The sequence below is a fragment of the Balaenoptera ricei genome, chromosome 2, assembly GCF_028023285.1.
Source record: "Balaenoptera ricei isolate mBalRic1 chromosome 2, mBalRic1.hap2, whole genome shotgun sequence".
NCBI classification, from domain to species: domain Eukaryota; kingdom Metazoa; phylum Chordata; class Mammalia; order Artiodactyla; family Balaenopteridae; genus Balaenoptera; species Balaenoptera ricei.
Window position 1 is genome coordinate 77858366 of NC_082640.1, and position 72089 is coordinate 77930454.

Genomic DNA, 72089 nt, shown 5'->3' on the forward strand with positions numbered 1-72089 from the left:
CCAACATGCTTAATAAGGAATATGTGTGTTTTATTTATTTATTTATTTATGTTTTAAAAATATATGTTTTTTAAATTTATTTTTTGGCTGCATTGGGTCTTTGTTGCTGTGCGCAGGCTTTCTTTAGTTGTGGTGAGCGGGGGTTACTCTTCGTTGTCGTATGCAGGCTTCTCATTGCAGTGGCTTCTCTTGTTGTGGAGCGTGGGCTCTAGGTGCGCAGGCTTCAGCAGTTGTGGCACATGGGCTCAGTAGTTGTGGCTCGTGGGCTCTAGAGTGTGGGCTCAGTAGTTGTGGCTCGTGGGCTCTAGAGTGCAGGCTCAGTAGTTGTGCCTCACCAGCTTAGTTGCTCCGCAGCATGTGAGATCTTCCCAGACCAGGGATCGAACCTGTGTCCCCTGCATTGGCAGGTGGATTCTTAACCACTGCTCCACCAGGGAAGTCCAGGAATATGTGTGTTTTAGAGATGGTAGTAAGTGCTGTGGAAAAAGATTAAGAAGGGAAGAGGATAGGGAGTGACAGGGTTGTCAGAAATACCTGACAAATGTGGTGACATTTGAGCAGACCTGAAGGAAGTGGTATAGGAAATTTCAGGCAAGAGAAACATCAAGTGCAAAGGTCCTGTGGCAGGAGCTTGTGTGGTGGGTTCAAGGATCAGGACAGAGGCTTGTATGGCTGCAGCTGAGGATAGACAAGGAGTACAATAATGGCAAGACCAGGGACACCCACATATTACAGGGTCTCTGGAGCTTATGGCGCCCCAGGACCTCCCTGATTCCTTCTCAGAAGGTCAAGAAGGCCCCTTCCTGCTCAGTGCTTGAGAAGGAGAGAGAAGGGCCAAGATGTGGATGGTCCCCATGGCCTCAGGCCTCAGACCTGGCCTCCAGAGTATCCTCACAACTTCTAGGACTTCCAAGGCTCTCCTCTGTTTCCATCCTTCCTCTGCCCTTGGCCGTGTTTCCTGAGACCCCACAGGCAGGGTGTTGAGGACCCCAAGGAGGAAGAGGCTGCAGTATGACTGAGCTCTGGGACAGCAGGGGGCGTGCTAGAGCCCAGGATATTTTTAGCAGACCAGGAAAATGTTTTAGTGTCTTCTAACATGATATAAAACATAATAATATAGTCTAGCTTGCCACCAGTGCAGTCATAAAACATAATTTAAGCAATAAAATTTTCTGTGAGGGAAGGGGCCCATGAAGGCAAACATGCCTAAAGTCTACAAAAGACATAATGTAGCCCTGGAGAGGTGATAGAGTCAAGCTATGCTTGGACAACATGTCCATCCTCACACAGTTCCGTGGATTCTCTCAGCTAACTCAGTTCACTTATTCATGTTCAGTTTTATGGAGGCCTTCCTTTATTAATCTTGAGACTACGTTTCTTGATAGAGCTACTCCATTTCCAGCAACAAGAAAGAAGTTGGGGCTTGGTGGATCAGTCTATTTACCTGTCTGTCTGTCTGTCTATCTATATTTATCTATCTAAATATCATTTATCTATCTATATTTATCCGTCATCAACTGTGTACCTATTTATTTTTATAGAGACTTAGAGAGTCAGTAAACCTGACCAGGTCTACCACTGTTTCTCTCCATATACTGTGATAAGTAAACAAATCCTCAGTCTGAGAATTGATAAACAACTTGATATAAAAAATTTCTTTGTGGGTGATATTTGGTAGGTTGAGTAATTCTGTTTAACTTATCTAAATACACTTACTAAGAAGTCTTTGACAAATTACCTGAGATTGAACTAACATCGCTTTTTGTAGGTTCTATACTTGAAACTTTTATAAAAATTTTTAGTAACAACTTGTCCCAAATTCTTTATCAATGGTTTTCAAATGGCGTCCCCCACCACACACACAGAGTTTCTCTTCAGAGACCCTTCAGTGGCTGCATTGGGGGTGGTATGTGAGATGATATCACAGGCAGGATGAAACTCACATCCTCTTTCCTGCCCTCTTTCTATTTATAGCAGCTCTGCTTTACTTGTGGATACCATATAAGATTTTATTTGAACAGTAGGTTCTGTGGCTAAACAAAACTTGTAAACCATTCTCTATAACTGGAAGTTGTAATTATTTTTCCATGATGACATTTTTGAACACTGACATACCTTTAAATAAGGCAAGTGTGTGTGTGTAAGCAATTTAAAGGAAATAATTTATATCTTAAGATTTGGATTTTTAAATGTGACGTTTTTACCCCACATATTCTGTTCAACAGCTGAATATTAACTCTGGCTCTTAAAGGTTAGAAAAGTCCTACAACCCTCGGCATGCTCTGAGATCTCAACTGGTTGGGGAATCATAGAGAAATTCCATCTTTGACATTAAAATAAATGCTTCTATTACGTTTTGTGATTGACAAGGAAGAGAGGAGGAAAGATGTTGCATTTCTACCTCCTAAAGAATCTATTTTTTAAAGGTAGGTAGGCTCTAACTGACTTCTGACACATGTCATTCAACACTATAAACTCTCTTGGATAAGAACCTGACCCAGGCACACCCACTTGTAAACTGGGGAAGGGGGAGGATTTGAGTGTAAGCACCTTGAACCAGAGGACATTTTTTTTCCATTTAAAAAAACCTTCCTGGGGTTAATTTCCATAAGTGTACATTTCCTCTTCATAATTCTAGTCATTAATCACCAAGTAGTGTTTAAGAGCACCTGCGTGGATCACAGATTCCATAGTCCAACCTGAAAACTCGAATTTGGGATTACTTCTTGCTCTAAGAGGTATAATCCATCCCCAGGGTCTGCCCTGACTCATCTGGCATCTCTGTTTTTGAAAGAACTTGGATCAGGGCACAGGATTTCAGTGTCTTCTCTTACTCCTCTTTTCTTGAATCCAGGGTCTCTTAACCTCCGCACTGTAGACATTTGGGGATGGATACTTCTTTACTGCAGGGGAGGCTGTCCTGTGCGTGGTGGGATGGTTAGCAGCGTCTCTGACTTCTACCCACTAGGTGCTAGAAATGCTCCTGCCCCAGCTGTGACAACCAAAAATGTCCCCAGACATAGCCAAACGTCCCCTTGCAGAGGTAGTAGGTAGGACTGTGAAGGAGCAAACTGTCCCCTACTGAGAACCACTGCTCTCTAATCCCTGAGGATCCCAAAACTGAGGATCCTACCAGGAATTACCCGGTCACCACTAGACATGGTTCTCAAGGATACCCATGTACTTTAACCAAGTCAGTGTTCTCAACACTGGCTGCACATTAGAATCACCTGAGATGTTTACCAATGACCAACTGAGCATTAGCATTTTTTAAAAAGCTCCCCAGAGATCTCAATTTGTAGACAGGACAGACAACCTCTGAACTAAGTGTACTTAGCGATCTTAATACTTATTAAAACTCCAAAAAAAAAACCTCACCCCAAATTTATTTCAAATAGGAAATGCCAAGTAGTTTCAGAGAAATAAAGAATTCCATATATCAGTCTATTACAGTCTATTATAGGCCCCTGGAGACATTCACATGTGCTTTTTGTTGTTTTTTTATCATCACAAAGCAGTTGAGAAACTGGATAACTCTGGGAATTCTGAGCTTTATAACAGTTTGAGTGAAGGTGCATCACTTGATGTAGAGCAATTTCTCTGGTGCTTGTAATTCACAGACTCTTTTGACCAAAGTGACAGGGAGGACCCTGACCAAGAGGAAATTCCTGGAATGTACAGTGTTGGAATTGACAGGGAAGGAAGATCAAGACTTAGCAAGACTAAGCGTGGCTTAGGAAGGGAGGCCTCTGATAATGTTCTTCAGCAGATGAAAAATATGATCTAATGGCTACCTCTTTCCTTTGTTAGTGCTTCAGTAACAGTGGGAAGAAAACCAGACAATGGCGGTCTTCGTAACTTAGGATCCAGAAGAATGATGCCCAGAAGGAGTACATGTTCTGGCAGCTGCCAGTCCCACTTCTGGCCGGCCAGGAGGGGCTGGCCAAGGTTTTCATCCAGTTATTAATCTTCTGAAAGGTATAGGATGCATTCAGTGATGTTCAACTTTCCATGTGACCTTAGGCAACTCAACTTCCCTGAGGTTTTGTTTCCTTATTTGAAAGATGAGCAGCATGATATTTACCCCAGACAGTGACTATAGGATTAAATTAGATAATGTGTGTGAAAGTGCTTTGTGAAATGTAAGGCCCAGTAGGTAGCCCATTGTAAACCCAGAACTGAGCGTGCTATTACATTATCACATTAAGTTCATGTTTCTCTGGTTTGTCCTCTGGCTGTTCTTCCTCGCAGTCTGGGTTAGGATCCGGGTGGTGGATTTCAATGACAAGAACATAGATGAGGCCTCCAATGATAGCACCAACAAAAGGGCCCACTACAGGAATCCACCAGAAGTTATTTCCAGCTCTGAAATCAAACAAAGAAATTAGTGATACACCACTTGGCCTTCTTCCTGGTATTACTGCTAGTTATTCACTAACCAGCTAGTCATTTCTCATGCTCATGACTCCCTTTTAAATCAGCAAGAGCTAGGTATAACGGCACTCACTGTAGCTTGGCAACCATCATCCTAGATTTTGCAGTATACCTGATTTCAGATGATCTATTCCATTCTCCTGTTAGTACTTGTGAGAGAAATGACCCGTTTATTTTCCTTTCAGAAAATATAGTCCCCGAACCCATGGCTACAATTGAGGGCATTTAGGGAAAGTTCAGGTCGATTATTCAGGAGTTGCCTTCCCCTCAAACTGAAATAATGAGTCTTGGGGATTATGAATGGTTGGGAGATGTGGAGAGATTCCTGGACATGATTGGTATATGAGGGCAATTACAAAATAAACAATCAGGAAACATTTGCCAATAAGTGAATTTAAAAAAATCAAAGGTAGAGATATGAATTACCTACTAAATATAATTTAGTTCAGTACTTATATTTTGAGGTCACAGCTTACTTAAACTTACTCTCTGATAAGGACTTTCTGCCATGTTTCCCTCTCCCCTCCAGAAATCCTCAATGTCAGCACATTGTATTGGAGGTATAGTTCTGAGAGAAAGCAGGTGCCTTTGCGAATTGTCACCATCTCTTTTGGAGATAGAAAATCCATTTAAATAATTCCGTAGAAAGGACCATGAGTGGTCAGAAGCAAGTAAAACTATACAATATGTTGTTTAAGGATATGTGCATTTGAGATAAAACTTTTTAAAAGCAGGATAATTATGAACAAAAAATTCAGAGTAATGCAGAGGAGGCAGAGGAAACAAGAGGAACACAACTACACATGGGAATTTCACAGTGTTCTATTTGGGGGAAGGACTCATGGCTGCTATTTTTATTTTTATTCCTAACAACTATACATATTTCCATGGGACCTTTTGTTTGTATCAGTTTTTTATTAGAAAGGATAATAAAGGAAATAAGCACAGAACAGGGGGCCTGTCCTAGAATTCATGAGATTTAGTTCTAATCTCAGGAGGGTCCACAAGGTCTTTGGGAAAGTCTCCTCATCTCTGAGCTTCATTCTTCCATCTGAACAGTGGTCCCTTCCACCTGTATCATCCAAGCACTTTCTTAGATCCTGAATCTTATATCATCAATGCAGGCTCACAATAAGATAATAAATCTTAAGACCATAAACGCAGGCTCTGGGGAAGAGCACTGTGATTAAGCACAGTGGCCAGCAGATGTCACTCTTACTGCACTGGAAAGAGGTCACTGCACTCAGCTGTTCTCACAGCGCCCTTTCCCATGCCTCCAAATCCAGGCGGAATTTTCTATGAGAGGCACCTGGGCTTTAAAGAACTAGCAGCCTTCTCTTCAGGTAAGCACACGAAGCAAGGTTAAGCCACTTATTTGGTCCATCACTTCCATCACTGGTTTGTGGCAAATCTCTTACTGTCATTTAACAGATTAGGGTCCAAGATATCTGCCAGCACACATGTCCTCCTTTCACTGGCTGGACCCTCTTGAGCTGGATGTGTTGCACCAGGGTCACAAGGCTTAAATGGAGGAGCTCTGATGCGGTTCCCTGCCTGGCCTCACAGGTAAACAAGGTCATTTGCACACTGTGATTTGGGGGATGCCAGAAATATGTCTGTGTTAATTGCTTACGGTACCGTCATCAGGGATTCATTCCTTTGGTTAAACTATTTTAAAAATTAACAATACCCCTGAGATCCTTCATCCACTAAGTTATCAACACTTTAAAGTGAATTAGTGAAGACCACTTGCTTACATCCTAATACTTAAGGGAAAAGCAAGAGTCAGCCAGGGTCTGTCTTGCCCTTGTCAGACCTGCTGGAGCCCTGCTCCCGCTGTCATCCTCACTCCGTGCCGTGCAGGGGCAAGTGAGGATCCAAGGCAGTCTCGGTTTTATCTGAGACCTTGGGTGTGGATCCAAACTAGAAAGTCCCCTGAGATGCTTAGCTTGGATGTAGAACCCTGAAAGGATGGGACACTTTAGGGACACTTTGGAGTCCTGTTATCCCTCAGAGGTTTCCTTGGGAACTTTTTGGTTGAGGATTATCAGTCAGTCTAGCTATTTCCTAACTGGTTTCTGCTGCCTCTACTCATTTTTAATCTGTTCTATATAATAATGTCGGATCAGTTTTGCTAAATTGAAGTTCTAAACATGTCAAACTTCTGCCCTAAATCCTTTGTTGCTCCCTATAACCTACAGAAGAGGGAGCAGCAAAAACCCCAAAGTCTCGTTCTGGGAATCTAGGTCCTGTAATGGTCTGAAACAATTGCCCTTCCAAGCCTCTTCACGCACCCTTCCAACTAAACTAGATCATGTGTTATTTTAACATTCTGTCTTGGGATACAGAATCCTCTCTGCCTGAAATATCCTCTCTGTCCCCTGTTTAAGCATGTCCAACTACTACAAAATGCCCCTACTTCCACCCCCATAATTCTCAAATTTGGAGCTACAAACCTTCTCTCAACTCTTGGAGTTAATTAGTCAAATCTCTTTAATGGCACTTGACAGCTTCAACCTGTGTAAGAGCCTATGCTCACTACTCTGAAATAGAACGTAAATAAAGCAGTGAAGGGCAACAACAGTGAAGGGCATCTTTAGCACAGGGCCTTGAATAAGAAATCAGGTAGCTGCATGGATGAATGAATGCATGAATGAGGGGAAAAGACCCTGATGCTAACAAGGGACATGGTGCTCAGTGTTTGGCATTAGGTGATTTCAGCATTCTCCCACAGACATGGTCTCCTGCCATATACTCAACAAAGCAAAGAAAACAGGCAAGATCTCTACCTCTTTAGAACCACCATCACTCTTAGAACTTTGGGTGAATCACCAAGCAGGGCTCAAATAGAGGTCACATCCCTATGGGGCACCTTTGTTCTCGGTGTCTGTGTGAAGCTCACAGAGGTGTCTTGATGGTGCGGGCAGTGGTCTCCTGGAGTGAACCTCAGGAAATTGGGATTAAAGGAAACTCATGGGCCAATTCTGGGCTTTGGAAATAAGGAGATCTTTAACGTATGCTTTTGACAGTCCATTGGAAGAATACAAATGATCCTTCCTAGTTGTCATTTTCTTCAACCTTTTCACGTTCTAGTATGATCATTCTGGAAGAGAGCTCCTCAACTGTGGCAGTCTTAACATTTTTGACTGAGTAATTCTTAGTTGTGGCGATCTGTCCTGGATACTGTAAGATGCTTAGCAGTATCCCTCTACTGGCCTCTACCACTAGATGCTGGTGACATCTGCCCCCACCCTCCCCAGTTGTGACAACCCAAAGTGTCTCCAGGCATTGCCAAATGTCCCTAGGGGCAATATCACCTCTGGCTGAGAACCACTGCTCTAGAAAATTCACTGCATTGTTCGTTTCTTAAAGATAGGAAATGTTTCTTGATTCTTTTTTATCCCTCATCTCCTAGGACATGTGTGTCACATAGCATTTATCCATACTTTTATTCAATAGCTTTTATTGAGGCTTTCTATGCGCCAGGCCCCATCCTAGTCACAGTGGACACAGCAGTGAAAACATGGTCAAGGGCTCTGTCCTCATGATGCTTACACTATAGCGTAATGCTAATGCTGTCTGTGGTGGTGATCAGAATGGTGTCAGTGATTTCAGTAGCTTGTGTTTCATGATGGTGAAGGCAATCCAAACTCTTAAATAAAGTCATCACTTGTGTACAACTATATACAGGTCAGCATTAGGGACACTCAAGTGTTTTGTTCTCACAGCAGACATTAAACTAAAATTTGCTCACACATGTTTTCCCTGCTTCTCTTTCTCCATGTTAGAGCCCTGTTTCCTGGGGAACAAAGGTGGGTGGCTTTCCCAGAGAGAGATGTGATGAGTGGATGAGGACTGGCCACCATGACTTTAGTGGGGGGACAGTGGGAAGGAATTAATGGGCAAAGTTTGTCTTGGGAGCTTGGTACCAGCAGTTGGCATATTTCATCAGCACATTCTGAGGTGTAAGGCACGGGGTCTTGCCACTTCCTGTGCACAGGCTCTCTTTGATGCCTGTTCTGCCAGGAATTTCTTATGCTTTAAGAATTCAAGAACCAGTGATCAGGACTCCGCACTTTCACTGCCGAGGGCAAGGGTTCGATCCCTGATTGGGGAACTAAGACCCCGCAAGCCACATGGCATGGCCAAAAGAAAAAGAAAAAAGAATAAGCTCAGCACTCACTTCTTCTATGGTGCCTCCCCCAACTTCCCTGGGCAGAGCTAGTCACTCCCTCTTCTGTGTTGCCTTAGTACTTTGTTTCAAGGGTTACCAGAGCACTTGTTACATTGCTCAAGGCCAGTGTCTTATCTGATTTTCAAATTTCCTTGCCTGGCACAGTGACCACAGCATAGGTGGTGATCAAGGAAGATCTGTTGAATGAATGAATGAAGCGAAGCTAGCATGATCCACTAGAAAGAGCCCTATAGTAGTATCAGAAGATAGAAATTCTACCCCTTTGTCACAAAGTGAATATGTAGACAAGTTCTACATCCAAAATAGTCACATAAAACCATATACCAATTGAGAAATTATTATTATTATTATATAGGACAAACCTATCTCTTTGAATCTATCTAGAGCCTCTCTATCTTTCTCTCTTTGTCTCTCTCTCTGTCTCTGATTATGTCGCTGTGTCTATCTCTTTGTCTCCCTCCCCCTTCTCTCTCTCTCTCTCACACACACACACACACACACACACACCCACACACACACCCCATATCATAAATCACCAGTGATATGTTCCACACTTACGATGAGGATGCACTTAACCTCACCCTCCCATCTGCACTCTCTTGGATCTCCAGGTCAAAGCACAGCCTTCCCCACTGAGGCACAGTGTGAATCTTCCTCCCTCCTCCCTGACCGTTGTTACTTACGTGAAGACCTCAAACCCCCAACCTGCCAAGGCAGTGAAAAGTCTGGGACTCAGGTCTCGAGCTGGGTTCATGGCACAGCCACTGTTCATTCCCAGAGAGGAAGAAATGACAACAATCAGGAAGCCAATGACAATGGGCTGTAGGCCTTTGGGGACTCCCAAGTTTCTTGAGTCAAAAATGGCAAAGATGACAATGAGGAGGAACATGGTGGCCACTACCTGGGGAGGGAGAAAATATACAAGGGATTTAGCTTATATTCTTCCCCCTTGCCCACCTCAAAATGCACCCACTCTCATTAAAAACAAACCTAGTAATAAGTAACGTACGCTGGGTGAGCACTCTGTGCCAGACCCTTATTGCAGCAATCCTAGACATGGGTGCTGATATCATTCTCCTTTACAGATTAGTTACCTGCCCAAGGTGACACAATCAGTGACAGTCAGGTGTGGATCCAGAGAGTTCAGCTCTAGAGACTGTTTGTTATCTTTACTACGCTATCCTGCTGAGCTACTACCAGCTAAATGGAGAGCAAGCTACAGGCTGGAAAAATGAACAAAGGGGCTCATTCAAATTGGTGAGAAAAACAGTGTGAGACATCAATAGATGAATGGGCAAAGGAAATGAAAAGAAAATTCATAAAAGAAAAATAGATTTAAGAAACAAATAAGAGGGAAAAACTGATTCACAATGAAAAAAAGTAACAATACCAAGTGTTAGGGAACTGATACCACTTCTCTCAGGCTTTCCTAATTAAACTAAGCACATACTACACTTTTGAAAGGCAATTCATCAGTAATTTAGCAACATGCATTTAAAAAAATCCATAGGATTATGTACTGAATTTGACCCGATTAGATATTTTGAGAACCACATCATGGAAATAATCTAAAATATGGAAACATCATAAAAAAAAAATGCAAATAAATAATTAAGCATCATTTATAGTATTGAAAAACTGGAGTCCACATCAATAGGGAAAGGGCTAACTATATTATGAAGTGCCCATTCTATAGTCTATTATACAGCCATTAAAAACAAATATAAGAGCTATCTGGTAACATTTTTAAATGCTTATGATATTAAGAAAAATATGTGCATTATATTTTATACTTGAAAACAACATAAAAACAAGTTGTAAGAGATTATACAATGACAGCAGGTATTCTGAAGTGGTGTGGTACAGTGGGTATTTTCCCCACTCTCTAGTTTCTAAAATTTCCAAACTGTTATTTTACTTTAACAGCTAAATGATAGCTTCTATTTACCAGACACTTATTATGTGCCAGCTACTTCATATGCTTTTTCTCATTAGAACTTCACACCAATCGGTGAGATAAATCCTGTTTATTCACAGTTTACAGGTGAGGAAATGTAGATAGAAAGAGGTTAAGAAACTTGCCCAAGGGCACACAGCTCATAAGCAGAAGAATCAGGATAAGAACAAGGCAAGTGATTTTAGACCAGAATAGTTGTGCTATTGGCTACACGACAGATGCTTGGATGCAGCTTGTTTAAATGTCATTAAGGCAGAGACACTTCTAGCTGCCTAGAGAGTCTGGATAAACCTGTGCACGTGGGGAGACACAGAAGACCTGTGATACTCTTAAGCTCAACTACTACACTTCACAGTCCTTGAACTGAGATCACAATGTCTTTTCTTGAGGCCTCTACGTTTAGATCATGTGCACAAAAGAGACAGTTAGGTGGAACAAACCCCATTTGCCCCTACAGGGGTTGAAATATCCAGTCATGCACTTTTCTCTGAAACTTGACTGATGTGGAACAAGTGTATGTATTAAAGAGGAGGCAGGAAACCCTTAGTGGTATCAACTTTGGCAAGGGCAGGAATTTGTCAACAAAGCTTGGGTTATGCGTAGGGACCTCTGACTTTGGAAACACAGCCTTCCCTTTCTGATAGGCCTATAATGTTCCTATGCATCCCCCTTATTAGATTATGTCTTTTCACCAAAGTTAGGTCTTTGTTGAATGTACACTTACTTGGTCTGCAAGTGCATTCACCAGAGACAGATACGGAGCTGGGTATGTTGCGAAAATGTGTGCTGTTGCGTTTTCTCCCACGACGAGCAGTTTTCCACCAGCAAAAGACAGAAATGCATCTATGGAAGACAGAGCTCTGGCATGTTAGTGTCCTCTGGGCAGAGGGGAGGTAGGCCTATGCCAGGTCTTGTGCTGAACAAGTACAGGAGAACCCTCAGGTTCAGCTAGGCAGAGCCATATCATTTGCCTCTTTTCACTTCACAGTATGGTAGCTTTAGAGATACCCAGAGAACTTCCAGGATAGCTGAGAAAGTCCCGGCTGCCCTTGATGGTTCACTCCACGTTTGAGCCAAATCCTTATCCAGTGGGTCTTGGGAACCATTTTTCTTTGAGGGGAATTCTTGGAATTTTCAAGATTGACTAAAAGCCAAAGTGAAGCTTGGACTTGCTCTAGGCAGAGTTCATGATTCCCAGAGGGTTCTCAGTAACCCCTAATAGCAGTCCAGAATTTGAGGGCATCAAGGTACAGTGAAGATGCCCTTAGAACAAGGAATACAGCAGTCCCCGACACAGCCAGCACCACCCCAGGCCTCTCTGGCCACAGCAGCTGGTTCTCTAGGTTTCTGGTCTGGTCTTGAGTAATGCTTTAGTCTTCTTGCACTCTAATTCTTAGGATACTCTGTGGGAGTACATTTCCACAATGTACCCCTCAGGCTTGGCTCATAAATTCTAGTTCCTAAGGGCTTCAGTTTGAGAGTCATAAAGTATTAAGACTCACCTTGGGTTAGATAGAAGGAACTACTTTAACACTTGATTTTATGGAACCCCAAGATTTTTTAGTTTGAAGGGCCTAAGAAGTCATCTAGTTCAATTCCTTTATTTTCCAGAGGAGGAAACTGAGACCAATAAGGTCAGATGACTTACTGAAGTCACATAGCCTCGTACTTAGTTCACATGGAACTAAAGTCTGGGTCTTTGATCATCAGTACTCTGTTTCCCCCAGGACTGTTGCAGAATGGAAGCCCTGGCTATTGGATGGAAGGGAGAAGAGGTTCCCCACCCAGCCCATTTCTCTGCTATGCCTCTTCCTTCAAAGACTTTATTCCAGATTCCTTCTTTAAATACTTACTCATCATTCTCCTTGCCACAAGTCAACGGCTCCCTTCCCAGCCAAATCAGAGAAAGCCATGGAGAAGCCAGTGGCCTATTGCTTACTTTGGCATTGTTCACGCTGTAGTGCTGGTTAGGTCTAAAAATATACTTCCTTTAAGTTCTGCCCTCCATTTAAGTTGTGACCATTTTCATTAAGAGGCTTCCTGAATGTGCCCTGATGATAATGTTGGCCCCATTATTTAGAACTTAGGACTCTTAGAACTGCCTGTCAAGTGTAAAACGTTTCCTGTTCTTACCTCATCTCACCTCTTCCTACAAGTAATTCTGACTTTCAACTTATAACCAGCTCTCCCTAATCTCTGGACTCAGGGGCCCTACTCACCATAATAAATGCCAAAGAGGGTTGCAGCCCCTACAAAGGCTCCCAAGAGCTGGGCCCCCACATAAAAGGGGAATTTGAACCACTTCATCCGTCCAAAAAGACACATTGCAAAAGTCACAGCTGGGTTGATGTGGCCACCTGCAAGGAAGATAAGGTGATTAGGAAAGTCAGAGGGCAGGCCAGCCAGGGAGAACTATTGTGAAGAAAACCTTATCTAGGGACTGCAGGCAGAATTCAGCCGTCTAGGTGAGGAACTGTATGTGAGGAGACAGGTGTGTGTGTGTGTGTGTCTGTGTGTCTGTGTGTGTGTCTGTGTGTGTGTTTGAGTGGAGAGAAGAGAGGACTAATAATCCCCATGGCATCATTAGACACTGTTTAGGAATTTTAGCTTTCTCAAAAGAAAGTCAAATATATAAAGAAACTTGTACTCAAGTGGCTCATTTTCTCTCTCTCTCTCTATCTATCTATATCTATCTACTGGGTTTTGCCTAACTATAAAGCAATAACCCCAAAGAGATTGATATAAACCGTTAACTTCAGTATATTTTTAAGTCAATATACTTATATACTTGTAAGATTTAAATCTATATCTAGTCCTCTCTAAGTCCATGTCCAGAGGATATAGAAACAGTCTTAGGACTGAAAAGAGATATCTCTTTAAGGGGAAATGGCCCTTCCTTTGTGGGCTGTGCCTCTCACTGAGGTAAGGGGCTCAGTTTATTTTGAGGTAGTCACAGTGTCTGAGTGGATCTTCTGTAGTTTCTCTGCATAAATGATGTATATCTCACACACAGAAATGGAGCGACACTTCCTCCACTCCAGCCTAAACTCTGACTAGAGAAATCAGCTTCTTTGATTCTAACCCAGTTGCAAGGTCAGGTAGAGGGCTTGCTCTGGGGTAGGTTACTGATATCCCCAGCTGGCTTTGCTAGTAACAACAATAAAAACAATGCCTATTGAACACTTGCCAGATGCTGTCATTGGGGTATTACATGCACTTGATCCTCCTAAGAACCCAGTGAGGTGGGTACTAGTCCAGTTAACTGCTGAGGAAACTGAGGCACAGAAGTAAAGTAACATTTTAAGGTCACATGGCTAATAAGTGGTAGGTCTAGGATTCAAATTCAGGTTTATTTGAACTCTTGGGCCTATGTTCTTTTCTAGACCTTCTTCACCAAGTTTATAAAGGTTTCTCTGCCTTAGAAGGCAGGGAAAATTTTTTCAAAGATCATCTTTGAGCATATGGGCTTGATTCCTAGGGATGAAGGACACTCATATGAAGCATGCCAATGACATTTAGTGTGAAGGGGGGGATTAGAGTAACTGTCAATGTGACCACACTGAAATGTGGACCTCTGGGCTGTGGAAATAGTTGTAAACAAAGGAGTGATGATGATGATGATGACACTTTGCCATTTGACCCCCCACAGAACCTATTGGTGAGCTTGTTTTGGGAAGCCTTCCCCCCTCTCCCCTGTCCGTGAAGAAAGCTATGCTTTTCCTGAGTCTCTAAGCCAAAGTGGGCTTGAAATGGGGAGGGGTTCTGACTGCTGACTACACCGTGAGGGTCCTTTCTTCACCTGTCTCTGCCACTCTGGGGCTAATATGAACAAGAAAATGCCAATATATCAAAGCACAGGTGACTTCCTGAAGCCTTACACACACATCACCTGTTTTGTTTTACTTTTAAATCTAAGAGAGTCATAATTCTGGAGACTGGCAGGAGTACAGCTTACTAGGGAAGCTGGAAACAGGGGTTAGAAGAGGGGAGCACCCAGGGCAGTGGAAAGTTCCTGGAGCCAGCCCTGTTCCTCTTCTCCCAGAGCTGGTTGGAGGGAGGGTAGCTGCCACCCAGCCAGCCTGGAGGAACTCATTGTGAAAGAACAAGGGGATGTAAGAAGTCACCTGCAATCAAAAATGTCTCCCCTCAGATGAGTCCACCAATGGGAGAATTACTGTTTAGCAAGCTCCTCTTCCAAAATAAGACTTGCTGTAGGTAGGTCTTATTTAGCCCCTCAAAAGCACCCTGAGGCAGAAACTATTGTTCGCCTTGACCTTGACATGCTGCAAGGCATTTAGTAGGTTTTCAAGATATGAAAGTTGATATATGTGGAATCTAAAATATGGCACAAATGAACCTATCTACAAAGCAGAAACAGACTCATAGACATAGAGAACAGACTGGTGGTTGCCAAGGGGGAGGTGGGGAGGGAGAGGGATGGACTGGGAGTTTGGGGCCGGTAGATGCCAACTATTACATTCAGAATGGATGAACAACAAGTCCTAATGTATAGCACGGGGAACTATATCCAGTCTCCTGAGATAAACCATAATGGAAAAGAATATAAAAAAAGAATGTCTATATGTGTATAACTGAGTCACTTTGCTGTGCCGCAGAGACTGGCACAACATTGTAAATCAACTGCACTTCAATTTAAAAAATTGAAGAAAAAAAAAGATATGAAAGTTGAAGAAATAGAAGTCTTTATTCAGATAGCTCAGACTACAAAGATCTACAGAGGGAAGGTTGTTTGGGGGTCAGAGAGGCTGTGCCGGGACGGTGCTTTGCGAAGCAACGAGGAGAGTTTCTCCTTGCAGAGATGCGTGATCACTTGGCTTACCCGAAGGACAAAGCAGAGCAGTGTAGTGGAAAGAACATGAGTGCTAGAGTCAGGGAAGGCCACACTCACATCTTGGCCCTGCCAAGGTGGTTGTGATGATCAGATTATTCACATAAAGAGCCCAGGGGGATAGCTGGATTCCCCGAGGCCTGAGATGAAAGTCTTACGTGAGCAAGGTGAACTCTTTCAAGGTTCTGTCCTAGACGAGTCTCCTCCCCACCACCCACAGACAACTCTGTGATAGAGATCATCTTAATCTTTTATTTGTCATTAAGCAAAGCTATTTTGATTTTTCAGTGAATTTTTATTGCTTATAAAAAAAACTACATCAAAAACAACCGCCATAGTCTAGGTACAAGCTGGCAGTGTAAACACTTCGTGGGGGATGGTGCATAATTAGGGCATTATGAGTTCTGATGGGCCAGATTGGATTGCCAGACTATTGGCAAGTTCACAAGGGAGCAGGGTGCGGTAACTGCCATGCAGTAAGGTAATGCTTTATGTTCCACAACCAGATGTCAGCTGACCTTACCAGTCTGGACCACAAAGTGGGATCCCATTTATGTTTATGCCTAATATACATTGGTTATTTTTGGAATTCCCAAAGAGGGCCTCACATATGCCCACAAACCAGCATGTTAGCTGCAGCCACTGTGAGAAAGTCACCTCCCCTACACAGTCTTCCTCTCCTGTTCCTGGCCTGCTGAAGCCAATATTGAGTCTGCACTGATGTCATCAGTGGGCCAGTGTGTTGTCTGTGCATGTTCCCCCCAGTTATCAGGGAGCCTGAATATCAGTTCCAAACAGAGATGGGGAGATAAGCTCCTTTTCCAACTCAATGCTACCTTATATCAGCCAGGCTCAGAAACTGCTCTCCTTGCATTTTGAGATCTCACAGTCTCTCATAAACAACTTGGACAGCTCCCGAGCCTCGCCCAGAAACAGCCTCTAGTGCAAACAGTCCCATCAATTGTGGCCCTTACTCCTCTGAGCGCAGGGGCTTAATCCCAGTCTAAAGGCCCGATGGGAAGACTCCACACCATCCTTTACTCCCTCTTCCCCTTCCTGCTGGTCCCTGTCACTTCCCCTCCTATCGTGACTCCAAATATACCAATGGATGCAAACAGACATTGACAGCGCTGGTGGTAAAGGGTGTTAGCTACATTGGTAGGGTCTAGGACCAATTTATCCTAAGTAAATATTTGATGAAGTTTAATTCAGGGTGTTATGCAGGTGAAATACTGCAAAACCACATCTCCACCTTAAAAAAAAATCACTGAAAATATACCTACATTTATATTGAGTGGTTTGTGGAAACAACACCTGTGTGAATGTAGTTGGGAGCGTGAGGGGAGGCAGTAGAGCATCCTGCATGCTTATTTGAAGCCAGGAGTGTGTTCTGTGTCTGGTGTCAAGGCCTGCAGCTGTAATTAAGCCTTGGCACATTCAGGGTGTTCCCCTGGTTATTCTTGTGTCTTAGGTAGGCAGTACAGTGCTGGGATCACAGCAAAGGCTCGGCAAGAGTTTGAACAGAAACACTGCTCATGCCAAACAAACCACATGTATGGGAATCTGTAACCTGGTCTGTTCCAGGATCTGAGTCCGCCTGTGATATGGAAAGGCTGACAGCTAGCAAATGACTGTTCCAAGTGCCCAGCCCGTGGATGCTCTGTGGGGGTCTGGACAATCATTCTTTAGTGCTCCAATGGCAGTACTTGTCACCAGTCCAGCCAGCTCAACTGCAGGATCCTCCAGCTGGACCGTACTGCCCATAGGCCCTGCCTGTACTGTCCTTCCCATAGCAGACCACTGGAAGTGTTGTATAATAATGGGGATCTGTGCTTTGCTGTAGTATAGACCTGGGTCAAATCTTTGATCTGTCTCTTTGCCAGCTGTGGGACTTCTGGCAATTTACTCAATCCCTTGGAGCTCCAGTTTTCTCTGTAGAATGGACAATAATACTGGCCTCAGAGTGCTGCTATAGAAGTGAGAGGAGATAAAGTATGTACAGCACCCAGTACAGTGCCCAGCATGCAGGAGGTCCCTTCTTCCGTTATCACCAGCAGTCTTGCCTTAGTTCTCTGAGCCCCCAAACAAGGCTGCTGAGGATTTTGCAAGCCTTTGGGAAGTGGATCATTTCCACAGTTCCTTCCTAAGGTCCCAGGCTGTATTAAATATCATTTCATTTTGCTTCTCAGAACCTTGAGAATGGCTTCTAATTAGCCTACCACTCAGGACAGAATTGGACCAAGACCTTCTGACTAGCCCTGTACCTCCATGAACACACTAGCTATTTTGCAAATGACCTAGGCTCTCTCTGATTGCTGTGGATAAAGGTCCAGGGAATTGCCTCTGTTGGAGTGATATTCACTGGGCTGTTCACAGCGTATCTGGGAAGTGGTTTCCAAGCGTGGGGTAGAGCTAGTAAAAGATTCTATTGATAGATGAAGAATACTATTCAGTAGCCAGATTTAGGAATCAGTCAGTTCTGAGTTCCAACCTCATCTCTGTCTTTTGCTAAATGTTGCCTTTGTGCCAGTCACTTACCACTTGCTGGCCATTTAAATTTTGTCATCTATAAAAATAGAATTAAATACATATTCTTGCAGGGCTGTTGAGATCTAGAAAAACTAAGGTCTGTAAAGTACCCAGAACTGCGCTAGTACATTGGAATGGTTGAGTTAATAGTAGCTATTATTATTATTATTATTATTATTATTTCTATTACTTACCAGAGACACCTCCAGCAACATAAATGGCCATTACTATTGCCAATGAAAATCCAGTATTGATAGTGATGATTCCTCCATGACGTCCTCGACTGAGGACAGCTTGGGCAACAGAGCCACATCCAAGGACCTGGAATGAAAGGGAACTCAACAAGTAAGTGAAGATGGCCACTATCAAAGACAATGGAAAGTCAGAGTAACAAGAAGCATTTTTCAAGCACGCTCATGGATTGGACTGCCATAGGCCTCATACAAATCAAATTATAATCTTCCAGCTGTGCACAGATAGCAAAATGATGGTCCCAAGGCTGCATCTGGCTTATGGATGAGTTTTGTTAAGACTGCACAGTGTTAAAATTTTGTATGAATTTATAAACCAAGTAATTTGGTAATCATTTCATAATATATATAAATATCAAATCATTATGTTGTAAAACTGAAACTAATATAATGGAGTATGTCAATTATACCTCAAAAGGAAGGAAGGAAGGAAGGGCAGGAGGAAGGAAGGGGGGAAGAAAGGAACATTTGGTGAGGGAGGGTTATTGGGAAAGATGAAACAGTCACATACAAGTCTGGTAGGAAAACAACAGGACAACAAATGACCATCAGCCTTTGTCACTCTGTGGTTTAAAGAGCCAATGTGGTCCTGGAGGAATAAGTTCTGGGCTGCAGTATCATTAGATCATTGCTCTTAGATGTCAAATAGCCACAACTTTTTCTAGAATACAGGTTCTGTTTTGGGTTTTATAACTAAAGAAGAGCAACCAACTGGAGGGAGGGCTCAGCATCAAGTAATGGATATTATTTAAGGGCATATGAAGAAAGGTTCCAGAAATAAACGTATTTAAGGAACAAGAGATTAAGAATGTGAAGACTTCTTATCTGGAAGATAGTAACCAGCTGTTGTGTCTCTTCACAAAAGGATGAGAAAGGAAGTCTGAACCTGAAATATGAGAGGTTGCACATAAACCATTTCCTGATAGTGATGAATTAATTCTAAATAGCTCCCTTGGGACCCATTTGTGGAGTCCTTCAGAGAAATACAATTTACAAACAATGGATATTTAATACATATAGAATGATTTTGGTTTGCTCCTCCCTAAAGGCAGAGAAATTACCTAGATGATCTTTTAACATCCCCTCCAGTCCCTGATTCTAAGATATATTGATTTAGCTCTACCTGCTAGACAGTAGAGAGAAGTAGGACTTAACATCTCAAGGGACGCACAGGGGCTGCATATCACACGCACAGGGCTGTCTTTGACGTTAATCACAGACTCCAGACCCTGCACTGAGAGCTAAATAAAGTTGCAGCAGGAACATGTTCCCTTTTCCCTTTTCAAAAAGCAAAAAAATCCCCTGGGTTCATTTCACAGCCTACCAATTTCACCTAGGCTTGACATTATTTTTTTCTAGGATCCCTATCTGTTATAATAACTGTCAGAATTAAAACCACACTGCTGTCTTTCTTTTTAATTTGCAGCCAATTAAATGCACCTGGCACAACTTCCAAGCTAACTGGCATTTTGGTAACATCTTCTGAAAAAAGGAAAAAAACATTCCTGACAGCTGAGATGACCTGATTTAGACAACCAAGGGTAAGAAGAGACACATCCAGACACTCACCAGTCCTGAGCTATTACTACTTTTCCACATAAGCTTCTTCCCTCTTTTATGGTCTGATGTTCACGCACTTGTGATAGTCTACAGGGGGGCATAAAAGCTTTAAATGGCCTGAGTGGACCTGGGGAAGCTTCTGTCCTGTCAAACTTCATTGTGATTAATACTCTCCTCTTATACCCTAGATGTTGAAATTGCTTTTTTGTTCTTTTCTAGAGAGGATAACTGATGCTGTGCACTGCAAGAAAGGAGCAGAAGGAGAAATGAACAAGGTAAGGACTTTAGTTACCCTAGTCAGAAATTGTTACTCAGAAGATTTCAGCCCAACTTCACATCATTGCTTCTTAATTTTTGAATACATTCATACAGCCTGAAAATCAATGAGGAAGACAGGTAATTGCCTGCTAGTATCTTTCCTTGCCTGCTTCATCCCACCTGCATTCACAGCACCAGGGAAGCAGATCTGGGATATTCTAATGTAATCATGGTCTGATTGCTAGGGAATTGGTCACCCACTCTGGTTTCCTTCCTCTGTGTGCCCACTGTAGTTTTTTTTCCTTAAAAAAATGAGAGAACTGTTGTTTATGGTATTACTGATAGAATTTCCAGCATGATTCCACGCTCTAACCTTTAAGAACTGCCATACTTTCCCCCTTCTTAGACACAGAAAGAGCCAACCTGTCTCAGTTTTTCTGGTCTCCCTATCTAGAAATCTTTTTTTGGACCCATCACTCTTTCATATGCTTCTCACTAAACCTAACCTCTTTTCTCTGAAATTCACTTGTACTGTCCGTACTGAACAATTAATACTTAGTTGTTTTCCAGATGCCTGATCTTGATTTCCTTATCTAGAAAACAATCTCTATGATTCCTTTACATACCAACAGGCAATAATATGCTAGTTTATCCTGTTTTATTCTGTTTCCTTGGGTGTTGTGTTTCCCAAGTACACCACCCATATGCATGCCATCCACAGACCTCCAAGGTCTCTTCCACCTTCTTGCCAAGATCCAGCACCTACCTTCTCCAGGTAGGTAAAAAAAAATCACAAAACCATGTAGAGGAGGGAAGGTATTACAAAGCCATGGATCTTGTCTTCACTGTGCCCCCAAAAGTCTTCGTTCATTTCTCATTCATATTCTCCCAATAGTTTCATCGAGCCTTCTCTTCTCTCATTAGCCCAAGACACCTGAGCCCCTTTCTGCAAATAATATCTCCTTCTACTTGACTCAGTACCTGTAAGTGGCCTTGAAGATCAATGGGAATTCAGAAGATCACATAAACATTGTGTTCCGGTTATTCAGTGCTACGTAACTAACTACTCCCAAACTTAGTGGTTTAAAATGGTAACATTTATTTTGCTTGTGAATCTGTCATTTGGGCAAGGTTTGGTAGAGCATCTTACCTCTGCTCCATTTGATATCAAATATGATGGTTCAAAACTTGAAAGACTGGAATTATCTGAAGGCTCACATAGTCACATGTCTAGTGGTTGATGTCAGCTGTCAGCTGATGCCTCAGCTGGTGGGTTGGCCAACACACCTATAAATGGTCTCTGTGTGGCTTGGCTGAGTTCCAAGGGTGAGCACTGTACAGCCTTCAGAGCCTGCATTCTTAAACCCTGCATCATGCTACCTCTCAGCCATAGCACTACTTTGGTTCTGAACTCAATAGCACACAAATTACAACATCCTTAATAGGCATTAACTTGGCGCATGTTGGTTACCTTTAGGAATAGGGAGCTCATTACCACATCAGGTAGCTTGTTCTAAATATTTTTGGTGTTCCAGTGGTTGAGGAGTCCTCCCTTATATGAAGTTGGAGTCCTTTTTTCCTGTAACTTCTGTTCATTAGCTCCTGGCTTACTCTTGGGACCTCAGAGAAGAAGCCTCTTTTATACACCAGGCACTCCATTAAGTAGAGGGAGCAAAAAGTCCTTCCTGAGTTCTTTTCTGCTGGATGTTTGTCCCTTCACCTTTGATCCCTAGGGCTCCTCAGATTCCAAGTGAGTCTCACCTGGATAAGCTCTAGGTTGTTAGCACCCCTTTTAAGCACGGAGCCCAGGAATGGACACAATCCTCCCTTATTTTTTTTAAGCTTTTAAAAATGTTTATTATTTAAGACCAAAAATCCTGTGCAGGCTCCTTAGAGAGAATATGAGGAATATATAAAAATATAAAGAAAAAAAAACCCAATCACAATGCCTTTACCTATGAACAGACATTATAAACATTTTGGCTTATTTCTCCCCAGTAATTTTTAAAATATTTATTTATTTATTAAAGTATAATTGACCTAAAACACAATGATTCACTATTTTCATACATTACAAAATGATCACCACAAGTCTAGTTACCATCTGTCACCATACAAACTTATTACAGTATTACTATGTTCCCCATGCTGTACTTTTCATCCCTGTGACTCATTTTGTAACTAGAAGTTTGTACCTCTTAATTTCCCTCACCTATTTCACTCATCCCTCCACCTGTTTATTCTCTGTATCTATGAGTCTGTTTCTGTTTGTTATATTTGTTTATGTATTTTGATTTTAGATTCTCTGACTTATTTTACCTAGCATAATACCCTCGAGGTCCATCCATATTGTCACAAATGGCAAGATTTCATTCTTTTATGGTTGAGTAGTATTCCATTGTATATACATACCACATCTTCTTTATCCATTACTCTATTGATGGACTCTTAGGTTGCTTCCATATCTTGGCTATTGTAAATAATGCTGCAGTGAACATAGGGATACATATAACTTTTCAAATTAGTGTTTTTATTTTCTTTGGATAAATACCCAGGAATGGAATTGCTGGATCATGTGGTAGTTTTATTTTTAATTTTTGGGGAAACCTCCATCCTGTTTTCTATAGTGGCTGCACCAATTTACATTCCCACCAACAGTGCATGAAAGTTCCCTTTTCTCCACATCCTTGCCAACACTTGTTATTTGTTGTCTTTTTGATGATAGCCATTCTAACAGGTGTGCGGTGACACCTCATTGTGGTTTTGATTTGCATTTCTTTGATGATTAGTGTTGTTGAGCATCTTTTCATGTGTCTGCTGACCATCTGTATGTCTTCTTTGGAAAAATGTCTGTTCAGGTCCTATACACATTTGTTTTTTTGATGTTGAGTTATATGAGTTCTTTGCATACTTGGGATATTAACCCCTTATCAGATACATCGTTTGCAAATGTCTTCGATTTTATAGGCAGTCCTCCCTTATTTGTGCATCACATTATGACATGGTAATTAATCATGTACCTTCTGCTCCTTGCTTCTATTGCTATCTAGTGGAGCACTTAACCATAGGATATAATTCAACTGTTCACATATTAATGCCTGGTTTTCGCAATTTTGTAAGATGGTTAAGATTGTGTAATAAACTTCTTTGCCTTTTAACAGCATCTAGGATGTTGGAAGTAATTAAATAACCAGATCCTACATGTTATTTCCAGTTATGACACTTGGTGTCTGTGTAAATGAACATGTTATTTCTCAGCCTCAGCTTGCTCATTTATTAAAAAATAATACCTGCCAGACTTGTTTCATAGGATTGTTCAGTAAAGGTTCAAGTGGGATAACCTTAATGAAGGCACTATTTAAACAACAAAGGACAATAATAGGTGCAGGATATTATTGCCTTTGGTATAAACTCAAAAGGAAAACCCCAATTCAGGGTGAATAAATTAAAACAAAGGGACTCATGAACTTAACCACTAAACTGCCTGGCAATAAAAATGGGGGCAAAAACACATCTATGACAGATATTAGAAATAGCTACTATTTCATTCCAAACATGAGATCAAAATTTTGGGGGAGAGGGGAAGTGAGAAACTGACAAGAACTTCAAGGTGTTTTGCGTATTTGTGATTACTCTTGAAAGATAGGTCGTTGCATAGATGGCAAGATTTTAGTGCTTTTGGTAGTAAAGCAACACTAGAAAAGAGGAGGGGGTAAATACTGTTGTTATCAGGTTCCTTGCATGGCAGGAGTGGGAGAAAGAATTTCAGTAGAAAAGGAAGAAAGACATTTGAAAGGCAGAACTCCTATAAAAGATTGATTGGTGAATGAGGTACCCCCAGTCATTCCCAGTCACCCAGGCCATACATTCTGGAATCTTTTGATATTCCTTCCTCTTCTCTCTCTTGGCTACCCATAGTCAATCATTCCCAAATCTTTGGAGTCTTCTTCTGTGGCCTCTGACAAGTGTCCCCACTTCCAGTGTCTCCCTACTCAGTGACCGTGCCAGATGAAGCACAACATACATACTCTCCCACCCCCATTGCTCAGGAATTGCCAGCATAAGGAATCGCCCCTTAACCTGGTACTCAGGGCCTTGCCTCACAATCCCCAGCTACTTTCTGCCCAGGGTTCTTCAGCATAAGTCTCTGCATCAGCCAGTCACTTTGAGTCCTTTGAGCTCATGACACTCATTTCCACCTCTGCACACCTGCTCATGCTATACCTTCCAGCAGAATATCTTTTCTGCATTTTTCCCAATCAAAACCGATCTATTCTTAACACTGAGCTAAAATGCTACCTTTTCCCTAGGGCTTTCTCTGGCAACTGAAGCCCTCAAAGTTCTCTTCTGCTTATTTTGCCATGTCTTTACAATGTCATTTCATTTTATTTCACCTTGCCTTGTGGCACCCCACCAAGGCTGTAATGTTCACAAGGGCACTCATGCTTCTTTGTATTCCATGCTCAAACAATACTTATGAAAAAAATTAAAATATCTGAACAAGCAGGAAAAAATCCTGCATAAAATGCCTTTTCAAGAGAAAAAGTTAATTTGAGGGTAAGATGTAAAAAGTGGGAGGTGTAATTTCTAAGACATACCACTTGGGACTGATGGGTAGTTCCCAACTGAGCCATGAGCCCTATGACAGGCTGATTAATGGACACAATGAAATGCTGGAGATGAGGAGAGAGAAAAATGAGTCCACAGATTTTATTTCATTTGAGCCTTCTCAAATCCCCTTTGCATATACTACCTCCTTTAAAGTGAAAGCCAAGATGTTCTGAGCACAGAACACAGTGCAAAACAGGCACTCAAAATATTTGTTCAGTGAGTGTATAAAAACTGAGCCCTTTCAGAAAAGCAGTTAGCGAAGGTTAGGGATTACTTAGCAAAATGTTGGCAAATGCATGCACCCTGGAGCCAGGGATCACCTGGGAACCTTCTAATTATCGCAAGAGGTCTGTGATTCCCTGTGCACATCAACGTTATCCAAAGAAGGAAAAAATTAACATGTCTTGTATCTACATTTCTGTTTCAGTATTTTCAGAATTAATGGATACTAAAAGAACAGTTTCTATCCTATAAAGCTCCTGAAAAAATTTTAAAGTCGAAAGGAGCTCCTTGGGAAATGTTGTCATAGACTTTGGAATAAAGGTTGTATGAAATGTTGACTATCTTTACTCATCTGTTTAGGGTAATGTGAGTAAAGGAATACAAATTCCAGCTACCATCTATTTGGTGTGTGCTTTGTGCCAACTTCCACGCTAAGTGCTTTACCTGTATTACTTCATCATTATCCCATTAACTTGTGATCACCCTGAAGGGGAAGTATTATTATCTCCATTTTATGGATGAGGAAATTGAGGCTGGGAAAGGCCAAGCAATTTTCCCAATGTTACATAGTAAAAATAAAGGAGACCGAACCAGGATTTGATCCCAGGTCTTAGTCAGAGGACTGTGCTCCTAACCATGACATATTGGACAGAGCAAGAGGTCATCAGAACCAACCAGTGCCCCCAAGAATTCATGGAAGTTTTCAGGGAGGACACTGGGTTTTCCACAGGAAGTGAGATGGGGCACCATTTTTCCTATCTGCGTACTGAGAGTAAAGGCTGTCTGGGAATGTTGAAGGATTTGGAGAGCCCAGGCAGCAACCATCTGTTACCATCCACCCAGTATAAAAGGCCTCCCTGTAGACCAGATACAGTCTGAAGAAAAAAGACTGAGGTTGAAGCTCATTTGGAAGCCTCCTTGTAGACCCTGCTCTTTGTGCCAGGACAAGTGGCTTTTCTGCTGACAACATATGTGATCACTCTAGTTCAGAAAAATACCCAACACTTGTACTTTTTCTCTAAAGCTTCCCATGACCTAGAGAAAAATTCTTTTCAGCCCCATTTCCCTTCCTTTCTCAGAGATCAAAGAGACATGTTGGTGATTAAGTGCAACTTTTTAGTTTATGCAAAACTTTTTTTATGGATTTCTACTTGCTTGATTTCTAGCTCCCCTTGCAGAGACAACTTCCACTAGATGACCAAGTGCTCACCGGGGAAAACTAGACCTGAAGGCAGAGTTAAACCTTTTCCTCTCTTGTTCTCTTTTGCTCGTTTTCTTTCCTCATAGTGTCTCCCAATCTTGTAGTCATCAGCAGAAATCACACTCCCCCTATGCTGACAAAACCTGCCTACTCCTGGGAGTCAGTGGGCTGAGAGAATGGTGGGGTAGGCCTTTTCTACACTTACAAACCACACCCACGAGCCATGTGGATTTCCTGTGGAGCTGGCCAAAATTTAGGGCACTTATTTAGCATTCAACCTATTCACAACATCAAGACTCAAGAAGTCAACCAATTCCACCTCTCCCTCTCCACCCCAAGTGCCCCGTTAGTACATTTGACTGAAAAAGAGCCAAAGAACTAACTCAGGTGGCCATTCTAAACTGCTCCAGTACCTCCAAAGCACACCTGGCTAGTGTTTATTTACTATTGTTCTTTTAAAAATGTATCTAGGAAGCCAATATCCTCCTTTAATCCAGTAATGTCAGTTTGGGTCATGTTTGCTATGTGCCATGTGGGCAGCAACAATGTGACCCAAGACATGAACCATGTATGACTATTTACCTTATGTTGCTGCAGGTCTTCTTGGAAATAGGTAAGGAATATATTTTGAATGAAAAGTATTCTTCAGTAGATAATTTGTCATTAAATGATGTAAATATTCATAAAACAGAAGTCAGCATTAAAAGGTCATATCTGTGGCAACACTTATATTTTAAATAAACTGAGTTGTATTATGTTTAGGTGGGTGAGTGTATATGTATACACACACCCACCCACCCACATATATATATAGATATAGATATGTTATAAATAATCTCATTTAGTCCCAATAATAACCTAAGGGGGAGGAAAACTCTGCTGTTTTCATCTAAAGAAAACTTAGGTCAAAGAAATTAAGTAATTTGCCTGAGGACTATAGCTAGTGAGAAGATCATTTTGAACCTAAAATTAACATTTCCATCCAAAGTTCATGTTCCTTCACTTACATAAACAGCCCTCAAGTGTACCTGAGCCAAATAAGTCATTTGTCCAGATTTGTACTTCAGAAGCCTGTCTTTCAAAAAATCAAATTGTGGAAAATGAAGATCTCCAAATCTACAAATACCTCTCACTGGGACTTGGCATTCACTTTTCTTCTTCCATTCCTCCCTGTTCATGTACATAAAAAAATTCTAAGTGCCATGCACAGTGCCCAGTGTCACAGGGATGCAAAAAACCAGACACAGGGCCTCCAAAGTTCACAGACCAGTAGGAGAGATAGGAGCTGGGAACTGGTAAGAATCACAAGAACAGTATGAAGTGATTCCCTGTCGTTTTATGTTATAATCCTGTTATTCGTGAATGGTTTAAGTATTTACGCCTAGGGAAAGTGTGCATGGGGATGTGGTTTTATAATTCAGCCTTACTAACTAGATGATGGAAATTTTGACATTTAAGTCTCCCCAAATTCTTGAATTACTTGATTAATACCCAAAATTATTGAGCCACCTGACAATACTATTAAATCCAAGATATATTAATATATCACATGAGTGTATAACAGATTGGCCTCATGAGGAACTTGACTACGATAATATAAGATGAAGATTTATCTTCTGATATTGCCAGAAATAAAATTGTTTTCACCCTATTGCCTCAACCAATTTTACCAGGGGGTAGGATGGGAAAAGGAAAGGACCACAATCTTGCATGTAGACTTAGATTTCTAATAGCCAGGCCTCCTGTAAACAAATGATATCGGACAGTAGCCCTCACAATCTCTCAATTTGTGCTTTTCTGGTGAAAATATTTTGTCTTTGTAGAATGTGGTTAAGGACACCTTCAGGGCAGAGTCACAAACTGGTGGTCCATGGCTAAAGACAGCCTATGAGTAGGATTGACTCAAAGATGTGTTTTGTTTTGCCCACATGGTGATTTTTTCTAATTTTAGAAATTGTTACCAGTATTTAAAAATAGAAAAATTGGGCTTCCGTGGTGGTGCAGTGGGTAAGAATCCGCCTGCCAATGGAGGGGATATGGGTTCGAGCCCTGGTCCGGGAAGATCCCACATGCTGCGGAGCAACTAAGCCCGTGCACCACAACTACTGAGCCTGCACCCCAGAGCCCACGAGTCACAACTACTGAAGCCCGCGTGCCTAGAGCCCGTGCTCCACAACAAGAGAAGCCACCGCAATGAGAAGCTTGCGCACCACAACAAAGAGTAGTCCCTGCTCACCACAACTAGAGAAAGCCCGCGCGCAGCAGCGAAGACCCAACACAGCCAAAAATAAATAAATAAATTTACTAAAAAAATAGAAAAATTACACATAGAACTCTGGATTACTGACCATTCTCGAAAAACTGGAATATCTGATAAAGCCTTACCCCATTCCTGCTTAGCCACAGTGGAGACGGTCTGGGTGGCAGATGCCCCCCCGAGACATGGCATACACTGTCCCCTTCCTCCCTAACTCCACCATGCCCATGTCACTCAGATATCTTACCTGACTGGTCTCAATAAGCTTTGGGGCTACTGAGTACCATCTTAAGTCCTAGAAAGTGAAACCCATTTAGATCTTGGGGCCAGTGACTTCCTGGCCCCACAGATACCATGGGTATAACCTACCTGGGCTGAGACGCAGGACAGCCTCCCAGTTCCTGGAGGAAGGATTGTTGGCTACCTTCAAATGAAGGAATAACTATGGGCAAAGCTTTATCTAGGGAGGTAGTAACAGGGAGACCGAAAATACAGTCCTATTCTTGAGAAGAAAGTCATTTTGGGGCCTGCCACAGGCTCTCCTCTCCCTGTAAGTGTTGTGTCTTTTGTAACTGGAGAGGAAGAACAAATCCCAACCTCAGTACACTGGTCTCTGCAAACCTTGTCCCTCCGGCCCGTGCTGTAGGTATGTGTTACCAGAAGTCCCACCTCCTACTCCCTCTGTCTATATATACCTATTTAGTTTATGTAACTGTGTCCATTGGAACATGTAATGATAATAGTAACAACAAGAACAACAATAACAGATACTACTTATTGAGTATAATAGCATACATTAGCCCATTAATCCTCACAAAGACCCTATGAGTTAGGTCCTCTTAACTGTCTCCTCTTTACATATCAGGAAACAAAGCTTAGAGAGGTTAAGAGGTCAAGAGAATTCCTCACATACACACAGGCAGTAAGTGATAAAGCCCAGGTTTGATTGCACATAATTTTGGCCGCTGGGTGGATGAATGAGCAAACATTTACAGCCTGTATACCGTGGGCCAAGCATGCTCACTTCTATTACTTCCGTTATTCCTCCCAACACTTAATCCTCATTTAAAAAGTGAAAGACTGGATGGCTTAACAAAAAATCCTATAGCTAATAAGTGGCAGAATCTGAATCGGGAGCCAGGTTCTCTGATTCCCAGTCCTGTGTTTCTCCTGAGACAACTTCTGCTACCTTGGTGGGGCTACTTGGTTTCTTTATTAGGACAGAATGCCTCTTCAGGCACGGCTTTCCAGTCAGTTAGTTTTCCAACTGGAAAATAAAACTTTCTCAATCATAACAAAAATGGTCACAAAGAACCAAGACTGAAATCTGGACATTCCAGTTAAAAATAAAGTATTGGGTGGCATGTAGCCTGAGATAATATCAGAATGCGATCAGTCACCTCTCAAGAACCAGCTGTACTTCAAAAGAGATGATGTTAAGGCAGGTTCATCAAAAGAGAGGAATCTGAGATTTGAGAAACAGGTGAATGGGCAAATGGCCAATTTTATAGGTCTCCAAATAGAAAAGAGTACCAAGAACCAACACAGACCTCAGAAATGAGAGATGACTAAACTCCACTCTTTCCACTAGGCTGAAAAGAATAGTGCTCTCCTTTTCTGATCTACACCAGGCATTCACTCCTCCCTCAGCTCATCCCAAATAATGCTAGCTTGGACAAGAGCTTTATCACGATCCCAGGGCCAGAATAAGAAACTATAATTATTGATTAAGGTGTGTGTGTTCATATCAGGATAACCATGGGGCTGAGTGTGCTGGGTGTGGATGGGGGGTTGCTGAGGGCAATTCTCTCTTTATTCAGAGTGGCCCAAAAAGGCAAGTATACCTCGGGTCACTCTCAATCTGGAAGATCACTGAAGATGGAGGAGTTTTGGGCACTGATTTGTTTCTTAGGTTCATTCCAGGGCTTGCAGTTCCCAAAGTGTGTTCCACAGTTTATCAGTTCTGTGAGGTGCTCCTCAAAAAAAGTGGCTTGTGGTCAAGTAAGTCTGGGGACAGCTGTATATTCTAGTCCCCTCTTAGAAATTTACAGTGAAGATTAAAGGCCTGATAACTCCTACAGTTAAGAAAACTACTTAGCTTGGTTTAACCCAGTGTTTCCAAAGCATATCTGGGAAGGACAGCATATTTTCTTTCATGTAGTTCTTGTCTGCACTTCACAGAACTAGTGTTCTTCAGAACACAGTTTGAGCATCTCCCTAAATCACTTGGAAGGGATAAATTCTGCTGAGTGAGCTCTTTTGTGGGGAGCAGAGAGGTGAAGAAAATATACATGAACATTAAAAAATTTTCAGTTACAAAGGGTATATGATAAAATATAAGAATTCGTGGGACTTCCCTGGTGGTCCAGTGGGTAAGACTCCATGCTCCCAATGCAGGGCACCCGGGTTGGATCCCTGGTCCGGGAACTAGATCCCACATGCATGCCGCAACTAAAAGTTCTCATGCCGCAACTAAGAGTACACATGCCACAACTAAAAATCCCACATGCCGCAACTAAAGATCCTGCATGCTGCAACAAAGATCCCACGTGCCGCAACTAAGACACAGCACAGCCAAAATAAATAAGTAAATATTAAAAAAACAAGAATCCGTGTCCTTCCCACCCCAGATTTCATATTTTATCCTCTGTAGGTAACTAATATCAATACTTTCTGGTGTATTCTGTTAAACGTGTGTATATGTGTGTGTGTTTATACAAATGGGAGTTTTTATACATAACATTTTCTGCCTGCTTTTTCACTTTAAAAGCTTAGCAAGTCTTTCTATATCAGCATTTAAAGGTTGGCCCCATTATCTTTAATGGCTGCGTAAGAGTCCATTGCAGCAATGCACCCCAATTTCGTTAACCAATTACCTGTTGATAGGTTTTGAGGGGAGATTTCCTGCTAAGAAAGTTTTACACAGAGTCTAAGCCATGAGGGCCAATTCTAGGATGAGAGGGACTAAGCCCTTGGGTCCTTTTTGGTCTTCGCTGACCATCCCAGACCTGTACCTTAGAGCATATCAGCCAATCTTTCAAGATGGCTGAGGGGGGGGGCGGTGCATATTTTGCTGGCATATTTTCTTTTAAAGCATTTGCTTTGCTTTCCAGGATCAGTGAACGTAGCAGTCCTACCTCAGATGTGAAATAAGGTGCCCACTAGATGCATGGAGTCACTGCTGGGCTCTTTCAGCGTCTTGATATGTTCTGTGGGTTGTCTCACTTCTGTGAGGCTTCCCTTCCTCGGAGGCCTCACTTTTTGCCATATCTACATCACAAGGCTGATGAGTAAGGAGGAGCCAGCTTCTGCTTTCATCCCATGTTCTCCTTTCTTGTCAAGTAATGAGAACATGTTGCAGAAAACTTGGTCATTAAAGAAAAACTAAGCGACTCCACTTCTGGAAAGTACAAAACAAAAATACTTCCCCTTTGAAAGTAATGAAAATAGCAAGTTTTCTGGGTCAAAATTAAAACTCAGGGATCACAAGCACAGTTTTGTTTGGCAGAATCAAAGTTGGCTTTATGAGTCTGCAGCCCTTAGATCAGTGACTCAGAACAGACTTTCGTCCCCAGGTTCTTTGGAACTCTGAAATTTCCCAAGTTAGTCTGGCCCTTCATGTTCACTGACGATAAGGGGAAGCCCGCAGGAAAAATCCTTCCTTCAACCAATACTGACTCAGGGTCTCAGGACTTGAAGAGGATCAGCCTCATTTAGAGAAAGCATGGGGTTTCCTAGTCACTCATGGTCACACATCCCATGTGGGAGAAAGGGAGCAGAGAGCTGTTCTTTAGAGTGAGTGCTTTTTACCACCACACCCACATTCTTCAGTCTTCTTTTTTGTCAGTTTTCCACCTCACAGTCATCATTTCTGGTTGGTGATATACCTACCTGGACACCCTAGCAAAAGCAAATGCAAACCTGTTCTGGAAGAGCAACTCCACAGTTCAGGCCGTACAGATTTCCCACACTGAATAATAAACCTTCCTGAAGAGCTTACAATACAAATTTACAAAACACTAAAGGAAATGATCCTTTGTGAATGAGACAGTGGATAAAATAAGCAGGATGATTAGCAACTCCAAAACTTGAGATGATGGAAGTAAAATATCATAAAATACTGTAAATATGTTAGGCTTTAGTAAGTTAAGCAGATTAAAAATAAACCCATAAGGAGGGAAAAGAAAAGCAATTAAGTACAAGAACCAAATAGAACTTCTAGAAATGAAAACATATTAATGAAACTGAAGACTTAATGAATGTATTAAACAGAAGACTAGATATAACTGAATAGGAAATTAGTGAATCAGAAGACAGATTTGAGAACACTACAGAAAATTCATCATAGAGAGGTTGAGATAGATTTATGAAAGAATGGTTAAGAGACATATAGAAAAAAGTGAGAGGGTCAAGCATATATACAAATATAATAGGAATTCTAAAAGGAGAAAATAGTCTGGAGGAGAGGAAAGGTGATAAGCTGAGAATTTTCTAGAATTGGTGAAAATTGCAAATCTTTACATTGAAGATGAACAATGAATCCTGAGCACTACAAAGATTCATTCCTAGTCATAGTGAAGTTTCAGGGAAAAAAAAGAAACTTGTAATAGTAGGCAGAGAAATGCAGGTTATTAAGGACAAAAATTAGACCAGTAACAGACTTGTCAATAGCAATAATAAAGACATTGGGATGACACCTGCAAAATGATAAACAAAACCAATCATCAACCTAAAATTTATCAACTAATTTATCATTGAACCTTGAGAATGAAATAAAGACGTAGGCAAACAAAGACTGAGAAAGTTTATCCCTCACACACTCTTCCTGAAAAATTTCCTTAAGAAAGTTTATTTTATTGCACAAAGAAAATTGCACCTGAAAGAAAGTAAGGAATGGATGCAGTAATGATTAGCAAGTAAACCGGTAAATGATAGTAAATTTAAATAAGTATTCACTCCTAAAAACACTAATATTAAGAAAAATGAGAGTAGAATATTGATAACAATGGCATAAGATGGAGTGGTTGATTACAATGAGGCTTTTAAAAAGTTTTTGTGTTGTTCAGAAGGAAAGAGATATAAATTCACTTTAAAGTTTGTGAATGCAATATTACATTTTTTTTTAATGTAAGGATAAGTACTTAAAGAATAGTGTAAGCAGAGGAGAAAAGGGAGAAACAAAGAAAGCTGATCCACTCAATGGGAGAATACAAGAAAGGTCAAAGCAGAAACTACTAAGTGGAAAACAAAGAAACCACATTAAAAATTAAAGGGCATCACCACAGGTACAGAAGAGATTTTTAAAAGCTGTAAGCAAATACTATGAAAAATCTTCTCAGAATTACTGCTTTCACTATATTAATTTTGAAAGTATTAACAATTTTGAAAAACTACATTTGAAAACAGAAATGAAGTACAGTTCCCTAGGAAAAAAATAAATTGCCAAAATGGAATTAAGAATAGAAAATCTAAATGAGACATAGCTTTAGAGAAACTGTCTCTCACACATCTCTCTCTCTTTTTCTCTCTCTTTCTCCCTTTTTCAGTTCACATGCTAAGTAATCTTTAAGAAACATAATCCTCATTTTATACAAAATGTTCCAGAAAACATAAAAAGAGGGAAAAATTCCAAAACATTTCATGAAGCTAATATAACCTTGGTAATAAAACTAGACAAGGGCAATATAATAAATGAAATTATAGTCCAGATCCTTAGTAAGTCACTGCAAACTAAATGCTGCATGAGTAGGTGAGAATTAATCTCAGGAATGTAATGATGATTTAACCCAAAAATATTTATCAATGTAATTTTCTTTATCAACAGATAAGAAAAGAAGCCCTTGTGCTTATTTTAATAGATGTAGAAAGGTATTTTTTAAAAAATTCAACAATCTTTCCTAATGAGAGTTTTAGTAAATGAGGAACAGACAGGACTTTCCTTTCTCAAATCAAGAATGTCTACCAAAAACCTACAGAAACTGTCATGTTTCATGGTAAAATACCAGAAGCAGATTTTTGAAAGTTGGGAATAGAAGAAGAATGCCGCAATTATAGCTTCTAATAACATTGAACAAGAGGTTTTAACCACTATAATAAGATAAGAAGAAATTAACAATTTAAGGACTAAAAAGAAAGAAAATAAAAACTCTCATATTCTCAGAAAAAAGTATTATCTGTGTCAGCACAGTCCAATAGTGCATTTTTCAATGAGAGAAAAGTTCTACATCTGTGTTGTCCAATATGGTAGTCAGTAGTCATATATGGCTCTTGAGCACATGAAGTGGAACTAGGAAGACTGAGGAACTAAATTTTTAATTTTATTTAAGATTAATTTTAAGTAGACACATATGGCTAGTGGCACTCATTTGATGGCCTTGATCTATACAGAATAGCCAAGATAATCTATAAACTTATTTGAATTAATAAGAGAATTACCAAGTTTGCTGAATGTAAAATCAATATACAAAAATCAATATTGTTCTTAAACCCTAGTAATAACCAATTAGAAAATATAATTTTTAAAAGGTACTATTCACAATAGTGATAATAACCATAAAGTAGCTAAGAATATATCAAACAAAAATATATATGACTAATACCAAGTAAATTATAAAACTCTGGAAAGAAATATAAAAGCAGACCTATGAATGAGGAACTATTCATGGGTGAGAAGATTCAATATTTTAAAATGTCAGTTCTATCCAGAATACTATAAATTCAGTGCAATTCCAGTCAATTAATCTTTTATTTGAGATTAATTTCCAGAGGAGAAAAATCTTAAGGTTCAGTAAACATGAAAAGATCAACTGCACTAGGAATTCATTAAAACTGCTAGTGAACTTCTATTTCCTACATAATCAAATGGGCAAAAATATAGAAGTTGGATCGTATCAAGGGTTGGTGAATGTATGGAGATGGGGACTCTTATGTTGCTGCCTGTAGTATAAATTTGAAACCACTTTGGAGAGCAATGTTACAATGCACATAAAGGTGAAGATAGACATGTCCTAAGCCACAAAACTCACTTCTAAGGATGTACTCAAGAGGAACTCATGTACCGGGAGACCTGTACAGGATGTTCATAACAGCAGGGTTGGTAATTGCAGCACATTGCAAACAACATAACAGTTCACGAGGCGAATGGATATATACACCTGCCGTACTACACAACAGTTAAAATGAATTACCTACATCTACATGTCCCCAAGTAGATTAATCTCAAAAAACGTCTTTGACATTTGTATACCTTCAAATTGTAGAAGGTATACAAGTTATGAAGCCACGCACGTAAGTTTGTAAAACATCCGAAACAGTAGCATAGATTGTCACGGGCGGCAGTAATAAAAGTTCAAAAGCATGCACAAGAATGAAGAGAAACCAGAGAGGTTTGATTCTAAATCCAGCTCCACCACACATTTGCCTGTGGGCAAGATGTTCCATCATACTAAGCCTTAATTTCCTCACCTGTAAAATAAGAACAATTTCCTTATCTCACTAGATTTTTCCAAGATTAAATTGAGTGTTAATGCTCTTCACCATCTTTTGTCCTCATCACATAACTGTATTTGGAGTGAGAGAACCTTCCGCTTCAGGCCCCTCTACGCTCCATTGAAGGCACAGGGCAAGAACCCACATAAGAGCTCGTGTTTGGTTCTTTCACAGTTCAGATTTAGAACCTTGGACTTTCTTAATGTGACAGAACACCCAGATGCAGAAGTACAGATCCATGAAAGGCAGAGTACTGGACATAAATCATAAGTAAATAAAAGAAGCAGGTAGGGTTGGCCATGGATGTTCTCGCTGATGTCCTGCTGTGGTAGAAAGAGCATTTGACAGAATTCTGTGAGCAAGCGTGTGGGTCTCTGTTTCCTCATCTGAAAGATGCAGGGGCCAGACGACAGAGACTACTTCATCCCAGTGTGTGAGGGCCCGAGGACAGAGCATCCCTCCATGGCTCTGGCAGACAAGCCATCCGAGACCAGCAGAGGCTTCTGGCCTATCATCAGTCAGCAAACCTACAGCTCCAGCTCCGTGGGACCCTCAGTCATGGACGTCCCAGGCTTGGAGTGGGGCACAGCTTTGCAAAGCCATAAGCTAGAACCAAGCAGATAGAAGACAGATAGAGGGCAGGGGGCTGTCGAGACAGAAAGTGAGAGAGAAGAGTTACCAAGTCTCTTGAGGGCCACTTCCCTTTAGGTCCTTTGCTCTGAGTCACAGACTGGTCTCATGGAGTATCTAGAAAATAGAGAAGTATTAAGGGAAAAACACAGTGCTTTCCATGGCCAACGTGTTCATTAGAGCCATGAAGAGATGGCTGAACCACCTCAGAATCCTGGTGTTACAGGAGGTTTGCACGTGTTTGTAGGTGGTGAAGAGGTCCAAAAACTTCATGCTAATAGATCTTCTGTAAAATTTTCCTGTCATAATTGTGTCTGTTCTATATAATAATCTTCTGACACTCTACTGTCTAATGTATTTTAGGCTATAAAATTAGTAAAGTTCTCTTGGACTTTCACATGAAATGAGTTAATTTTCATTAAATACTGGTATATTAGGAATGACTGAACTCAAGATATCAAGCCTAGCTCTTGTGTTCATGGGCTAGGTGACCTTGGGTGAACCTCTTGATTGTGTTACATCTGTTTTCCCATCTGCCGATTCAGAGTTGATCACCTCTCTCTCTCTCTCTCCCTCTCTCTCTCTCCCTCTCTCTCTCTCTATATATATCTATATCTATATCTATATCTATATCTATATCTATATCTATATCTATATATATATCCAAGGAGTTATATAAGTAAGCAACAGTCCAGATGAAAAAACACGCTATCTCTCTTAGAGGAAAAGCACAGTGGAAACCCAAGGCCATGTACGTGCCTGAGGCATGACAACTGGGCTCCATATTGACTCCTAGGACACATGACTGCATCAGCCCGTGCCTCAGCTTCCCCATCAATGAGATGGGCCAAGGACATTCACCTCACTCGTATCTCATAGTTGTCCTACCAGTCTCTGGGAACTCCAGATAAATAATGTAGTAGACCAGAATTGTCTTGAATTACACCCTGCAAAGCAGACTTATTTTAAGAACTGGCTAATTTTAAGAACTCTAAATGCTAACCATATATTCTTTTCTTTTTCTCTAACATCTTTATTGGAGTATAATTGCTTTACAATGTTGTGTTAGTTTCTGCTGTATAACAAAGTGAATCAGCTATACATATACATATATCCCCATATCCCCTCCCTCTTGAATCTCCCTCCCACCATCCCTATCCCACCCCTCTAGGTAGACACAAAGCACCGAGCTGATCTCCCTGTGCTATGTGGCTGCTTCCCACTAGCTATCTATTTTACATGTGGTAGTGTATATTTGTCAGCGCTACTCTCTCACTTCGTCCCAGCTTACCCTATATTCTTTTGTTTCAAAAGCTCCCTAATATGGAATAGACCTATTCCAAGATCTGAGGACACTTTGTAACAATCATTTTAAAGCCCCAGAATTTCTACAGCCAGCATATCTGAAAACCGTTCCAGAAACAGAGTGACGAACTTGGTGACTCTGTCAAAGAGAGAAGTTTGGTCATAAAGTCATGAAGACAGGATCACATGTGGGAAACATGGTGGTGTCTGAAATTTCTCCATCCATCTCATTTCCTCCCTCCCTCCTGCAATGCCCACTCCCCTCTGCCCTCCATATCCTGTGTCCCAGGCCTCTGCCCTTTCTATTTCTCTTCAGGGCACAGATCAAAGGTATTACTTTTAGCAAAAGTACTTGCATTATTTCATTCTTAGATATGCCAAAAGATAGGTTGTCTAATGTACAAGCTTGATGGGGTGAGAAAAAAAATGTAGGATCTTTCACAATACACAAGTAGATGCTACCTACTCATAAGTCCAGACCTGGAAGGATGCCCTTCCACCATAAGAGGAAATATGGCTGCTTGCTGGGCTGTTCACCTCAGCATCCTCAATAGGATGAGCTCTGTATCAGAGAATCCTGAGGGCTTCCCTGGTGGCACAGTGGTTGAGAATCTGCCTGCCAATGCAGGGGACACGGGTTCGAGCCCTGGTCTGGGAAGATCCCACATGCCGCGGAGCAGCTGGGCCCGTGAGCCACAATTACTGAGCCTGCGCGTCTGGAGCCTGTGCTCCGCAACAAGAGAAGCCACGATAGTGAGAGGCCTGCGCACCGCGATGAAGAGTGGTCCCCGCTTGCCGCAACTGGAGAAAGCCCTCGCACAGAAACGAAGACCCAACACAGCCATAAATAAATAAATAAATAAAATTAAAAAAAAAAAAAAAAAAGAATCCTGAAATGTTTGGAGAGAGAAGAGGGTACACAAAAAAGCGACGGGTGAACATAGCTCCTTCGAAAAATGATGAGAGATCTTGGGAAGTTCAGCCCGTAAAAGGAATTATTTAATTCAACACACATTGACGGGGTCCCATATGTGTATGGGCAGAGTTCCGTAGTCCGTGCTAGGGAAAGGCATGGGCACGATGCCCAGGAGGGGACAAAGCAGCTGTTTTTAAATACTACAAAGACGCTCAAGTAAAAGCAGAAGGATCGAGGGGTAAGGGAGCTAGCATGTAATGAGCATCCTATGTTAGGAATTTTACATGTAGTGGATATTTAATCTGCAACTTGAAACCCGCACACCATGGGCCCACGTGCAGGGGGCTGAGAAGTGTGTTTTCTGCCTTCACCTCAAACCCTCCACCTGAGTTGAGTAGTCTTTTCTGCTTAGGGGCACAACTAATGGTCTGGTCTCATCAGGTGCTCATCAATTAAACTCCCATGCCCATAGTACTAACTCAAGGCTCCAATCTGTGGAAATATTAAAGCAGAGTCTGATTTACTATCTATCTATCAAGGACACTGCCAAAGGAATTCCAGCAATGGGTGGAAGTACGTGGAAAGCGTAGCCTCTAGAATTAGAAAGAATCCCAGTTCACTGCTTTCCCAGTTTTGGCCAGTTACTTCATCTGTTTGAGCCCTCACTTCTCCAGCTGTTTATGGGTGATAATAAAGTCTTCGTAATGCAGCTACCATAAGGATTAAACAAATGTAGGTAAAGAAGCTAACAAATGGTAGGTACTTAACACATACTCCCTATCTTTGCAGCTCAACGCTTCTAAACCTCTTCTGTGATGGGGAAGATGCATTGCAAACTTTCTCCCTGGCACTAGCAAAGGCATAAAGGCCTACCTATCCCAATGTCTAAAAGGCCAAATTAGAGCTAGTTTTTTAGCTTATGACTTAATTATTGTTGTTTTTAGTTGTAGTCTACAGAGAATTTTTCATGGACTTGCTCTTTCCTTAGTGCTACCAGTAGCCCTTATTAGTCATTTATACCACAGTGTGAATGAGCTTGAGATGCTTCCCTTAAGAGCAGTTTTTGAGAAGAGGGAGGCAAATGGCATCAGACTCCCAGTGTCTGGGGGAAAACTAATTTTACATATGAAAGACCAGTGAGTCCTGCATATACTCTGTCATCTTTTCAGTGCTCCCTTTGCTCCATGCCCTGTCAACATGCAAAGCTTTTTACTAGAGAAAGTAAGGCAAAATGCACATTTTCTAATAAAGCAGAAACAATTACTTTGAATTACCTTTGAGAAAAACCATGTAGATTTATTAAAAATTAAATTTTTAATTTATATGTATATTAAAAATTGTGTTTTTGCAGAAGTTTCTTGTTTACACATCCCCACAAGCCTCAACAAAATTGAAGATTATACTCACCATGAAAGATTTCATCAGGGTTTGTTTTAGAACAGTATAAATAGAAATCAAACCTTACAGGAAATTATTGGCTTTAGCCAGAAGATACAAAGTTTAACTTTTCAGCATACAGTATTAAGATATTATTTCTTTAGCTTCCACCTTGAATAGTAGGGGAAGACACAATACTATTTGCATGAGTAGAATAGTGAATGGCTAAAAGCCACTTTCCTTTACTTAGACAGGATGGGATCATGAAATAGGTTCTTGTTAAGAAATAGGGTTTTAACTTTTTTGGTTACAAAATACATAGATGTTTAGTTCACTTCCTCTTCTGTATTGTTTGCAGAGCACTTAGAATTGTAACTGAATTTGCCTCACTTTTCCGTACCACAGGTCACCTTGAGGACGGAAGTTAGGCCTGGGGCAGCAACCACTCTCCCCTTTGGGACCAAATTGTCAAGTAACATGACCCCAGGGTTTCTGTCTCCCTGAGGGCGATTTTCCAGTAAAGAGTGACGAGAATCAGAAGAATCTTGGACTTTTATTTTCTCTCTCTTTTCCTTCCAATGCCCTTCTCCCCCACACTACCCTCGCCTAACAAGTCACCATAGATGAGAGGTGAGGATGGTCAAGAGGGAATGTAGGAAATTGTCCATAACACCTTGAAAATACTTGAACAAATCAGGTACAAAGAGGTTTTCAGAGACCAGAAAACGTATTGCTCTCTCTTATTTTACACTAGTTCCATTTTTTGAATTCACATTTGTTTCTCAGTATTGGCTTAGTCTCCTAAAGTATTATGTATTTACCCAATGCAAAGAACTTAAAAAAAAAATTAGGTATAATTAGCATATAACAATTTATTAGTTTCAGGTGTACAACATACTAATTCAATATTTGTTTATATAATGAAATGAATACCACAATAAGTCTAGTTAATATCCATCACCATACATAGTTACACATTTTTTTATCTTGTGATGAGAACTTTTAAGATATACTCTCTTAGCAATTTTCATATATGTAATATGATATTATTAACTGTGGTCACCATGCTACACCATGGTACATTACCAAAGAACTTTTAATATACAAAGTTTATGGACAAAAATAACTTTTTGTTATTTTTTTATAACAGAAATCAGAAAATACTCACAATCATTATAAATGTGCCCAAGAACTCGGAGAGCATTTCTTTAGCTAAGCTGCTCTTCAAGACCAGTCTTTGCTTCAAGCTTTTTTTCTTTTGTTCCATCTCAGGCTGCATCTTGGGGCTTCTACAAGGACCACTCTTTTCACCAATACCTGCTTCTTCTGGTCCCTACTTCACTGGCACATGGAAGTTTTAACAACTGCTCACAGATTCCTGGAGATGCCTGATTAGATAATATGGCTGTACAAATCCAGTCCCAATTAGAGCCTGTGGCTTAATCCTCTTCTGGTGAAATTGTCATTCCCTGTTTGCTGCTGTTTATTTCAAATGGCGTATTAGAACCTGAAATCCTGAAAACAGTCCTTTTTGTACCTGATGGATTAATCATTACCTTTATTTTCAAGGTATTTTTTTCTCTGTTGGGTTTTTTTTCAAGAGATGAGAAGAGAGATGTTTTGGTTGCGTTGCCAAACCACAGTGATGGGCTCCAGTCCAGGAGAGATTTACATGTTGCACAATTGCAAGCTTCTGATTTTTTTTTTCCTATTCAGAATTGGTTGGTTGAGGTGTAGTTTGGAATTGTCAGATCAGGTATATACACATCTAATGTAAACATTCTTTTCTGAAGGAGCTTTCATGCAAATTGGAGAACAAGAAGAAAAATAAGACGTGTTGTTCAACAAGATTAATCACTCTTTTTTTCTTCCAGTAACATTTCAGTGATTTAATTACACCTCCCTGAGGGTGTTAAGAACCACTGCATTCCTTCTAGAGATGAAGAAATTAACGTACAGAGAGACCATTCCAAGTCTCACATGGCAAGTCTGTAGGACAGGATGGGATCTCCTCCTCGGTTACTGTAGCTGGGGTTCATCTACTGAGGATAGCTTGGGATCAAGAATCAGAAAGATGGAGAAGCCAACTTCTTAAGAAGCATTCTAGTTTGAAAACCCAGTTACTCTCCTTCATTTACCATGAAATATTTAAGCAAAATACATAACAAGTAAACAATAGTAACTTGAAAGTCTATACTGCTTGGAGATCACTAAGCCAGAAGGAGATCAATCTGAGTATATGTCACCCCAATTAAACAAGAAAGGGAGTAAAGATGCCTAAACAAGGCTCCTAGATTGTATCTTTTAAGTTTGATGAATTAACATCCTTACAGGCAACAAACTGTGTTCAGGACTAGCTTCTCATCATGTCAAATATTCAAGCCTTGTTTTTCAAAACTAGTTTGTGAGAAGAAGTAGAATCCAGCAGTTGTTTCTGAATACCAAGGCAGTCCCATGAAATTAGTACCCTTGCTGTGTGCTTCCTCCCAGTCCTCCCACAGAAAAGCCTGCTCTGTTTCAGACCCTCCCCTATCTTTGCAGGAGGCCCACAGTCATTCCCAGTTGAGGCAGCAGGCTGGAAGAGGGGCCTGGAAAAAACAGCTGTAGAGATTTCAAGGACAGAAGACGTACCTAGTCTGTAGGTGAAATCAAGAGTTAAGGCCTAAAGAGATTATAACTTGCCTGAGGGCATGCCATTGCAGAGCCAAAACAGGAATGAGCATTTTGACTGTAACTCCTGGTTAAGTTATGGATACCATCCCACTACTGGGCATATACCCTGAGAAAACCATAATTCAGAAGGAGTCATGTACCACAATGTTCATTGCAGCTCTATTTACAATAGCCAGGACATGGAAGCAACCTAAGTGTCCATCAACAGATGAATGGATAAAGAAGATGTGGCACATATATACAATGAAATATTACTCAGCCATAAAAAGAAACGAAATTGAGTTATTTGTAGTGAGGTGGATGGACCTAGAGTCTGTCATACAGAGTGAAGTAAGTCAGAAAGAGAAAAACAAATACCGTATGCTAACAGATATATATGGAATCTAAAAAAAAAATTGTTCTGAAGAACCTAGGGTCAGGACAGGAATAAAGACGCAGATGTAGAGGAATCGACTTGAGGACACAGGGAAGGGGAAGGGGAAGCTGGGATGAGGTGAGAGAGTAGCATTGACAGATATACACTACCAAATGTAAAATAGATAGCTAGTGGGAAGCAGCTGCATAGCATAGGGAGATCAGCTCGGTGCTTTGTGACCACCTAGAGGGGTGGGATAGGGAGGGTGGGAGGGAGACGTAAGAGGTAGGGGATATGGGGATATATGTATGCATATAGCTGATTCACTTTGTTATAAAGCAGAAACTAACACACCATTGTAAAGCAATTATACTCCAAGAGTTATTTATGACCATGCTATTCCCAGGTCCCAGTGGATGGACCAGAGAGACAGGACTTTATTGTGATTACAACTAATACCACACAAGGGTGTTCTGTGGTCTCTCCATTCCCTCACCTAACAAATATTTATGGCATACTCATTATGTGCCAAACACTGTACTTAACAAAAGCACATGGGGTTCTTGCCCCTTACAGAGCTTAGAGTCTCATGAGGGAGAGAGACGTGAGTGAACTAATCATACACACAGAAATATGAAATTACAACAGAGATGTATGCTCTGAAGATAGAGGACATATTTCTGTAAGCAGATATAAGAAGTAGATTTCATCTTGCCAGAGATCTCTGATAGCTTTTCCAAGGACATCATGTCTGAGCTGAGATCAGAAACAAGTGTAGTGGGGAATGTCTTGTGGGGGGTGGGGGATGGGAACAGTATGATGCGTATCCAAGAATGAAAGAGAGGCAGCGAAGGAGCACAGTGCGGAATGAACCTGGAGCCGTAGGCAGGGATCGGACCATAGTGAGGCTTGTAAATCAAGTTTAGGGTAAGAGCAGTAATAAGTCACTGAAGTGGTTTAAGCAGGAGCAGGACACCATCAGATTTGAGTTTTAAAACTCATGTCCATGGCACATAATGTTTGAATAAACATATGTTGAGGTAGGGAGTGAGGAGAACCCTCATCCTAGCTGTGAGGTGGAGAGGGGATTGGTGGGGGCCTAAGGTGGGCATATGTAGACATTGGGGGATATGCCAGAATTCCAGGACTAGGTGGTGGCTTTCACAATGGAGAGAAATGGAAGGACTCAAGAGTTCTTTATATCTTAAAATTGGAAGGACTTGATGGATTGGATATGAAGGATGAGGAAAAGAAACTCAAGTTTGATGGCTGTATTCCTGGCTTGCTGGGGAAGGAGGTGCTAAGCCTCCAGAGAGGAAATGCTGGAAGAGGACCAGGACTGCAAGGGAAGGTCATGAATTCTGCTTGTGCAGGTTGAGACCTTGGGGGCTCTCTCGTGCTTCTGAGAGAAGATGTCAAGTAGGAAATGATATGGTCTGTATTCAGAGGGAAGGTTCTTGTGCTCATCGAGGGGATAACTGAAGCCATGAATAAAGATGAGGTTACCTAAAATTAAATTAAATTAAATTTTTAAAAAAGATAAGGTTACCTGAGGGGAGAGTTTAAAGAAAGCAGAGGTTAAGCTTGTGGCACTGAACATTTCAGGCTTAAGTGGAGGAGATGAAATATTTATCATTTCTTTCAGTCTACCTTCAGAGGACAGTTACACTTTTTACCTGCATCACCATGAATTCATCATCAGACCTAACTCACTCATGCCCCCCTTTGCAAAGCACCCTCATGCCAAAGTTCCTGTTAGAAATATGGGGCTGCTTAGTTTCATTCATTCAGAAAAACCTTTTATTATTTACCATATGTCAGGCACAGCATTAAGCAGTAGGGATTCAAAAATAAGGAATACAAATCTCTACTTCTAAGGAGTTATATAGTCTTAAGTGACAAATACCTCCAAATGAACACATCATATGGTAAAATAGAAGCATGTGCAAAGTACTGAACCAAAAGTCCAGTTATCACTGCATGGGTATCCTAGAGGTTACCGTGCATTGCCAACATACTGACTCATCCTGCCACCAACAGTCCTAAAATTGTGCTTACCTAGACACAGTGCCATGCTGAACCTATGGAGCTAGCCTACCCAGCTCTTTTATTTCTCCCTGACTGTCCCTCCCTGACCCCGACATTCTCTTCTCCGCTTTTGCCTTGAGAAGAGAAACCATCTTTGCCTCCATCATGGGATTCAACAAATTTGTTGTTCGTAAGGGTAATCATCTCACACTCTGCTCTTACTCCCCCAACCTCTTCTACTTTGGCCAAATTTATCCCCACTATATCCTCTTGTTCAGAAGCCCCTTTCATGGCCATTGTTGGAACTGTGTCACCATCTCCTCTCTCAAAATCTTTCATACCAAGACACATCCCACTGACTAAAACTTCTAGTTTCCGCCTTTCACCCACTCTCTTTCACAAATCTGCTTTACATCCTCTTCATAGATTACAGTTTCTCAACTCCTCCCTCTCCACCCAGATCTTACCTCACTGTCACCCAGGTTAATGATGCACTTAACGTCTCTGGTTCCATTGACCCCTTGACTTTCTTCTACACCCACATTGCCAAAGCCCAATTCTGAGTAAATCCAGTGATCGATTTTTCTCAAATGCTCTCTTCCCGCACTGTGAATAATGCTGGAAAAATTGTATAAATGTATCAATTGACCCTAGAGATAGTTGCGATCTAGCATCAGCAGTGGCCCCATATCCTTAGTTGACCTTTTATTTCAAAGGTTCCAGACTTTAGGGTGCATTCGGATCACGCAACTTCAGAGGGTATGATTTGGTAGATCTGGGATGGAGCTCAGGAATCTCACACATATACCTGATAGTCCAGATACCGTGCACGATTTCATTCTCTGCAGCAGTAATATACCTCTTCCATGCCCCTCCAGTTCCCTGTCCCAATCCTCCTACTCAGCTGATGACCTTTTCTCCCAATCTACTGGGAAAACAAATGGGTTCATTAGCTATAATACTTTTGTACCTCTTCTCCTCAAAAAGTTGCCCTAATGTTATTTATACTGTCCTTCTTTCCCTTCAAGTTAGCCCTGATGCTGGTGTACTGTCCCGGCCCCTCTGAGACCCTGGCTGATTAACATTCTCCTCACCCTCTCAATCTCTTCCCCCCATTGGCTTCTTTCCTGGGGCCTAAAAACAAGCTCAAGTCTTGACTATCCTGAAAAACGTTCCTTCAAAATTGTTTCACCTCAAATTCCACAGTCTTAGTCAATTTGGGCTACTATATCAAGACCCGTAAACTAGGTGGCTTAAGCAACAAGCTTTTATTTCTCACAGTTCTGGAGGCTGGAAGTCTGAGAGTAGGATACCAGTAAGGTTGGGAGAGGGTGAGAGCTCCTTTCCTGGGTATAGACAGCCACCTTCTTGTTGCATCCTCACATGGCTGAGAGTTCTAGTCTTTTTATCCTCTTTTAAGGGTACCAATCCCCCCATGGAGACTCTACCTCCATAACTTCATTCAAAACCAGTTTCCCCCAAAGTCCCCCCACTCCAAACACCACCGCATTTGGAAATTAGGGCCTCAATGTATGAGGACACGAACGTTCAATTCATAGCAACCATTTCATGTCTCATCTGCTTTTTTTCTTTTCTAGTTGGGGTAAAAAATAACCACTTTACCTTGAGCAAAAAATCATACTAAACTGAAAAGAAAAATTCAAAAGTATTTAAATTAAAACAAAAATCTCTCAAATCCCAGCCCTCATAGATAACCACTGTTAACAGACTGAAATATAACCCGCCAGAATTTTTTTCAGTAGATCTATATAAATATTCTTTTTCTAAAAGTGGGATTATATTATACATACTAGATTAATGTGTTTTCTCTTCAAAATTTCTGTCTTCTTTCTATGCCAATGTATAACTCATCTTTTTAATGACTGTAATATTCAATTGTACAAATGCGCCATAATTTAAACAACTTCCTTTCAATAGACAATTGGTTGTTGCTATTTTCCCCCCATTAAATGAACATCCTAGTGTATATAATTATCTATCTATCACTTAGCACAATGGCCTAGAAGTTGAATTACTGGTCAAAGAATATGCATATATTCTGGGTTTTAAAAGTACCTATTTCTCCGGGACTTCCCTGGCGGTCCAGTGGTTAAGACTCTTTGCTTCCACCACAGGGGGCACAGGTTCGATCCGATTCTGCATGCCTTGTGGTGCGGCCAAGGGGGGAAAAAGTACCTATTTCTCCCATTCTCTTTAGTATTGGTTAATGTAAATTCTTTCTAATTCTTTTCCGACTATAGCAGTTAAAAAATTATATTGTTTTTGTAGGCATTTCTTTGGTTAACAGTGAGTTTGGGCATCTTTCATGTGTTAGCTATTTGTGTTTATTCTTTTATACATTTTAAATTTATATCCTCTACCCCTTTTTCATCCGTTTCATTTTTTATTTATTAATTTTTGTCACTCTTTATAAGAATATAAATCTTTTATCTGTTATATTTGGCAAATCATTTTCCACTTAATCTTTTATCTTTAATTTATAATGATGATGTGTGGCTGCCATAGAGAAATTTATAAAATTTGTGTACTCAAGTCTATAAATATTTTTCTGTATGGTTACCAAATTTGGTAGTTATGCTAAAAAGACCTACTCTATCCCCAAATTACAAAAATATTAAACTTTGTCTTATGTTTTATTCCAATATTTTCATGATTTTACTTTTCACACTTAAATTTTTAATTTTTTTAGAATATATTATGTACAGTATAAGGTAGAATTCTAATATATTTCCAAAATATTTTGACAAGTTTTGCAACACTATTTGGTTTGAAATTCCATCTACGCTATATAAAAAAATTCCTGGAAGTAAAATTGTAATTTTTTTTAACATCTTTATTGGAGTATAATTGCTTTACAATGGTGTGTTAGTTTCTGCTTTATAACAAAGTGAATCAGCTATATATATACGTATATCCCCATATCTCCTCCCTCTTGCGTCTCGCTCCCACCCTTCCTATCCCACCCCTCTAGGTGGTCACAAAGCACCGAGCTAATCTCCCTGTGCTTTGCGGCTGCTTCCCACTAGCTATCTATTTTACGTGTGGTAGTGTATATATGTCCATGCCACTCTCTCACTTTGTCACAGCTTACCCTTCTCCCTCACCATATCCTCAAGTCCATTCTCTAGTAGATCTGTGTCTTTATTCCCGTCTTGCTCCTAGGTTCTTCATGACCTTTTTTCTTTCCTTTCTTTTAGATTCCATATATATCTGTTAGCATACAGTATCTGTTTTTCTCTTTCTGACTTACTTCACTCTGTATGACAGACTCTAGGTCCATCCACCTCACTACAAATAACTCAATTTCGTTTCTTTTTATGGCTGAGTAATATTCCATTGTATATATATGCCACATCTTCTTTATCCATTCATCTGTTGATGGACACTTAGGTTGCTTCCATGTCCTGGCTATTGTAAATAGAGCTGCAATGAACATTTTAGTATATGATTCTTTTTAAATTATGGTTTTCTCAGGGTATATGCCCAGTAGTGGGATTGCTGGGTCATATGGTAGTTCTACTTTTAGTTTTTTAAGGAACCTCCATACTGTTCTCCATAGTGGCTGTATCAATTTACATTCCCACCAACAGTGCAAGAGGGTCCCCTTTTCTCCACACCCTCTCCAGCATTTATTGTTTGTAGATTTTTTGATGATGGCCATTCTGACTGGTGTGAGATGATATCTCATTGTAGTTTTGATTTGCATTTCTCTAATGATTAATGATGTTGAGCATTCTTTCATGTGTTTGTTGACAATCTGTATATCTTCTTTGGAGAAATGTCTATTTAGGTCTTCTGCCCATTTTTGGATTGGGTTCCTTGGTTTTTTGATGTTGAACTGCATGAGCTGCTTGTAAATTTTGGAGATTAATCCTTTGTCAGTTGCTTCATTTGCAAATATTTTCTCCCATTCTGAGGGTTGTCTTTTCATCTTGTTTATGGTTTCCTTTGCTGTGCAAAAGCTTTTAAGTTTCATTAGGTCCCATTTGTTTATTTTTGTTTTTATTTCCATTTCTCTAGGACATGGGTCAAAAAGGATCTTGCTGTGATTGATGTCATAGAGTGTTCTGCCTATGTTTTCCTCTAAGAGTTTGATAGTGTCTGGCCTTACATTTAGGTCTTTAATCCATTTTGAGTTTATTTTTGTGTATGGTGTTAGGGAGTGTTCTAATTTCATACTTTTACATGTAGCTGTCCAGTTTTCCCAGCACCACTTATTGAAGAGACTGTCTTTTCTCCACTGTATATTCCTGCCTCCTTTATCAAAGATAAGGTGACCATAGGTGCATGGGTTTATCTCTGGGCTTTCTATCCTGTTCCATTGATCTATATTTCTTTTTTTGTGCCAGTACCATACTGTCTTGATTACTGTAGCTTTGTAGTATAGTCTGAAGTCAGGGAGCCTGATTCCTCCAGCTCCATTTTTCTTTCTCAAGCTTGCTTTGGCTATTCGAGATCTTTTGTGGTTCCATACAAATTGTGAAATTTTTTGTTCTAGTTCTGTGAAAAATGCCAGTGGTAGTTTGATAGGGATTACATTGAATCTGTAGATTGCTTTGGGTAGTAGAGTCATTTTCACAATGTTGATTCTTCGAATCCAAGAACATGGTATATCTCTCCATCTATTTGTATCATCTTTAGTTTCTTTCATCAGTGTCTTATAATTTTCTGCATACAGGCATTTTGTCTCCTTAGATAGGTTTATTCCTAGATATTTTATTCTTTTTGTTGCAGTGGTAAATGGGAGTGTTTTCTTAATTTCACTTTCAGATTTTTCATCATTAGTGTTTAGGAATGCTACAGATTTCTGTGCATTAATTTTGTATCCTGCCCCTTTACCAAATTCATTGATTAGTTCTAGTAGTTTTCTGGTAGCATCTTTAGGATTCTCTATGTATAGCATCATGTCATCTGCAAACAGTGACAGCTTTACTTCTTCGTTTCTGATTTGGATTCCTTTTATTTTTTTCTCTTCTTTGATTGCTGTAGCTAAAACTTCCAAAAGTATGTTGAATAATAGTGGTGAGAGTGGGCAACCTTGTCTTGTTCCTGATCTTAGTGGAAATGGTTTCAGTTTTTCACCATTGAGGACGATGTTGGCTGTGGGTTTGTCATATATGGCCTTTATTATGTTGAGGAAAGTTCCCTCTATGCCTACTTTCTGGAGGTTTTTTATCATAAATGGTGTTGAATTTTGCTGAAAGCTTTCTCTGCATCTATTGAGATGATCATATGGTTTTTCTCCTTCAATTTGTTAATATGATATATCACGTTGATTGATTTGCATATATTGAAGAATCGTTGCATTCCTGGAATAAACCCCACTTGATCGTGGTGTATGATCCTTGTAATTTGTTGTTGGATTCTGTTTACCAGTATTTTGTTGAGGATTTTTGCATCTATGTTCATCAGTGATACTGGTCTTTAGTTTTCTTTCTTTGTGACATCTTTGTCTGGTTTTGGTATCAGGGTGATGGTGGCCTCATAGAATGAGTTTGGGAGTGTTCCTCCCTCTGCTATATTTTGGAAGAGTTTGAGAAGGATAGGTGTTAGCTCTTCTCTAAATGTTTGATAGAATTCGCCTGTGAAGCCATCCGGTCCTGGGCTTTTGTGTGTTGGAAGATTTTTAATCACAGTTTCAATTTCAGTGCTTGTGATTGGTCTGTTCATATTTTCTATTTCTTCCTGCTTCAATCTTGGAAGGTTGTGCATTTCTAAGAATTTGTCCATTTCTTCCAGGTTGTCCATTTTATTGGCATAGAGTTGCTTGTAGTAATCTCTCATGATCCTTTGTATTTCTGCAGTGTCAGTTGTTACTTCTCCTTTTTCAATTCTAATTCTATTGATTTGAGTCTTCTCCCTTTTTTTCTTGATGAGTCTGGCTAATGGTTTATCAATTTTGTTTATCTTCTCAAACATAGTTTATTGATCTTTAGTTTTAGTTTTATTGATCTTTGCTATCATTTCCTTCATTTCATTTTCATTTATTTCTGATCTGATCTTTATGATTTCTTTCCTTCTGCTAACTTTGGGATTTTTTTGTTCTTCTTTCTCTAATTGCTTTAGGTGTAAGGTTAGGTTATTTATTTGAGATGTTTCTTGTTTCTTAAGGTAGCATTGTATTGCTATAAACTTCCCTCTTAGAACTGCTTTTGCTGCATCCCATAGGTTTTGGGTCGTCGCATTTTCATTGTCATTTGTTTCTAGGTATTTTTTTATTTCCTCTTTGATTTCTTCAGTGATCTCTTGGTTATTAAGTAATGTATTGTTTAGCCTCCATGTGTTTGTATTTTTTACAGATCTTTTCCTGTAATTGGTATGTAGTCTCATAGCATTGTGCTCGGAAAAGATACTTGATACGATTTCAATTTTCTTAAATTTACCAAGGCTTGATTTTTGACCTAAGATGTAATCTGTCCTGGAGCATGTTCCATGAGCACTTGAGAGGAATGTGTATTTCATTGTTTTTGGATGGAATGTCCTATAAATATCAATTAAGTCCCTCTTGTTTAATGTATCATTTAAAGCTTGTGTTTCCTTATTTATTTTCACTTTGGATGATCTGTCCATTGGTGAAAGGGGGGTGTTAAAATCCCCTACTATGATTGTGTTACTGTTGATTTCCCCTTTTATGGCTGTTAGTATTTGCCTTATGTTTTGAGGTGCTCCTCTTTTGGGGGCATAAATATTTACAATTGTTCTATCTTCTTCTTGGATTGATCCCTTGATCATTATGTAGTGTCCTTCTTTGTCTCTTGTAATCGTCTTTATTTTAAAGTCTATTTTGTCTGATATGAGAATTGCTACTCCAGCTTTCTTTTGATTTCCATTTGCATGGAATATCTTTTTCCATTCCCTCACTTTCAACCTGTATGTGTCCCTAGGTCTGAAGTGGGTCTCTTGTAGACAGCATATATACAGGTCTTGTTTTTGTATCCATTCAGCCAGTCTATGTCTTTTGGTTGGAGCATTTAATCCATTTACATTTAAGGTAATTATTGATATGTATGTTCCTATTACCATTTTCTTAATTGTTTTGGGTTTGTTATTGTAGGTCTTTTCCTTCTCTTGTGTTTCCTGCCTAGAGAAGTTCCTTTAGCATTTGTTGTAAAGCTGGTTTGATGGTGCTGAATTCCCTTAGCTTTCACTTGTCTGTAAAGGTTTTAATTTCTCCATCAAATCTGAATGAGATCCTTGCTGGATAGAGTAATCTTGGTTGTAGGTTTTTCTCCTTCATCACTTTAAATATGTCCTGCCACTCCCTTCTGGCTTGCAGAGTTTCTGCTGAAAGATCAGCTGTTAACCTTATGGGGATTCCCTTGTGTGTTATTTGTTGTTTTTCCCTTGCTGCTTTTAATATTTTTTCTTTGTATTTAATTTTTGATAGTTTGATTAATATGTGTCTTGGTGTGTTTCTCCTTGTATTTATCCTGTATGGGCCTCTCTGTGCTTCCTGAACTTAATTAAGTATTTCCTTTCCCGTATCAGGGAAGTTTTCAACTATAATGTCTTCAAATATTTTCTCAGTCCCTTTCTTTTTCTCTTCTTCTTCTGTGACCCCTATAATTTGAATGTTGGTATGTTTAATGTTGTCCCAGAGGTCTCTGAGACTGTCCTCAATTCATTCTTTTTTCTTTATTCTGCTCTGCAGTAGTAATTTCCACTATTTTATCTTCCATGTCACTTATTCATTCTTCTGCCTAAGTTATTCTGCTATTGATCCCTTCTAGAGAATTTTCAATTTCATTTATTGTTTTGTTCATCACTGTTTGTTTGCTCTTTAGTTCTTCTAGGTCCTTGTTAAATGTTTCTTGTATTTTCTGTATTCTATTTCCAAGATTTTGGATCATCTTTACTATCATTATTCTGAATTCTTTTTCAGGTAGACTGCCTATTTCCTCTTCATTTGTTAGGTCTGGTGAGGTTTTGCCTTGTTCATTCATCTGCTGTGTGTTTTTCTGTCTTCTCATTTTGCTTAACTTACTGTGTTTGGGGTCTCCTTTTTGCAGGCTGCAGGTTCGTAGTTCCCGTTGGTTTTGGTGTCTGTCCCCAGTGGCTAAGGTTGGTTCAGTGGGTTGTATAGGCTTCCTGATGGAGGGGACTAGTGCCTGTGTTCTGGTGGATGAGGCTGGATCTTGTCTTTCTTGTGGGCAGGTCCATGTCTGGTGGTGTATTTTGGGGTGTCTGTGGCCTTATTATGATTTTAGGCAGCCTCTCTGCTAATCAATGGGGTTGTATTCCTGTCTTGCTAGTTGTTTGGCATAGGGTGTCCAGCACTGTAGCTTGTTGGTCATTGAGTGAAGCTGGGTCTTGGCGTTGAGATGGAGATCTCTGGGAGATTTTCGCCATTTGATATTACGTTGAGCTGGGAGGTCTCTTGTGGTCCAGTGTCCTGAATTTGGCTCTCCCACCTCAGAGACACAGCCCTGACGCCTGGCTGGAGCACCAAGCGCCTTTCATCCACATGGCTCAGAATAAAAGGGAGAAAAGAAAGAAAGAGAGAGAGAGAGGGAGGGAGGGAGAGAGGGAGGAAGAAAGAAAAGATAAAATAAAATAAAGTAAAATAAAATAAAGTTATTAATATAAAAAATAAAAAATAATTATTAAGAAAAAAATTTTGGAAAGTAAAAAAACAAAACAAAACAACGGACGGACAGAACCCTAGGACAAATGGTAAAAGCAAAGCTATGCAGACAAAATTACACACAGAAGCATACACGTACACACTCACACAAAGAGAAAAGGGGAAAATATATATATATCTTTGCTCCCAACGTCCACCTCCTCAATTTGGGATGATTCATTGTCTATTCAGGTATTCCACAGATGCAGGGTACGGCAAGTTGATTGTGGAGATTTAATCCGCTGCTCCTGAGGCTGCTGGGAGAAATTTCCCTTTCTCTTCTTTGTCCACACAGCTCCCGGGGTTCCGCTTTGGATTTGGGCCCGCCTCTGCATGTAGGTCACCTGAGGGTGTCTGTTCTTCGCTCAGACAGGACAGGGTGAAAGGAGCAGCTGATTCGGGGGCTCTGGCTCATTTCAGGCCAGGGGCAGGGAGGGGTACGGAGTGTGGGGCAAGCCTGTTGCGGCAGAGGCTGGCGTGACGTTGCAACAGCCTGAGGGGCGCTGTGTGTTCTCCCGGGGAAGTTGTCTCTGGATCACGGGACCCTGGCAGTGGTGGACTGCATAGGCTCCCAGGAGAGGAGGTGTGGATAGTGACCTGTGCTTGCACACAGGCTTCTTGGTGGCTGCAGCAGCAGCCTTAGCGTCCCATGCCCATCTCTGGGGTCCGCGCTGATAGTGGCGGCTTGCGCCCGTCTCTGGAGCTCCTTTAAGCAGCGCTGTTAATCTCCTCTCCTCACGCACCAGGAAACAAAGAGGCAAGAAAAAGTCTCTTGCCTCTTCGGCAGCTCCAGACTTTTTCCCAGACTCCCTCCTGGCTGGCTGTGGCGCACTAGCCACTTCAGGCTGTGTTCACACCACCAACCCCAGTCCTCTCCCTGGTATCCGACCGAAGCCTGAGCCTCAGCTCCCAGCCCCCGCCCACCCTGGCGGGTGAGCAGACAAGCCTCTCGGGCTGGTGAGTGCTGGTCGGCACCGATCCTCTGTGCGGGAATCTCTGTGCTTTGCCCTCCGCACCCCTGTGGCTGCGCTCTCCTCCGTGGCTCCGAAGCTTCCCCCCTCTGCCACCCGCAGTCTCCGCCCACGAAGGGGCTTCCTAGTGTGTGGAAACCTTTCCTCCTTCACAGCTCCCTCCCAGAGGTGCAGGTCCCGTCCCTATTCTTTTGTCTCTGTTTTTCCTTTTTTCTTTTGCCCTACCCCGGTACGTGGGGAGTTTCTTGCCTTTTGGGAGGTCTGAGGTCTTCTGCCAGCGTTCAGTAGGTGTTCTATAGGAGCTGTTCCACATGTAGATGTATTTCTGATGTATTTGTGGGGAGGAAGGTGATCTCCACGTCTTTCTCTTCTGCCATCTTGAAGCTCCTCCTGTGTAATTTTAATTACTCTAGTCTTGCTCTACTTTTTGATGTGTTTTTGGTAGTGTAGGACCCTCCTAATTACTGTTTTCAAATATTTATTATGTAGGTGAACTTTAAAATCATTTTTAAACTTTCATATCCTCCCAGCTCTAATTAATGAAAAAGCATTAACTTTATGGATAAAGTTATAATGTTGAATTTTCCCTTCAAAAATATAATTCTCATCTCTCCATTTATTCAAGCCTTTTTTATGTTCTCAAGTAAGGTTACATTGTTTTCTCCACTGGGTCTTGTAAATTCTTAAATTTATTTCTGGGCATTTGATATTTAGTTGTCTTTATTTTTGGAGTTAAGATGAGATCTCCGTTTTAATTCTGTTTTCTGACTGACCATTATAAGCAAATTTCGGCATGTATATCTTTTATGTGCCCATCCTAATGAAATTTCTTATAGTTTTAAATAGGTTTCTAGTTGACATTGTAGTGAACAGCATTAGTTGCCTACTTGGAATCTCTTAAGCCCCCTTTCTAATAGGACCAGATTTTTATTTGGATATCCACCTTTTTTTCTAGGCAACTACAGGCTTTGGGTGGAACACTGAGTAAGGGTAAATACAGGTTTAAGGTTTAAGGGTAAAAACAGATTAGTCTAACCTATGAGAACCATTTTTCCACCCTTGAAACAATGCCTGGTTCAGAAATAATAATGTGGTTTAATTTGGGCCAATGAAATTTGAGAAGAAACTTTCTGAGGCTTTAGAAAGGAATTCCTCAACTCTCTGAAAGCTATAAGAACCCAATTCTCTGTCATCCCCTGGACATGAACAAGGACGCTTATAGCCCCAACTACTGTAGACACCCATCCTATAACTTTAAGGGAAACTAGCCTTTCAATTAAGCTGACACAGGGACCAGGACATGCAGGCAGAATGCAGCTGAGTCCTTGATGATATCACTGAATTACTGGATCAGTCAACCCTGAGGCCCATGCCATTTCTGGGCTTTCAGTTATGTAAACCAATAATGTTTAATATTTTCAAAACCAGTTTGAATGGGATTTCTGTTAATTTCAATGTTAAAGAGCCCTAACTTGTTTGGTATCTTAAATTTTTGAGATAGAATATAATATGAACTATAAATAATCATCATTTACTCTCTTTTTTTCTTCTTAATCCTTATATTTATTTCTTTTTCTTCTCTTATTATATGGGCAGAAATCGTTATAAAAATACTGAGTCATAATAATAAAAACAGCCATCCTTGTATTGTTCCTTAATTTACTGACAATGTCTTTAGTGGGCCATTCATTAAGTTTCTTGTTTCTTGTTTCTCATGATAAGACTTTTTAAAAAAAATTTAAGCAATGTGATGTTAAAAACAGGAATGAGTTTGGATTTTATCAAATGTCTTTTGAATATTTAATGAGAGTATTGCATTTCAAAAAATTCTTCTGTTTCTTGTTATGTTATTACTTAATTATACTATATTTTAAATGTTCTACTGTTGAGCTAACCTTGTATTCCTGAAAAGACCCTTATTTAGTCATGATACACATATTCATATACTGCTAGATTTAATCTTCCAGTATTTAGTTTTTGATTTCTTTTTGGCTTGGAAATTATAAGTATGTGATTTGTGTTTTATTTGTCAGACTTTGATATCAAACTAATACTATTCATGAACAAAAGAACTGGAAAGATTTCCATATTTCTCTAGCCTGTGGAACAATTTAAATAACCCAAGAATGATCTGTTCCTTAAAAATAATGTGTTCCATTTATATACAGATATGCGCTAACCTCCTCTTTGGTTAGCAGATCTTGGAGAAGGTTTTAATATCTACTATAGTTATTGTTGTTTATATGTCTTAAGTGATTTTTGATCAGTTATGCTTTTCTAGAAATTATTTTATTTGATGTAGATTTTTAAAATAGTAATACTGATGTAGCATATAATTTTAAAGCATCCTTTTTAATTTCAAAAATTATTTACTTATATTTTCCTCTCTTTTTTCCTTGGTCTCAATTGCTAGAGGTGTATCTGTTTTCATAGTTATTTTTGAAGAACGATGCCTTGATTTTTGTCAGTTAGTTTTGTTTTATTTAAAATCAACTCGTTTCTTATTTTTCTTAATATATTTCCCCTGATTTAGTTTAATTTCTTTCATTGTTCTTATTTATTTCTTTAAGTTTACTGATTTTAATTTATATTTTTCCTTGTAGAAGTAATTCAGGTTTTGAGTTTTCCTCTGAGAACTGCTTTGGTTGTATAAATATATTTTGGTATATTGTGTTTAATTGTTGTTAATTCTTAGAAAAATCTGTCATTTCTGTTTGATTTCCCTTAGACCAAATAGTTATTTGTCAGTGTGATTTTTTAATATAGTATCCAAGGAAGTTTTATTATTAGTATCTAACTTTACTGTAGAATATTCAGAGAATGTGTGTTAAGATTTCAAATTTGTGGAATATATTGTAAATGTCTTTGTGGCCTAATATACAATAAAAGTTTTTAACAGTCTGTAAGCTTTTGAAGAATATCTTTGCATTGTACAAAGTTATATATTTATATAATCAAGATGAATGCTTATTTAAATTTGTTACTTTATTATACTTATTATATTAGTTTTCTATTATTGCATAACAAATTATCACAAACCTAGCATCTTAATACAACACAAATTTATTATCTTACAGATTGTATGGGCCAAGATGGCATTGACGGTTCCTCTGCTCAAACTTCACAAGGCTAAAATCAAGCTGTTGGCCAGCCATCAGCCAGTGTCCTTATCTGGAGGCTCGACTAGAGAAAACCATGCTAAGTACCTCAGGTTTTTGGTAGAATTCTTTTCCTTTTGGTTGAAAGAATGTTTCCATTGTGTTGCTAGTTGTTGGTTGGGAGCTGCTTTCAGACCCTAGGGTTGCTTTCAGGTCCTTGCCATATAACCCCCTCCATAAGCCCTCTCTGACTTCCAAATTTCTTAGTTTGGGAACAGCCTTGTCCATTTTAAGGGTTTCCCTAATTAGATCTAGCTCACCCAGGATAACCTCCCTTTTGTTTAGCTCAAAGTCAACTGATTAGGGATATAAATTATAGTTGCAAAATCCCTTCAGCCATTAACATAACACAATCACAGGAGTGATATCCCATTGTATTCAAGCCTGGCCCATGCTCAAGGAGAGTGGACTATAGAGAGTGTATATACCAGCGGTGGGAAACTTGGGGACCAACTAAGAATTCTGTCTGCCACACTTAACCTATCAAATCCTGAGGAAACTATGTTCAAATCTTCCGCCATGATAATGGTTTTAATAAATTCCTGTGTTATTGGAAGGTTTTACTTAATCTATGTCTATATTATGCTTTGTTGTTTGTTGGGTGGCTTTGCACTGTGTCAGCATGGCTGGGCTCAATGCATCTCCCCGAATTCCCTTTTCTGTATATTTCTGGTTGGGGTGGAGCCACCAGAGAGATTCTCACACAGGTTGTGGAGGACAGAATTAAACGAGTAGGCATTTTGTAGCTCACACGTGTTGCTGCTTGTCTGCTGGTTCACCTTGTGGGTGGGAGGCAGCAGCCAGATTGCACCCACTTCACCTCCCCTGGCTCCTCCTTCAGCTTCTCTGATTCCTGCACTAGGGGTGTGTGTATGTGTGTGTGATTCCATGATGAAGTGTCTCAGCTTCTGTAGGACATCCAAACCACCAAGGTCAGGGACAATAAGGGCTAAGAGTTTTCAGCAGTTGTCAGTCTGTCCTTGTGGACTCCTGATTGTGCTGGTAGTTTCCGGCTTGTTCTTGTTCTCCCTTACCTTTCATCCATCTTCCCTTTCTGACTGCCTGCCCTCTGGACCTCAGATATGCTCCCCTGCGCTAGTAACTGAACAAATGCAAATTAAAACCCCAATAAGATAACAATTCATACCAATCAGATTGGCAAAACCAAAAAATGTTATAGTATCCAGGGTAGGCCAGGATTTAGATCCACTGCAACACCTGTACATTGCTGGTAGCAGTATAAATTGATATAAACCATTATGAGACAACACCTAGTTTGGCATTATCTAATAAATTTGAAGGTGTGGGTACCCAATGGCCCAGCAATTCCACACCAAGAAATACACCCTGGGAAAATGATTGCATAAATGTACCTAGAGAAATGTACAAGATGGTTCCTAGCAGCACTATTTCTAATAGTAAAATAATTAGAAACAACCAGATGCTAAACAATAGTTAAGTAGACAAATAAACTGAGTAAATTTTTATAACGGGATACCATAAAGCAGTTGAAATTAATGAATTACAGTTACAAAAAACAACATAAGTGAATCTCAGAAATAGAATGTTGACCCAAAAAAAGCATGTTGCAGAAGAATTCATAAAGAACAACTCTTTTTACATTAAGGAAAAAACATAGAAAATTGTCCAACAATTTTTAGGAACAAAGTCTACATGGTAAATCTATGAAGAAATGCAAAGTGACGCGAAAAATAAAGCTCAGGATTATCAGGGGTTACGTCTCAGGAGAGGGGGAGAAGAAGGGGATTTGAGGGACCAGGCAGGGGACAGTAAGGTAATAGTCCTATTGCTCATCATAAGCTGGGAGATGGGCTCAGAGGTGTTCATTGTATCATGAATTTTTATACCTTCCATTTGTTTTATTAATAAAGAGAAAAAGTAAAACATTGAAAAAATAACAGAAGAAATGAGCTCTCTGCTTCCCTCTGCTCACTGATTCACCCTGTATGTCTTTGAGAGAGGTCTTTTGTTTTTTTTTTTTTTGGCTGCGCTGCATGGCTTTCAGCATCTCAGTTTCTCCACCAGAGATTGAACCCAGGCCACGGCAGTGACAGCACTGAATCCTAACCACTAGGCCTTCAGGGAACTCCAAGAGAAATCTTTTAAAAACATGATTTAGTTACAATTTTCCCTTTCCTATAGCTCAGTGATTCCCCATTCTTTAAAGAGTGAAGTCCAAACTCCCTAGACAGATATTCAAGGTCTTTCACAAATCTGGCTCCTCCAGACATGCCCAAATATGTATGTCAATATCCCCCCAAATTAAACACTCCATTTCTTCTGGAAGGGCCCATAAGAGTCCCACAAAGTGCCTTGCTCATTTCTGCCCACAGGTTCTTCCTTGTGCTCTATCCATTCACCTCAAATGCCCTTCCTCTGCCTCTCTTCCCATTCAAACCCTACTCACCTTATCTCCCTAAGGCCATGACTACTTGCTAACTCATTTATGAACCCTTTCCTCTCAATTCCACTGAACAGTGAAATCTCTCACAGTCAAATGCCTATCCCATTCATGGCATGAATTACTCACTTATTCCTTAATTATATACAGCTTCTTACCTCTTCTTGTCTGTGTGTGTTTATGTATGTACACATGTGTTCTTTTATCCCCAAATAGATGATAAACTCTTCAAAAATAAGAATTATGCTTTATATTTCTTGGTATGGCCTAAAGGGCTTAGCACAGTAAACATTTGTCATAAATAAAGAAGCTTTCTCAGAGACTTTCAAGATGGCAGAGGAGTAAGACGTGGAGATCACCTTCCTCCCCACAAATACATCAGAAATACATCTACACGTGGAACAACTCCTACAGAACACCTACTGAATGCTGGCAGAAGACCTCAGACTTCCCAAAAGGCAAGAAACTCCCTCCCTAACCCACCTGGGTAGGGCAAAAGAAAAAAGAAAAAACAGAAACAAAAGAATAGGGATGGGACTTGCACCTTGGGGAGGGAGCTGTGAAGGAGGAAAAGTTTCCACACACTAGGAAGGCCCTTCACTGGCAGAGACAGGGGGTTGGCAGGGGAGGGGGAAGCTTCGGAGTCACAGAGGAGAGCGCAGCAACAGCGGTGCAGAGGGCAAAGCAGAGAGATTCCCGCACAGGGGATCGGTGCCGACCAGCACTCCCCAGCCCCAGAGGCTTATCGGCTCACCCGCCGGGACGGGTGGGGGCTGGGAGGTGAGGCTCGGGCTTCAGAGATCGGATCCCAGGGAGAGGACTGGGGTTGGCTGCATGAACACAGCCTGAAGGGGGCTACTGCGCCACAGCTAGCCGGGAGGGAGTCCAGGAAAAACTCTGGACCTGCCAAAGAGGCAAGAGACCATTGTTTCAGTGTGCGCGAAGAGAGGGGATTCAGAGCACCACCTAAACCAGCTCCAGAGATGGGCGCGAGCTGTGGCTATCAGCGTGGACCCCAGAGACGGGCATGAAACGCTAAGGCTGCTGCTGCAGCCACCAAGAAGCCTGTGTGCAAGCATAGGTCACTATCCACACCTCCCCTCCCAGGAGCCCGTGCGGCCTGCCACTGCCATGGTCCTGTGATCCAGGGACAACTTCCCCGGGAGAACACATGGCGTGCCTCAGGCTGTTGCAACGTCATGTTGGCCTCTGCAGCCGCAGGCTCGGCCCGCATTCCATACCCATCCCTTTCACCAGCCTGAGTGAGCCAGAGCCCCCTAATCACCTGCTACTTTAACCCCGTGCTGTCTGAGCAGGAACAGATGCCCTCAGGCAACCTACACCCAGAGGCGGGGCCAAATCCAAAGCTGAACCCCAAGAGCTGTGCGAACAAAGAAGAGAAAGGGAAATCTCTCCTAGCAGCCTCAGGAGCAGTGGATTAAATCTCCACAATCTACTTGATGTACCCTGAAACTCTGGAATACCTGAATAGACAACAAATCATCCCAGAATTGAGGCAGTGGACTTTGGGAGCAACTGTAGAGTTGGGGTTTGCTTTCTACATCTAATTTGTTTCTGGTTTTATGTTTATCTTAATTTAGTATTTAGTTTGTTATCATTGGTAGATTTGTTTATTGATTTGGTTGCTCTGTTCTTCCGATTCTTTTTTTTATATATAGATAAATTTTTTTTCCTTTTTCTCTTTTTGTGAGTGTGTATGTATATACTTCTTTGTGTGTTTTGTCTGTACAGCTTTACTTTTACCATTTGTCCTAGGGTTCTCTCTGTCCATTTTTTTGTTTGTTTGTCTGTTTGTTTTTAAGTAGAGTTTTTAGCACTTGTCATCACTGGGAGATTTCTTTTTTGGTTTGAGCTCTCTTCTTTCTTTCTTTCTTTTTTTATTACTTTTTAATTTTTTTTATACTTAATGATTTTTTTTTTATTTTAATAACTTTAGTTTATTTTACTTTTTTCTTTCTTTCTTTCTTTTTTCTCCCTTTTCTTCTGAGCCATGTGGCTGACAGGGTCTTGGTGCTCCGGCTGGGTGTCACGCCTGAGCCTCTGAGGTGGGAGAGCCGAGTTCAGGACATTGGTCCACCAGAGGCCTCCTGGCTCCATGTAAAATCAAATGGCGAAAGCTCTCCTGGAGATCTCCCCTCAATGCTAAGGCCTAGCTCCAGTCAACAACCAGCAAGCTACAGCACTGGACACCCTATGCCAAACAACTAGCAAGACAGGAACACAACCCCACCCATTAACAGAGAGCCTGCCTAAAATTATAATAAGGTCACAGGCACCCCAGAACACACCACCGGACATAGTCCTGCCCAACAGAAAGACAAAAAATCCAGCCTCATTCACCAGAAAATAGGCACCAGACCCATCCACCAGGAAGACTACATAATCCACTGAAACAACCCTAGCCACTGGGGACAGACACCAAAAACAACAGGAACTATGAACCTGCAGCCTGCAAAAAGGAGACCCCAAACACAGTAAGTTAAGGAAAATGAGAAGAGAGAGAAATACACAGCAGATGAAGGAGCAAGGTAAAAACCCACCAGGCCAAACAAATGAACAAGAAATAGGCAGGCTACCTGAAAAAGAATTCAGAGTAATGATAGTAAAGATGATCCAAAATCTTGGAAATAGAATGGAAAAAATACAAGAAATGTTTAACAAGGATCTAGAAGAACTAAAGAGCAAACAAACGGTGATGAACAACACAATAAAGGAAATTAAAAACTCTCTAGAAGGAATCAATAGCAGATTAACTGAGGCAGAAGAACGGATAAGTGACCTGGAAGATAATATAGTGGAAATAACTACCACAGAGCAGAATAAAGAAAAAAGAATGAAAAGAATTGAGGACAGTCTCAGAGACCTCTGGGACAACATTAAACACACCAACATTCGATTTATAGGGATCCCAGAAGAAGAAGAGAAAAAGAAAGGGACTGAGAAAATATTAGAAGACATTATAGTTGAAAACTTCCCTAATATGGGAAAGGAAATAGTCAATCAAGTCCAGGAAGTGCAGAGAGGCCCATACAGGATAAATCCAAGGAGAAACACGCCAAGACACATATTAATCAAACTATCAAAAATTAAATACAAAGAAAAAATATTAAAAGCAGCAAGGGAAAAACAACAAATAACATACAAGGGAATCCCCATAAAGTTAACAGCTGATCTTTCAGCAGAAACTCTGCAAGCCAGAAGGCAGTGGCAGGACATATTTAAAGTGATGAAAGGGAAAAACCTCCAACCAAGATTACCCAGCAAGGATCTCATTTAGATTCGATGGAGAAATTTTGCTTTACAGATGAGCAAAAGCTAAGAGGATTCAGCACCACTAAACCAGCTTTACAACAAATGCTAAAGGAACTTCTCTAGGCAGGAAGCACAAGAGAAGGAAAAGACCTACAATAACAAACCCAAAACAATTAAGAAAATGGTAATAGGAACATACATAACAGTAATTACCTTAAATGTAAATGGATTAAATGCTCCAAGCAAAAGACATAGACCGGCTGAATGGATACAAAAACAAGACCCATATATATGTTGTCTACAAGAGACCCACTTCAGACCTAGGGACACATACAGACTGAAAGTGAGGGAATGGAAAAAGATATTCCATGCAAATGGAAATCAAATGAAAGCTGGAGTAGCAATACTCATATCAAACAAAATAGACTTTAAATACTGTTACAAGAGACAAAGAAGGACACTACATGATGATCAACAGGTCAATCCAAAAAAGAAGATATAACAATTGTAAATATTTATGCACCCAACATAGGAGCACCTCAGTACATAAGGCAAATGCTAACAACCATAAAAGGGGAAATCGACAGTAACACAGTCATAGTAGGGGACTTTAACACCACACTTTCACCAATGGACAGATCATCCAAAATGAAAATGAATAACAAAAGCTTTAAGTGATACATTAAACAAGATGGATTTAATTGATATTTCTAGGACAGTCCATCCAAAAACAACAGAGTATACTTTCTTCTCAAGTGCTCATGGAACATTCTCCAGGATAGATCATATCATGGGTCACAAATCAAGCCTTGGTAAATTGAAGAAAATTGAAATCGTATCAAGTATATTTTCCGACCACAATGCTATGAGACTAGATATCAATTACAGGAAATAAATCTGTAAAAAATACAAACACATGGAGGCTAAACAATACAGAACTAAATAACCAAGAGATCACTGAGGAAATCAAAGAGGAAATCAAAAAATGCTTAGAAACAAATGACAATGAAAACATGACGACCCAAAACCTATGGGATGCAGCAAAAGCAGTTATAAGAGGGAAGTTTATAGCAATACAGTCCTACCTCAAGAAACAAGAAACATCTCAAATAAACAACCTAACCTTACACCTAGAGCAATTAGAGAAAAAAGAACAAAAAACCCCCAAAGGTAGCAGAAGGAGAGAAATCATAAAGATCAGATCAGAAATAAATGAAAAAGAAATGAAGGAAACAATAGCAAAGATCAATAAAACTAAAAGCTGGTTCCTTGAGAAGATAAATTGATAAACCATTAGCCAGAGTCATCAAGGAAAAAACGGAGAAGACTCAAATCAGTAGAATTAGAAATGAAAAAGGAGAGGTTAAAACAGACACCGCAGAAATACAAAGCATCCTAAGAGACTACTACAAGCAACTCTATGCCAATAAAATAGACAACCTGGAAGAAATGGACAAATTCTTAGAAAAGCACAACCTTCCAAGACTGAACCTGGAAGAAATAGAAAATATAAACAGACCAATCACAAGCACTGAAATTGAGACTGTGATTAAAAATCTTCCAACGAACAAAAGCCCAGGACCAGATGGCTTCACAGGTGAATTCTATCAAACATTTAGAGAAGAGTTAACACCTATTCCTTCTCAAACTCTTCCAAAATATAGCAGAGGGAGGAAAACTCCCAAACTAATTTTACGAGGCCACCATCACCCTGATACCAAAACGAGACAAAGATGTCACAAAGAAAGAAAACTACAGGCCAATATCACTCATGAACATAGATGCAAAAATCCTCAACAAAATACCAGCAAACAGAATCCAACAGCACATTAAAAGGATCATACACCTTGATCAAGTGAGGTTTATCCCAGGAATGCAAAGATTCTTCAATATATGCAAATCAATCAATGTGATACACCATATTAACAAATTGAAGGAGAAAAACCATGTGATCATCTCAATAGATGCAGAAAAAGCTTTCGACAAAATTCAACACCCATTTATGATAAAAGCCCTCCAGAAAGTAGGCATAGAGGGAACTTACCTCAACATAATAAATGCCATATATGACAAACCCACAAGCAGCATCACTCTCAATGGTGAAAATCTGAAACCATTTCCACTAAGATCAGGAACAAGACAAGGTTGTCCACTCTCACCACTATTATTCAACATAGTTTTGGAAATTTTAGCCACAGCAATCAGAGAAGAAAAAGAAATAAAAGGAATCCAAATTGGAAAAGAAGAAGTAAAACTGTCACTGTTTGCAAGTGACATGATACTACACGTAGAGAATCCTAAAGATGCTACCAGAAAACAACTAGATCTAATCAATGAATTTGGTTAAGTAGCAGGATACAAAATTAATACACAGAAATCTCTTGCATTCCTATACACTAACAACAAAAGATCAGAAGGAGAATTAAGGAAACACTCCCATTTACCATTGCAACAAAAAGAATAATATACCTAGGAATAAACCTACCTAAGGTGACAAAAGACCTGTATGCAGAAAACTATAAGACACTGATGAAAGAAATTAAAGATGATACAAGCAGATGGAGAGATATACCATGTTCTTGGATTGGAAGAATCAACACTGTGAAAATGACTCTACTACCCAAAGCAATCTACACGTTCAATGCAATCCCCATCCAACTACCAATGGAATTTTTCACAGAACTAGAGCAAAAAATTTCACAAGTTGTATGGAAACACAAAAGACCCCCAATAGCCAAAGCAATCTTGAGAAAGAAAAACGGAACTGGAGGAATCAGGCTCCCTGACTTCAGACTATACTATAAAGCTACAGTAAGCAAGACAGTATGGTACTGGCACAAAACCAGAAATATAGGTCAATGGAACAGGATAGAAAGCCAAGAGATAAACCCACAAACATATCGTCACCTTATTTTTGATAAAGGAGGCAAGAATATACAATGGAGAAAAGACAGCCTCTTCAATAAGTGGTGCTGGGAAAACTGGACAGCTACATGTAAAAGAATGAAATTAGAACACTCCCTAACACCATACACAAAAATAAACTCAAAATGGATTAAAGACCTAAATGTAAGGCCAGACACTATCAAACTCTTAGAGGAAAACATAGGCAGAACAGTCTATGACATAAATCACAGCAAGATCCTTTTGACCCACCTCCTAGAGAAAGGGAAATAAAAAAAATAAACATATGGGACCCAATGAAATTTAAAAGCTTTTGCACAGCAAAGAAAAGTATAAACAAGATGAAAAGACAACCCTCAGAATGGGAGAAAATATTTGCAAATGAAGCAACTGACAAAGGATTAATCTCCAAAATTTACAAGCAGCTCATGCAGTTCAACATCAAAAAAACAAGCAACCCAATCCAAAAATGGGCAGAAGACCTAAATAGACATTTCTCCAAAGAAGATATACAGATTGCCAACAAACACATGAAAGAATGCTCAACATCATTAATCATTAGAGAAACGCAAATCAAAACTACAATGAGGTTTCACCTCACACCGGTCAGAATGGTCATCATCAAAAAGTCTACAAACAATAAATGCTGGATAGGGTGTGGAGAAAAGGGAACCGTCGTGCACTGTTGGAGGGAATGGAAATTGATACAGCCACTATGGAGAATAGTATGAAGGTTCCTTAAAAATCTAAAAATAGAACTACCATATGACCCAGCAACCCCGCTACTGGGCATATACCCAGAGAAAACCATAATTCGAAAAGAGTCATGCACCACAATGTTCATTGCAGCTCTATTTACAATAGCCAGGACATGGAAGCAACCTAAGTGTCCATTGACAGATGAATGGATAAAGAAGATGTGGCACATATATACAATGGAATATAACTCAGCCATAAAAAGAAATGAAATTGAGTTATTTGTAGTGAGGTGGATGGACGTAGTCTGTCATACAGAATCATGTATGTCAGAAAGAGAAAAATGAATACCATATGCTAACACATATATATGGAACCTAAAAATAAATAAATGGTTCTGAAGAACCTAGGGGCAGGACAGGAATAAAGACACAGAGGTAGAGAATGGACTTGAGGACATGGGGAGGGGGAAGGGTAAGCTGGGGCAAAGTGAGAGAGTGGCTTGGGCATATATACAGTGCCAAATGTAAAATAGATAGCTAGTGGGAAGAAGCCGCATAGCACAGGGAGATCAGCTCCGTGCTTTGTGACCACCTAGAGTGGTGGGATAGCTAGGGTGGGTGGAATATGCAAGAGGGAGGGGATATGGAGGTATATGTATATGTATAGCTGATTCACTTTGTGATACAGCAGAAACTAAGACACCATTGTAAAACAATTATACTTCAATAAAGATGTTAAAAAAAAAAAAGAAAACCTATAACTCTGTCTTTATCAAACACACAAATCATCTCACAATAAAATTATCATTGTAGAAGTACAACTTTATACGTATTTATGGAGATTCGAGTATAGGCAGAATGCTCGTTTTTTTAATAGCTTTTCACAGTTTATCGAGCTTTTGCATAAATTATTTATTCGTATCTCAAAACAATCATGTAAAGTAAAAGGGTTAGATATAAATTGCAATTTCTTGTTATTTCTCTGTCTCTTGTACTATACTGTGAATGCTTCAAGGATTAGAAACTATGTTGACTGTGACACCCAGGATGTGGTATGTCCATGGCACATAATCTTTGAATACAAATATATGTTGGTGTAGGGAGTGAGGAGAACCCTCCCCTTACAGTTGAGAAAACTGAAGCCCAAGACAAAGTAGCGACCTGTCCAAAACCATGCAGTTAGTGGGAGGGTGAGGATTCAAATCTGAACCTTTGGACTCTGGTTCCAGTTCACCTTCTACAATTGCTCAGACACAGTGGAGAAATCCCATTTTGTCATAAAGTGAAAGGAGATTTTGGCTTATGGATAGATTTTTATTCAACCTTTCCCAATTTCTTTATGAATATGCTATTTCATAGAGTGAATACACTATAATTGGGAAAAGATTCCTTTGGTAGAATTGCAGTTCTCTGTGAGTGAGGCTGAGGCCAAGGGATTGGTCCTGCTAGTGTCATTTGACCTGGATGACTCCACAGCCCCAGTCATGTGCATCTCCAAATTACACACAGCTGATCACTCAGGCCAGGGGTTATCTTGTGCAAATCTATCTCCAGAACTGCAAAAAAAAACAAAAGCATGTGCCCTGTAGATAGTACATTAGCAACAACATCTCTGTGTAGGGCAGCTAGTATTACAACTGCAACTTTAGTATTTCAAGAGCCTAAATAATTCATCAGGCTTGGGATCAGGGTGAGGGATCACAAGTTCCACAAGGAAGCCCATTGCCCTGGAAGTTCATGCATTCCCCCCACCAGGAAGATGCTGGACACAATATCTTGAGAAAGACATTGAAGTTCCCCCCCATATTCTCAGCAATTAGGTTAGGGGTCCATTGCCTGCTTTTTGAGCTCTGCCAGTGGAGCTCCCCAAATGCCTACTGGTTCTATATGGTAGCCCAGCCTGCTCTCCATACAGTCCTGAGAATCTGAGAATTCCTTCTTATTCTAGCAAGTAACTATCGCTCTTTTGGTTGGTTATATTGTCAGTCATGTCTATAAAAGTGCTAGATCAGAAGGCTTTCCTTCCAGAAGTTACTCCACGAATTACAATTCTAACTGCTCCGTTAAGCACAGAGGGCACAAAAATCTGTTTTTAAAGTTCTTTCCAAGGTAGCCCTCTTCTCCTAATTTTGTATTTGTTGTAGCGCAATGGGAAGAATCAGCAATGGTTACTGATCCATTTCTCAGTAAAGGGCAAAGTAAAGGGTGAACTTTACCTTGTCCTTAGATAAGACATGGTATCCTAACCTAAAGAACATCCTGGAACTCTCCATATACTTCTAGGAGACTCCCATGAGAAACTGAGGCACACATGCAATGTAAGTTTCCTTCATTTTCCAAATCCACCAAGGTTGCTTTTTTTTAATTATTATTACAATGTTTAAAAATTTAATTTGTTAGCTGGTGGAAAATATATTACAGTGACCTCCAGAAATTTAAAAACAAAACCATATAGTTTCAAGTAGACCATTATCTAGGAATTCACTGCAGAATATACTACTGGCAGCAAAACATTTGTTATTGGTGGTGAGTTAACAGTGTGTTTTGAAATGCCATATTTCTCAGTGGAAGTGTGCTCTCAAAACACCTCTAAACATCTGATTTAATACAAAGAATTTGGAGACTACAGTAGTGGCTACTCATATGGACCTTTTGCAGATTAATCTCTGAATAATTGATCAAATCTCCACCTAGCTGAGGTGCTTTAACAGTTGAATTGATACAAAGTAACCAATCAATTAATGATCACCATAAGCAGTAGAGAAAAAATTTAAAGTCAACTCCATTTGATCTGAATTGAATGTAATTGTAGCTAATGTGTGCTTGCCCAGAGAAATCTTTGATTCCATGACTGTCATGTCCTCTATGATCTGAGTTCATTGATCTTCTGGGTACAAAGATAAAGAACATCTGTTTACCCAAATATTTGCTCAGAGAAAATTTAAGGGGAAGTATGTTGACTAAATGAAGGAAGGTCACTTTTGTTTTTGCTGTTTCTGTGATATCAAAGGGTTTGACTGATGAAACTTGGTATGCTACTAAAGGATATGAAGGAGAACATTACAGTCGATTTGAAAATGGCAGTCAGTTATATTTATCAAATGAGCATTAAAATATTATATTTGGTACATGGAGAGAGGCAAAGCGATATTTGAAAGCAGCTTAATATACTATCTAAAAACATGTTGGGCATGTTGTTTGTATTGTCTATAGTATGGTATATTGTTCTTATCCACATTGATGCAATTCAGTTCAACAAATATTTTTTGAATATATAAGTGCTTGGGACTGTGCTAGGTCCTGGGTACATGAAGATGAATGAAAAAGAGCCTGGGCCTTCAAGATGATCTCAATCCAATTAAGAAACCACATAGATAGTTGGTAAATTTTGTAAATGTATAAATGGTTGAACTGAGTAAACTCTTAATCCCAGAACTTTTTGCCCTTAAAAGGATGTCAGAGAGAGAGGCTGATTAACTCTTATGAAAGGAGATTATCCTTGAATGGAATGAACTGAGACCCAGGATGTTGTCTTCAGCTTCACAGATCTAAAACTTAATTTCATAGTGTCACTCAAATATGACTAAGCCCTGGAGGACTGACTCAAGTCACCAAATTCACTAGAGGCTGACTAATGAATAAGATGTCTGTTTATTAATTTACAATGTGGAAAACAACCATGTTACTCCTTTTGGCTGGTCAACACACGCCTTTTAGTAATAGTCTTCGCAGAAGCCTATTGCTCTTGAAAACGTGGAAAACGTGGATCAGAACAGAGGGAACTGGCTGCCTCAACAACTGCTCCTTCCACCCACAAGCTGTTGCCCTTCGGGAAGGATTGGCTTCTCATTCCACACTCAGGGATTCTCCCTCTAGGCTGCAGATCCTCCTGATCCTCATCTTCTTGGCTCTTTTTCGTATTCCCTTTTCATCAACCTTTTCAATTTTCACCTTTCAGTCCCTCTGCTTTGGGACTGATGTTTCCTTAGATGGTCCCTGGATCTCAACCTGACTTTCACTGCTTGCTTCTGTCCTTCAGATAACTCTTGGCACTGTCGCTGCTCACTCCCACGTCTAGCTCAGCAACCAGAATCCTTCTCCATCCAAAAGCCTAGCATCCCCATCCCCATCACTTTGTCCTGGAAGGGACTCAGAAAGTAACCTGATTGATGATGTACCTATTTCTACTACAGAAATCTATCCATGGAAAGAATGAGACCATTGTATCCATTGGTCATGACTCCATCAGCAATCCTGGAGACCATTTCTCCTTTTGAGAGAGAGCTCAGTGTGGGGTTGAACTCACAGGCCCCGGAGTCAGAGAGCTTTGGTTTCTATTTTTTCTTCACCACTTAATAGCTGTGGTGCCTTTGACAAGTTATTAACTGCTTTGCACCTCAGTTTCCTCTTTTATAGAAAGGGGATTATAATAGTTCATATCTCAGAGGTTCTGAGGTGTAAATGAATTATTTTATATAACAATCCATATGGCATATAGTAAGCACAAAATACTGTTACTGCTCTTGGTCTATACTTTTTCTGGATTCCAAGTAGCCCCTTTCCTTTATGAGAGCACAGTGACCTCAGATGTTTCACAATGCAGTTGAGTGGGCTATAGTTTCAGAGTGACACCCTCTTGATGTGATGCAGGAGAGGATCAGATTAGATTAGATAGCATATTCATACTTTCTTACCATCTCCAGCATACACAGCTTAGCATCTGCCTCATCACAGTGACAACAGCCACCACTTATTTAACACTTTTTAATGTGTCAGGCACCATGTGAATAGCTTTATGAATATTACCACATGTAACACTGGCAACACCCTTATAAAGGAAGGTACTGTTTTTGCAGTTCTTTTTTTTTTTAATATTTTAAGTGGTGGCAAGATAGATATAACATAAAACTTTACCTCTTATTT

At 40.2% G+C, this 72089-nt stretch overlaps 1 protein-coding gene across 2 annotated transcripts; it reads right to left on the minus strand.

Annotated features, from left to right (window-relative positions):
- Nucleotides 1–4190: 4190 nt before the first annotated feature.
- Nucleotides 4191–41319, minus strand: AQP9 (aquaporin 9). 2 transcript variants are annotated; one of them, XM_059915529.1, is made up of 6 exons: nucleotides 41209–41319; nucleotides 18159–18285; nucleotides 12806–12943; nucleotides 11311–11429; nucleotides 9313–9530; nucleotides 4191–4365 (listed from the first exon to the last, which is right to left on the minus strand). In XM_059915529.1, exons 1-6 carry the CDS (start codon nucleotides 41317–41319, stop codon nucleotides 4191–4193), a joined length of 888 nt encoding a protein of 295 aa, XP_059771512.1. The 2 variants fall into 2 exon arrangements, with proteins under 2 accessions (XP_059771512.1, XP_059771513.1); XM_059915530.1 differs by lacking the exon at nucleotides 9313–9530 and having other exon boundaries at nucleotides 4354–4365.
- Nucleotides 41320–72089: the final 30770 nt, after the last annotated feature.

Excerpts from the sequence above, each read along its gene's own strand:
- AQP9 (XM_059915529.1), bottom strand. The coding sequence starts at position 41,319 with ATGCAGCCTGAGATGGAACAAAAGAAAAAAAGCTTGAAGCAAAGACTG. Across the intron at positions 18,286-41,208 it reads TGGGCACATTTATAATGATT|GTCCTTGGATGTGGCTCTGT; the intron begins GTGAGTATTTTC and ends CTTTCATTCCAG. Across the intron at positions 4,366-9,312 it reads TGGGGGTTTGAGGTCTTCAC|AGCTGGAAATAACTTCTGGT; the intron begins GTAAGTAACAAC and ends GTTTGATTTCAG.